General features: G+C 48.5%; 1 protein-coding gene across 1 annotated transcript; it reads left to right on the plus strand.

The window, feature by feature from the left end:
• Positions 1-29,967: 29,967 nt before the first annotated feature.
• On the plus strand, positions 29,968-58,713 carry HERPUD2 (HERPUD family member 2). The gene is made up of 9 exons (XM_066585372.1): positions 29,968-30,057; positions 35,648-36,013; positions 38,301-38,378; positions 40,528-40,635; positions 47,599-47,756; positions 47,855-47,974; positions 50,555-50,866; positions 53,109-53,220; positions 57,700-58,713. Exons 2-9 carry the CDS (start codon positions 35,882-35,884, stop codon positions 57,856-57,858), a joined length of 1,179 nt encoding a protein of 392 aa, XP_066441469.1. The 5' UTR covers positions 29,968-30,057; positions 35,648-35,881; the 3' UTR covers positions 57,859-58,713.
• The last annotated feature ends 13,376 nt before the right edge of the window (positions 58,714-72,089 follow it).

Below are 72,089 nucleotides of genomic sequence, written 5' to 3' on the forward strand. Positions count from 1 at the left end.
AAAGCTGTTTTTAAAATGACAGAATTGCCAAAAACCGAAATTTACAATTTTTTCCTTTTGCTTGGCTTGAATTCATTCAAAAACTGTGGGGTCAAAATATGCAGTAAACCCCAAGATAAATTCGTTAAGGGGTCTAGTTTTCAAATAGGGTCATTTGTGGGGGTTTTCTATGGTTTTGGGCACTCAAGAACTCTACATGTGTGCTATGGGCTCTAAAAGGACTTGAAGCAAAATTTCTGAAAGACACTGACTACTCCTTTCATTTTGGGCCCCGTGGGGACTCAGATATCACATTAGGGCCACAATGCGTATATTTCTGAACACGGGAGAAATAGAGGTATCCATTTTGGGGTGTAAATCCTCATTTTCATGGGCACTATAGGAAAAAATATGTCTTTAAAATGAAATTTTAATATGAAATTTTAGTTTTTCTCCTCTAAATTGAATTAATTCCTGAAAAAAAACTGTGGGGTCAAAATACTCATGACACCCCTCAGTGAATACACTAAGGGGTGTAGTTTTTAAAATGGGGTCATTTGTGGGGGTATCTATTATTCTGACACTCATGAGCCTTTCCAATCTTGGTTTGGTGTAGGAAAAGAAAGTGTTCCTCAAAATACTAAAAAGTAATGTTAAATTTGTACGTCTCCTAAATGGTTAAAAAAAAACGAAAGTTTTTCCAATGTGTGCCCAAAATAAAGTAAACGGGTGGAAATATAAATCTTAGCAAAAATTTCTATATTATGTTTGCACATATTTAAGATATTGCAGTTGGAAATGTGAAAAAAATTACGATTTTTTCAAATTTTTCCAATTTCGGCACTTTTAATAAATAAACACAAATTCTATCGGTCTATTTTTTCCGCCTAAATGAAGTACAACATGTGGCAAAAAAACAATGTCAGAATCGCTTGGATATGCAAAACCTTTCAGGTGTTTTTCCATGTTAAAGTGACACATGTCAGATTTGCAAAATTTGGCCTGGTCATTAAGGCACAAACAGGCTTGGTCACTAAGGGCTTAAGATGCTGCGGAACTGAATTACAAAACATATGTGAGAGTTGTAAATCTTTACTTTTACATAAAACAATGGGTTCCGTAAACCCATTATATATTTTTGAAGTACTACTGATTTAAAGAACTCTTGTTCAAAATAGCTAAAAAGTGCAATTAGCTTTTTCAAAATTTCATTTGGTATTTTATCGATTTAAAAAGGGGTTTTGTGAAGAAAAATGGGTATTTTTTAGAGATGAGTGAACATACTCGTCCGAGCTTGATGCTCGTTCGAGTATTAGGGTGTTCGAGACGCTCGTTACTCGAGACGAGCACCACGCGGCACTCAACTCAATTACATTTCCTTCCCTGAGAAATTTGCGCCCTTTTCTGGCCAATAGAAACACAGGAAAGGCATTACAACTTCCTCCTGTGATGTTCCAGCCCTATACCACCCCCCTGCAGTGAGTGGCTGGGGAGATCAGGTGTCACCCGAGTATTTAAATCTGCCCCGCCCGCGGTTCGCCACAGATGCATTCTGACAGAGATCAGGGACAGTGCTGCTGATGCTGCTGCTATAGGGAGAGCGTTAGGAGTTATTTTAGGCTTGAAGAACCCCAACGGTCCTTCTTAGGGCCACATCTGACCGTGTGCAGTACTGTTAAGGCTGCTGTGAGCAGTGTTGCACATTTTTTTTTTTTGTATATCGGGCGTGCAGAGCATTGCGTCCTCAGTCTGCAGTAATTTTACATAGTATAGGGCCAGTAGTGGTGAGGCAGGGACAGTGGGAGAGGTGAAAGAGATATACTGTCTATATAGGCAGTGGTCTTTTTCAAACAAATTTGGGAAAAATACTATCCTTGGGCTGCCTGTGACCGTCTTGAGTGTACTGCATCTCTGCTGGGGGTAGTAGTCCTAATTAATACGCAGCTAAGTGTTACAGCAGGCTTGCGCAAAATTCTTTCCTGGCTCTGCGTTGCCCGTTACACCACCGCCGTCATCCCGTCCAGAGGGAAACAGTATACATATATACGCTGCCTACAGTATCTGTCTGCTGTCTCAGCTCAGCCTTTAAAAAGATAGAAGCAAAATACTTAAGGCCTACTAGTGGCCTTTGGACACTTGACTGCTTCTGCGCTGTGAATTCCACTAGCTCAGTCATACGCACCTACATCTCACTACAGGCTTGCGCAAAATTCTTTCCTGGCTCTGCTGTGCGTTCCGTAAGCGAAGTCAGGGTGTGGGCACAGGCCGAGCTCCTGATCCAGGTGTATCGCAGCCGACTGCTTCGGGATTAGGAGAGAGGCACATTTCTGGCGTCCCCAGATTAATCTCACAATTAATGGGTCCACGAGGTAGACCTTTATTAGAAAATGAGCAGTGTGAGCAGGTACTGTCGTGGATGGCAGAAAGTGCATCCAGCAATCTATCGACCACCCAGAGTTCTACGCCGTCCACTGCTGCAACTCTGAATCCTCTGGCTGCTGCTCCTCCTTCCTCCCAGCCTCCTCACTCCATTACAATGACACATTCTGAGGAGCAGGCAGACTCCCAGGAACTGTTCTCGGGCCCCTGCCCAGAATGGTCAGCAATGGTTCCTATCCCACCGGAGGAGTTTGTCGTGACCGATGCCCAACCTTTGGAAAGTTCCCGGGGTCCGGGGGATGAGGCTGGGGACTTCCGGCAACTGTCTCAAGAGCTTTCAGTGGGTGAGGAGGAGGACGACGATGAGACACAGTTGTCTATCACTCAGGTAGTAGTAATTGCAGTAAGTCCGAGGGAGGAGCGCACAGAGGATTCGGATGAAGAGCAGCAGGATGATGAGGTGACTGACCCCACCTGGTTTGCTAAGCCTACTGAGGACAGGTCTTCAGAGGGGGAGGCAAGTGCAGCAGCAGGGCAGGTTGGAAGAGGCAGTGCGGTGGCCAGGGGTAGAGGCAGGGCCAAACCGAATAATCCACCAACTGTTTCCCAAAGTGCCCCCTCGCGCCATGCCACCCTGCAGAGGCCGAGGTGCTCAAAGGTCTGGCAGTTTTTCACTGAGAGTGCAGACGACCGACGAACTGTGGTGTGCAACCTTTGTCGCGCCAAGATCAGCCGGGGAGCCACCACCACCAGCATGCGCAGGCATATGATGGCCAAGCACCCCACAAGGTGGGACGAAGGCCGTTCACCGCCTCCGGTTTGCACCACTGCCTCTCCCCCTGTGCCCCAACGTGCCACTGAGATCCAACCCCCCTCTCAGGACACAGACACGACCGTCTCCCAGCCTGCACCCACACCCTCACCTCCGCTGTCCTCGGCCCCATCCAGCAATGTCTCCCAGCGCAGCGTCCAGCTGTCACTAGGACAAGCGTTGGAGCGAAAGCGCAAATACGCCGCCACGCACCCGCACGCTCAAGCTTTAAATGTCCACATAGCCAAATTGATCAGCCTGGAGATGCTCCCGTACAGGCTTGTGGAAATGGAGGCTTTCAAAAACATGATGGCGGCGGCCCTGCGCTATTCGGTTCCCAGTCGCCACTACTTTTCCTGATGTGCCGTCCCAGCCCTGCACGACCACGTCTCCCGCAACATTGTACGCACCCTCACCAACACGGTTACTGCCAAGGTCCACTTAACAACAGACACGTGGACAAGCACAAGCGGGCAGGGCCACTATATCTCCCTGACGGCACATTGGGTGAATTTATTGGAGGCTGGGACCGAGTCAGAGCCTGGGACCGCTCACGTCCTACCCACCCCCAGAATTGCGGGCCCCAGCTCGGTGCTGGTATCTGCGGCTGTGTATGCCTCCTCCACTAAACCACCCTCCTCCTCCTCCTACGCAACCTCTGTCTCGCAATCAAGATGTGTCAGCAGCAGCACGTCGCCAGCAGTCGGTGTCGCGCAGCGTGGCAGCACAGCGGTGGCCAAGCGTCAGCAGGCCGTGCTGAAACTACTCAGCTTAGGAGAGAAGAGGCACACGGCCCACGAACTGCTGCAGGGTCTGACAGAGCAGACCGACCGCTGGCTTTCGCCGCTGAGCCTCCAACCGGGCATGGTCGTGTGTGACAACGGCCGTAACCTGGTGGCGGCTCTGCAGCTCGGCAGCCTCACGCACGTGCCATGCCTGGCCCACGTCTTTAATTTGGTGGTTCAGCGCTTTCTGAAAAGCTACCCACGCTTGTCAGACCTGCTCGGAAAGGTGCGCCGGCTCAGCGCACATTTCCGCAAGTCCAACAAGGACGCTGCCACCCTGCGCACCCTGCAACATCGGTTTAATCTGACAGTGCACCGACTGCTGTGCGACGTGCCCACACAGTGGAACTCTACGCTCCACATGTTGGCCAGGCTCTATGAGCAGCGTAGAGCTATAGTGGAATACCAACTCCAACATGGGCGGCGTAGTGGGAGTCAGCCTCAATTCTTTACAGAAGAGTGGGCCTGGTTGGCAGACATTCACCAGGTCCTTGGAAACTTTGAGGAGTCTACCCAGATGGTGAGCGGCGATGCTGCAATCATTAGCGTCACCATTCCTCTGCTATGCCTCTTGAGAAGTTCCCTGCAAAGCATAAAGGCAGACGCTTTGTGCTCGGAAGCGGAGGCGGGGGAAGACAGTATGTCGCTGGATAGTCAGAGCACCCTCATGTCTATATCTCAGCGTGTTGAGGAGGAGGAGGGGGAGGAGCATGAGGAGGAGGGGGAAGAGACAGCTTGGCCCACTGCTGAGGGTACCCATGCTGCTTGCCTGTCATCCTTTCAGCGTGTATGGCCTGAGGAGGAGGAGGATCCTGAAAGTGATCTTCCTAGTGAGGACAGCCATGTGTTGCGTACAGGTACCCTGGCACACATGGCTGACTTCATGTTAGGATGCCTTTCTCGTGACCCTCGCGTTACACGCATTCTGGCCACTACGGATTACTGGGTGTACACACTGCTTGACCCACGGTACAAGGAGAACCTTTCCACTCTCATACCCGAAGAGGAAAGGGGTTCGAGAGTGATGCTATACCACAGGACCCTGGCGGAGAAACTGATGGTAAAATTCCCATCCGACAGCGCTAGTGGCAGAAGGCGCAGTTCCGAGGGCCAGGTAGCACGGGAGGCGCAGAGTTCAGGCAGCATGTACAGCACAGGCAGGGGAACACTCTCCAAGGCCTTTGACAGCTTTATGGCTCCCCAGCAAGACTGTGTCACCGCTCCCCAGTCAAGGCTGAGTCGGCGGGAGCACTGTAAAAGGATGGTGAGGGAGTACGTAGCTGATCGCACGACCGTCCTCCGTGACGCCTCTGCCCCCTACAACTACTGGGTGTCGAAGCTGGACACATGGCCTGAACTCGCGCTGTATGCTCTGGAGGTGCTTGCTTGTCCTGCAGCTAGCGTCTTGTCAGAGAGGGTGTTTAGTGCGGCTGGGGGAATCATCACGGATAAGCGTACCCGCCTGTCAACCGACAGTGCCGACAGGCTTACAATCATAAAGATGAACAAAGCCTGGATTTCCCCTAGACTTTTCTTCTCCACCAGCGGACAGCAGCGATACCTAAGCAATACGTAGGCTGCACCCGCGGATGGAAGCATCGTTCTCTATCACCATAAAAAACGGGGACCTTTTAGCTTCATCAATCTGTGTATTATATTCATCCTCCTCCTCCTGCTCCTCCTCCTGAAACCTCACGTAATCACGCCGAACGGCCAATTTTTCTTAGGGCCACAAGGCTCACTCATATAACTTTTGTAAACAATGTTTATACATTTCAATTCTCAATTCAATAAAGCGTTGAAACTTGCACCTGAACCAATTACAGCCTAGTTACAAATTAAGCCACATTAACCAAAGCGATTAATGGGTTTCACCTGCCCTCTTGGTTGGGCATGGGCAATTTTTCTGAAGTACATTTGTACTGTTGGTACACCAATTTTTTGGGGCACTCGCCTACATTGTAATCCTAGTAATTTTTAGCTCACCTGCATTAAAGCTGACGTTACCTCAGCTGTGCTGGGCACTGCAATGGGATATATTTATGTACCGCCGGTGGGTTCCAGGGAGCCACCCATGCTGTCGGTCCACACGGAGTTGTAACTGCATGTGTGCACTTATAAAGAACCCCAGTCTGACTGGGGCATGCAGTGTGGGCCGAAGACCACCTGCATTTAATCGGACGTTACCTCAGCTGTGATGGGCAATGCAATGGGATATATTTATGTACCGCCGGTGGCTTCCTGGGACCCACCCATGCTGTCGGTCCACACGGAGTTGTAACTGCATGTGTCCACTTCTAAAGAACCCTAGTCTGACTGGGGCATGCAGTGTGGGCCGAAGACCACCTGCATTTAATCGGACGTTACCTCAGCTGTGATGGGCAATGCAATGGGATATATTTATGTACCGCCGGTGGCTTCCTGGGACCCACCCATTCTGTCGGTCCACACGGAGTTGTACCTGCATGTGTCCACTTCTAAAGAACCCCAGTCTGACTGGGGCATGCAGTGTGGGCCGAAGCCCACCTGCATTAAACGTGACGTTAGCTCTGCTGAGCAGGGCACTGCAATGGGATTTATTTATGTACCGCCGGTGGGTTCCAGGGAGCCACCCATGCTGTCGGTCCACACGGAGTTGTAACTGCATGTGTCCACTTCTAAAGAACCCCAGTCTGACTGGGGCATGCAGTGTGGGCCGAAGCCCACCTGCATTAAACGTGACGTTAGCTCTGCTGAGCAGGGCACTGCAATGGGATTTATTTATGTACCGCCGGTGGGTTCCAGGGAGCCACCCATGCTGTCGGTCCACACGGAGTTGTAACTGCATGTGTCCACTTCTAAAGAACCCCAGTCTGACTGGGGCATGCAGTGTGGGCTGAAGACCACCTGCATTAAACCTGACGTTACCTCAGCTGTGATGGGCACTGCAATGTGATTTATTAATGTACAGCCGGTGGGTTCCAGGGAGCCACCCATGCTGTGGGTGCACACGGAATTCTCATTGCGGAGTTGTACCTGCCTGTGAATATTTATAAAAAACCCCGGTCTGACTGGGGCATGCAGACACCTTGACAGAATGAATAGTGTGTGGCACATGGGTTTCATTGCTATGCCCACGTGTGCAGCTCCTGATGGAGGTGGCACATGATTGGATTTCTCATTGCTTCTGTACAGCATTATGGGCTATCGCCCCGCCCCTTTTAAAGAGGGTCGCTGCCTGGCCGTGCCAACCCTCTGCAGTGTGTGCCTGCGGTTCCTCCTCATGGCAGACGCGCTTATAAATAGACATGAGGGTGGTGTGGCATGAGGGCAGCTAAAGGCTGCGCAGGGACACTTTGGTGTGCGCTGTGGACACTGGGTCGTGCGCGGGGGGAGGGGGGGAGGTTAGGCAGCATGTATCCCAGGAGAAGTGGCAGCGGAGTGTCATGCAGGCAGTGATTGTGCTTTGTTGGAGGTAGTGTGGTGCTTAGCTAAGGTATGCATTGTTGATGAGGGTTTTCAGAAGTAAAAATTGTTGGGAGGGGGGGGGCACTCTTGCTGCTATTGTGGCTTAATAGTGGGACCTGGGAACTTGAGATGCAGCCCAACGTGTAGCCCCTCGCCTGCCCTATCCGTTTCTGTGTCGTTCCCATCACTTTCTTGAATTGCCGAGATTTTCACAAATGGAAACCTTAGCGAGCATCGGCGATATACAAAAATGCTCGAGTCGCCCATTGACTTCAATGGGGTTCGTTACTCGAAACGAACCCTCGAGCATCGCGAAAATTTCGTCTTGAGTAACGAGCACCCGAGCATTTTGGTGCTCGCTCATCTCTAGTATTTTTAAAACTGGATTAAAAAATAATTTAACTATTTTTACACTATTTTTTAGTCCCTCAAGGGAACCTGAAGATGCGATTGTTTGATCACTAGGATACTACACTGCATTACTTATATAGTCTGAGTCACATGGCAGACATGGAACCTTTTGTCAGACTTTCGACTGCCATGGAAACACATTGGTAACTTGCAATCGTACTGCCGATTGCTGATGGTTGACAGAAGGAGCCCCTCCCCTGTCATCTGACTGCATACTGCAGTTCCTATTTATTGTGGCATGTAAGGGGTTAAACTGCCAGCATCGGAGGTTTCTCCACTACTGGTGGTTAGAGCAGGAGCCTGGCTGTCAGTAGTCAGCCAATCCATTGTCTTAAAAAGATGTATGTGCAGTTTTAAAGCCCATTAGTGAGGTCACTAAAAAGGTGTATTGGCCGTCACTAAGGGGTTAAGATCTACAGTATATTTCATAGAAGAAAGACTGAAGCATCTCAGTAGCACCAGCTAAAATCCTTCCACTGGCACTGATTTTCTAGTAATTGGAAGATATTCTACTTTGAGAACTTGTGGCTGCCAACGTCATAAAAAAATACCATGGAAACGTTTCTGCTGTGAAGTCAAACAAATGTTCTGTTATACAGAGCGCGGAAATACGAGGACACTTAGGGAGTAACATTATGCAGATTTAGATTGGCTTTATATGGGGTTCTATTTTACCAAAACTACCATTGAAAGGCTACATTTAAAGCGCCATGGGAAAAGACACCATCATGTCTGCCATATCTGATGATTACATCTTGTTTATGGATAGAATATAACTACTTAATGGAATATATACTATATTTTAGTCTACAAGACCATGACAAAGCTAATCTAGGCCACTGTCTATACAAGCCATACAACACACAAGGCAATGTAGATATTCGGGAAGCTCCCAACACCGATCATCAATACCTGTGACAGAGCATGCTTGGCATTTGTAATTTCCATTACCAATACCAAGGAGAAAGCAATAGCGGACGTTAGTGAGTAGGAGTAACTCTGGCAAAGATAACTATTATACAACTGTTGGCCAGGATCCCATGTGGAAAATCAGTCAAGTTCTCAGTGACCTCCTGAGGCCGGAGACAGACAAGTGTATTCCGGTCATCATCATAAATTCCTGATCTGTAGCCTAAGGGCTCATTCAGATGGGCAAATTCTCGTCTGTGCATGCAACTGACCGCCCACCGCCCCAATATAGTCAGGAAGTCAGTAAGGCTATTCAGACATGTGGCGTTTTTTCTCTTGTTATTTCTTTTACACGCACCGATATGTTTGTATTGAAAGTATGCCGTGTGGAAAGAGGATAGCTTTATAATTTGGCACAACCCCCTTTATATCAGTGTATTCTGTCAAGACTTGCAATTTGTGCCTTAAACCAGAGAGAATCCTGAATATGTGAATATTAGAGATGAGCGAACGTACTCGTCCGAGCTTGATATTCGTGCGAATATTAGGGTGTTCGGGATGCTCGTTACTCGTAACGAGTACCACGCGGTGTTCCGGTTACTTTCAGTTTCCTCTCTGAGACGTTAGCGCGCTTTTCTGGCCAATTGAAAGACAGGGAAGGCATTACAACTTCCCCCTGTGACGTTCAAGCCCTATACCACCCCCCTGCTGTGAGTGGCTGGAAAGATCAGATGTCACCCGAGTATAAAAGTCGGCCCCTCCCGCGGCTCGCCACACATGCCTTGTGACTTAGCTGAGGGAAAGTACTATTGTGCTGGAGCTGCTGTAGGGAGAGCGTTAGGAGTTAGTGTAGGCTTCAAGAACCCCAGCGGCCCTTCTTAGGGCCACATCTACTAGTGTGCAGTACTGTGTTAGCACAGTATTTTTTTTTTTTTTCTCCAAAATTGGATCTGCAGAGCATTGCGCCCTGCAATAGGGACAGAAGTGGGGGTTAGGCAGGGAGAGTGTTAGGAGTTAGTGTAGGCTTCAAGAACCCCAACGGTCCTTTCTAGGGCCACATCTATCCGTGTGCAGTACTGTCCAGGCTGCTGTTAGCAGTGTTGCATATTTTTTTTTTTTCTCAAAACCGGCTGTGCAGACCATTGCACCCGGCATTAATACTACAGGGATAGAATTGTGTAGGCAGGGCCAGAAGACATACATTATTCATTGAATACACGCAGTGTGGGTGTTCCTTGTAAAAAGCAGGGAAAAAATTCTATTTGGCCTGCCTCTGACAGGGCTCTGTGTACGTGTGTGCTGTGCGCTGAACGTTCAGAAAAAATCAGACGCAGTCAGCTACGTTTTACCGCAGGCGTGCGGCAATTTTTTTCCTGCATGGGAAATCCCTGATCTGCTGTAGGTAGCGAATTACTTTGCATCACTGCAGTTCTGGGACAAATTGGCAGGGCCACAACACAGTTATTAAACTTAGTATTCATTGAATACACGCAGTGTGGGTGTTCCTTGTAAAAAGCAGGGAAAAAATTCTATTTGGCCTGCAGGCTTGCGCCAATTTATTTCCTGGCTGTGAAATCACTGGTAATACAGCATGCTGAGGGGTAGGGGTAGGGCTAGAGGATGTGGACACGGCCGAGGACGCGTAGGCCCAAGTGAGGGTGTGGGCACAGGCCGAGCTCCTGATCCAGGTGTGTCGCAGCCGACTGCTGCGCGATTAGGAGAGAGGCACGTTTCTGGCGTCCCCACATTCATCGCACAATTAATGGGTCTACGCGGGAGACCTTTATTAGAAAATGAGCAGTGTGAGCAGGTCCAGTCCTGGATGGCAGAAAGTGCTTCCAGCAAGCTATCATCCACCCAGAGTTCTGCGCCGTCCAGTGCTGCAAATCCGAATCCTCTGTCTGCTGCTCCTCCTTCCTCCCAGCCTCCGCACTCCACTACAATGACACATGCTCAGGAGCGGGAAGACTCTCAGGAACTGTTCTCGGGCCCCTGCTCAGATTGGGCAGCAGTGGTTCCTCTCCCACCAGAGGAGTTTATCGTCACTGATGCCCAACCATTGGAAAGTTCCCGGGGTCCGGGGGATGAGGCTGGGGACTTCTGCCAACTGTCTCAAGACCTTTCAGTGGGTGAGGAGGACGATGACGATGAGACACAGTTGTCTTGCAGTGAGGTAGTAGTAAGGGCAGTAAGTGCGAGGGAGGAGCGCACAGAGGATTCGGAGGAAGAGCAGCTGGACGATGAGGTGACTGACCCCACCTGGTGTGCAACGCCTACTCAGGACAGGTCTTCAGAGGGGGAGGCAGCAGCAGGGCAGGTTGCAAGAGGCAGTGCGGTGGTCAGGGGTAGAGGCAGGGCCAGACTGAATAATCCACCAACTGTTTCCCAAAGCGCCCCCTCGTGCCATGCCACCCTGCAGAGGCCGAGGTGCTCAAAGGTCTGGCAGTTTTTCACAGAGGCGCCTGAGGACCGACGAAAAGTGGTGTGCAACCTTTGTCGCGCCAAGATCAGCCGGGGAGCCACCACCAACAGCCTCACCACCACCAGCATGCGCAGACATATGATGGCCAAGCACCCCACAAGGTGGGACGAAGGCCGTTCACCGCCTTCGGTTTGCACCGCTGCCTCTCCCCCTGTGCCCCAACCTGCCACTGAGATCCAACCCCCCTCTCAGGACACAGGCACTACCGTCTCCTGGCCTGCACCCACACCCTCACCTCCGCTGTCCTCGGCCCCATCCACCAATGTCTCGCACCGCACAGTCCAGCCGTCGCTAGCGCAAGTACGCCGCCACGCACCCGCACGCTCAATCGTTAACCGTCCACATCGCCAAATTTATCAGCCTTGAGATGCTGCCGTATAGGGTTGTGGAAACGGAGGCTTTCAAAGCTATGATGGCGGCGGCGGCCCCGCGCTACTCAGTTCCCAGTCGCCACTACTTTTCCCGATGTGCCGTCCCAGCCCTGCACGACCACGTCTCCCGCAACATTGTACGCGCCCTCACCAATGCGGTTAGTGGCAAGGTCCACTTAACAACGGACACGTGGACAAGCACAGGCGGGCAGGGCCACTACATCTCCCTGACGGCACATTGGGTGAATTTAGTGGAGGCTGGGACAGAGTCAGAGCCTGGGACCGCTCACGTCCTACCCACCCCCAGAATTGCGGGCCCCAGCTCGGTGGTGGTATGTTCGGCGGTGTATGCTTCGTCCACTAAAGCACCCTCCTCCTCCTCCTCCTCAACCTCTGTCTCGCAATCTAGATGTGTCAGCAGCAGCAGGACGTCGCCAGCAGTCGGTGTCGCGCGGCGTGGCAGCACAGCGGTGGGCAAGCGTCAGCAGGCCGTGCTGAAACTACTCAGCTTAGGAGATAGGAGGCACACGGCCCACGAACTGCTGCAGGGTCTGACAGAGCAGACCGACCGTTGGCTTGCGCCGCTGAGCCTCCAACCGGGCATGGTCGTGTGTGACAACGGCCGTAACCTGGTGGCGGCTCTGTAGCTCGGCAGCCTCACGCACGTGCCATGCCTGGCCCACGTCTTTAATTTGGTGGTTCAGCGCTTTCTGAAAAGCTACCCACGCTTGTCAGACCTGCTCGTAAAGGTGCGCCGGCTCTGCGAACATTTCCGCAAGTCCCACACGGACGCTGCCACCCTGCGCACCCTGCAACATCGCTTTAATCTGCCAGTGCACCGACTGCTGTGCGACGTGCCCACACGGTGGAACTCTACGCTCCACATGTTGGCTAGGCTCTATGAGCAGCGTAGAGCTATAGTGGAATACCAACTCCAACATGGGCGGCGCAGTGGGAGTCAGCCTCCTCAATTCTTTTCAGAAGAGTGGGCCTGGTTGGCAGACATCTGCCAGGTCCTTCGAAACTTTGAGCAGTCTACCCAGGTGGTGAGCGGCGATGCTGCAATCATTAGCGTCACCATTCCTCTGCTATGCATCTTGAGAAGTTCCCTGCAAACCATAAAGGCAGCCGCTTTGCGCTCGGAAACAGAGCCGGGGGAAGACAGTATGTCGCTGGATAGTCAGAGCACCCTCCTGTCTATATCTCAGCGCGTTCAGGAGGAGGAGGAGGAGCATGAGGAGGAGGAGGAGGAGGGGGAAGAGACAGCTTGGCCCACTGCTGACGGTACCCATGCTGCTTGCCTGTCATCATTTCAGCGTGTATGGCCGGAGGAGGAGGATCCTGAAAGTGATCTTCCTAGTGCGGACAGCCATGTGTTGCGTACAGGTACCCTGGCACACATGGCTGACTTCATGTTAGGATGCCTTTCTCGTGACCCTCGCGTTACACGCATTCTGGCCACTACGGATTACTGGGTGTACACACTGCTCGACCCACGCTATAAGGAGAACCTTCCCACTCTCATTCCCAAAGAGGAAAGGGGTTCGAGAGTGTTGCTATACCACAGGACCCTGGCGGACAAGCTGATGGTAAAATTCCCATCCGACAGCGCTAGTGGCAGAAGGCGCAGTTCCGAGGGCCAGGTAGCAGGGGAGGTGCGGAGATCGAGCAGCATGTACAGTCCAGACAGTGCAACAGTCTTTAAGGGCCTGGACAGCTTTATGGCTCCCCACCAAGACTGTGTCACCGCTCCCCAGTCAAGGCTAAGTCGGCGGGAGCACTGTAAAAGGATGGTGAGGGAGTACGTAGCCGATCGCACGACCGTCCTCCGTGACGCCTCTGCCACCTACAACTACTGGGTGTCGAAGCTGGACACGTGGCCTGAACTAGCGCTGTATGCCCTGGAGGTGCTTGCTTGTCCTGCGGCTAGCGTCTTGTCGGAGAGGGTGTTTAGTGCGGCTGGGGGAATCATCACAGATAAGCGTACCCGCCTGTCAACCGACAGTGCCGACAGGCTAACACTCATCAAGATGAACAAAGCCTGGATTTCCCCAGACTTCTCTTCTCCACCAGTGGACAGCAGCGATACGTAAGCAATACGTAGGCTGCACCCGCGGATGGAAGCTACGTTCTCACTCACCATCCAAAACGGGGACATTTCTGCTTCATCAATCTGTGTCTAATATTCCTCCTCCTCCTCCTGCTCCTCCTCCTGAAACCTCACGTAATCACGCTGAACGGGCAATTTTTCTTAGGGCCACAAGGCTCACTCATCTAATTTTTCTAAACAATTTTTATATGTTTCAATGCTATTAAAAGCGTTGAAACTTTAACTTGAACCAATTTTTCGTTAAACTGGGCTGCCTCCAGGCCTAGTTACCACTTAAGCCACATTAACCAAAGCGATTAATGGGTTTCACCTGCCCTCTTGGCTGGCCATGGCCAATTTTTCTGATGTACATTAGTACTGTTGATACAGCAATTTTTGTGGGCCCTCGCCTACAGTGTAATCAAATGAATTTTTAGCCCACCTGCATTACAGCTGACGTTACATCCGCTGTGTTGGGCAATGCAATGGGATATATTTATGTACCGCCGGTGGCTTCCTGGCACCCACCCATGCTGTGGGTCCACAGAGAATTATAAATGCATCTGTTTCCACATCTAAAGAACCCCAGTCAGACTGGGGCATGCAGTGTGGGCCGAAGCCCACCTGCATTAAGCACGACATTACTACCTCAGCTGTGTTGGGCAATGCAATGGGATATTTCTATGTACCGCCGGTGGCTTCCTGGCACCCACCCATGCTGTGGGTCCACAGGGAATTATAAATGCATCTGTTTCCACTTGTAAAGAACCCCAGTCTGACTGGGGCATGCGGTGTGGGCCGAAGCCCACCTGTATTAAGCACGACATTACTACCTCAGCTGTGTTGGGCAATGCTATGGGATATTTCTATGTACCGCCAGTGGGTTCCAGGGAGCCACCCATGCTGTCGGTCGACAGGGACTTCACAATAGGGAGTTGTACCTGCCTGTGTCTATGAATTAAAAAGCCCGGTCTGACTGGGGCATGCAGAGACACCTTGACAGAATGAATAGTGTGTGGCACATAGGTTCCCCATTGCTATGCCCACGTGTGCAGCTCCTGATGGCGGTGGCACAGGATTCTATTTCTCATTGCTTCTGTACAGCATTGTGGGCTATCGCCCCGCCCCTTTTAAAGAGGGTCGCTGCCTAGCTGTGCCAACCCTCTGCAGTGTGTGCCTGTTCCTCGTCATGGCAGACACACTTCTAAATAGACATGAGGGTGGTGTGGCATGAGGGCAGCTGAAGGCTGCGCAGGGACACTTTGGTGTGCGCTGTGGGGGGGAGGGGGGGCGGTTGGGCAGCATGTAACCCAGAAGTGGCAGCGGAGTGTCATGCAGGCAGTGATTGTGCTTTGTTGGAGGTAGTGTGGTGCTTAGCTAAGGTATGCCATGCTAATGAGGGCTTTTCAGAAGTAAAAGTTTTTGGGAGGGGGGGGCCCCACTCTTGCCGCTATTGTGGCTTAATAGTGGGACCTGTGAACTTGAGATGCAGCCCAACATGTAGCCCCTCGCCTGCCCTATCCGTTGCTGTGTCGTTCCCATCACTTTCTTGAATTGCCCAGATTTTCACACAAGGAAACCTTAGCGAGCATCGGCGAAATACAAAAATGCTCGGGTCGCCCATTGACTTCAATGGGGTTCGTTACTCGAAACGAACCCTCGAGCATCGCGAAAAGTTCGTCCCGAGTAACGAGCACCCGAGCATTTTGGTGCTCGCTCATCTCTAGTGAATATAGCTTATGGCTTCACACGGATGACTTTTTAGCACAAGTTCTGTCGAATTGTGATATGGAAGGAACTTGCATGAACAAATGACCCATTATTTTCTATATGTTTATAAACTTGGTTGAATTCGGACGGTTCTCCTGGCTAGTGTAATACACATCTACATAAGGCCGCCCACCCACTGGCGTTTGCGATTTTCGTGTGCGTGAAAAACGCAGCGTTTTTGGCGCGTTTTCCGCAGCGTTTTTCGCGGCTTTTTCGCGCCTTTTCCGTTAATTTCCATTGACATTCATGGGTGCATTAAGAGAAAAATAAGGACACATATGCAACTGACAGTTCCTATGTTAAAAATTGCAACGGACTGAAAAAAAAAACGCAAGTGGACAAGAACACATTCAATTCTAATTGCTCTTGAGAAAAAACGCAAAATGCAAAGGAAAAAAAATCGCCAGTGGGTGGGCGCCCTAAGAGAGCTCCAATGACGGGCCGGTCTTCTGCCAAGTGTTAGAAACATAAGGCCTCGTGCCCACGGCCGGGTCGGACTCCGACTGCGTAATTAGACTTGGTGTCGCCCAGAGATCCTATTCTCACTTGTCCAGATCAGCCGTGAGAGTCTTGGCTGGCGAGCCGGTGTGCATGCACAATGCAGCGCATGACGCACCATGCTGGGCTATGATGTAGATTCCCGTGATACTTCTGCAGCGCTTACTGCGGAAGTATCGCAGGACGGATAGCTTCCATTGACTGCAATGGAAGCCGTCCGTAGGATTTTCCGCCCCAAATAAAACATGCTGTGATTCTTCCCCGCGAGCAAAAAAAATTGCTGTTTATTTCCGCTCAAAGGCAGGGGAGAATTTATTAACATTGCATCTCTATGGATGGACATTGCTGCAGAATTCGCAGCAGGCATCTGGCCGCGAATTCCACAACGAAAATCCATCCGTGGGCATCGTGCCTGAGTTGGACCTCTTCAGATGCTCAGCCAATCACATTTAGCTCTTTTAGTAGGCGGGGATTTTAAAACGCCGCCTGCTGATAGATGAGCACTACAGAGCAGGGGATAGCGGGAGAAGACGCGTCTGAGCCCTGGCAGCTGAATACAAGATGAGTATCTATTTTTGTTTGTTTTCTACAGCACTTTTACTGGATTTTCAGGGAATGGCTTATATTTAAAGCCCTTCCCTGAAATCAATTGACGGGGCGTCAGCAGCAGAATCCTCTACCGCAGCTGACATGTGTGACAGCTGCGGTAGAGAATTGAAGAATTCCTTTGCTGCATCTGTCATAGGTGTGGCAGACGTAGCAGCAGGGAATTCTTTTTACTAGCGGGGATGAAGGAAACATCTGCCGCATGCGGCAGATGTGTTCTTCATCCCTGCGGGGGACACGGCAGCGGCGGACAGGTAAGTTTTATTTTATTTTTTTTTTTACACAAAAATTTTTGTTTTTTCAGGAAGGGCTTATATGTAAAGCCCTTCCCTAAAAAACAATGCAGGGGTGTTGGCAGACCATTGTTTTCAATGGAACTGCCAGCAGCAGACGTCGGCTCCATTGAAAACAATGCACGGACTTGCATTCATGCGTGTTTTGGCACATACATGGGTGCGCACTTATGTACGCACAAAAACACGCTCTTGTGAAGCCACCCTTACAGTCACAATTGGTACGACCTTGCTGCTTACAGAGTTTATACATCGCACAGAGCTTGTCCATTATAGCAATGTTACAAGTCTTGGTAATTATAGTCTCTGTAACAGAGCATTTAGCTTGATGGTTGCAAATTATGATGAATACTGATGATGGCAGTCCACAGCATAACCACCATAACACTGTTTAGGTCACACTTTTGGTAAATGGGTGCAGTACATACATCAACAAGAAAATCTATTTGGGTTATTCTGTCTGGAAAAAAGCAATCTGAATCCAAACATATTTCTAATTGACCAATAATGGCCAATGCAGAAGTCTACCTGATGATGTTTTTGTACTCAGGCTTGTAAGCATGACCATAAGGTACCAGAAGAAAGGGTCTCCACCACCCGCAGTGTAGGGTTTTCTGTAGGAGCAGTGAGAATATGGAACTCATTATGTTTGGATGTTTGATTTATTGGATCTTTTTTATGGATTTCAATGTTCTAACTGAAAGTTTCTGTTTGCAAAGAGAAAGTTCCTGGCACATACACCAAGGTGGCTAACTGGATTCTGCTTCATGCGGGTTGTTGCCTTCTCCAACATTGTGAAGTATTAGGGTTCATGCACACAAATATAAAAACGTTTTGTATTCCGCCCATAGTACGCAGTGAATAGAGCCATTGACTTCAATTAGTTCATTCATAGCGGTGTATTTTTCATGTGATGTTTGGCCGTGTGAACAACAATGCAGCATGTCCTATCTTGGTGCGTATTGTGCAACGGAATAGCCTACTGAAATCAATGGGTGTGAGTAAATATTCAGGAACCCTTCGTATTCACTGCGTATTTACGCATGAAATCCATGGGATTTTGTGCATCTTTTTTTACGTGCACAAATATTCTGCGTACTTACAAGTGAAAAAAAAATTGCCGATAGGCAAAAACAGACGGGCCGACATACGCATACGGCCGTGTGAAGGTAACCTTAGATCGACTAGTTGGACTTTTAATCAGCTTCACTATGTTACTAAGTAACAAACTGATGTCAGCAGAATGCAGTCCTGATCGCTCAGGAAAATGTGCTTGGAATTATGATCAGAGAGGAAGTAGCAGAGAGGCCCGGAGTAAAGTGAAGGCTTGTTTTGGGGAAGTTGTTGAAGTTTAGGGAAGCAATTAATTTTGAGCTTTGCGATATGTATACTCTTTGCGACAATATTTAGAAGCGCTCGGCTGTGGAGTCAAGCTGCTAGATCCATAAGGTGGAAGCAGACTATACAGTGACTCAGTATCTGTAGCACTGAACAAGGAATGTTGTAACATGAGTGCCGGCACGTAATATATTATTATAACACATGAGTGCTGTGGATTCCTGTACAAACAGTCCTGAAATACAGTCTTATCTCTTCCTAACATTTCTGGTACATAAGATAATGATCTTTAGCTAGGTAAGGACATTCCTAAAACACAAGCTTAGGTTATCTAGTTAAAGCATGTCTGTCTGGTACGTCAGGGCTAAAGCTGTATGTACGTACAGTTACAGGGCACGGAGGGAGACGCTGGTCGTTCCATTTCAGGTAGTCACTGAGCAGCTTGTAATTCAGTGTAAATAGGAGCCACTCAATATATGAGCGACTCCATGTTAACAGTGAATATACGTGAATGGCCCAGAATGATCCCTGACTCACTCCGCCTCCATTTACTTGAGCGACTATCACTCCTGTCTAAAGCACAGAAGCAATAGTCGCTGGTAGGGCTGTTGAGCGGGGAATGATCCCTGATCTCCTCTTCTCTATGTGGTTATATTGTATGGGGGAGATTGGAGAGCAGGATCTTCTCTTCTATATGTGTACAGTGTATGATAGAGATAGAGAAGAGGAAATCCTGCTCTCCTATCTCTATCTCTCCCATACACTGTACACATAGAGGAGAAGGGATCCTGCTCTCCTATCTCTCCCATACACTGTAAACACATAAAGAAGAGGAGATCCTGCTGACCTATCTCTATCTCTGCCATACACTGTATACATAGAGGAGAAGGGATCCTGCTCTCCTATCTCTATCTCTCCCATACACTGTATACATAGAGAAGAGGAGATCCTGCTCTCCTATCTCTTCCATACACTGTACACATAGAGGAGAAGGGATCCTGCTCTCCTATGTGTACAGTGTATGGGAGCGATAGAAGATCAGGATCTCTGCTTCTCCATGTGTACAGTATATGGGAGAGATAGAGGAGCAGGATCTTCTCCTCTATGTGTACAGTGTATGGCAGAGATAGAGATAGGTCAGCAGGATCTCCTATTCTCTATGTGTTTACAGTGTACGGGAGAGATAGGAGAGCAGGATCTTCTCTTTTGTATGTTTACAGTGTATGACAGAGATTAGAGAGCAGGATTTACTCTTCTCTATATGTTTACAGTGTATGGGAGAGATAGATATAGGAGAGCAGGATCTCCTCTTCTCTGTGTGTTTACAATGTATGGGAGAAATAGAGATAGGAGAGCAGGATCTTCTCTTATCCATGTGTTTGCAATGTATGGGAGAGATAGAGATAGAAGAGCAGGATCTCCTCTTATCTATGTGTACAGTGTATGGCAGAGATAGAGATAGGACAGCAGGATCTTCTCTTATCCATGTGTTTACAATGTATGGAAAAGATAGATATAGGAGAGCAGGATCTCCTCTTCTCTGTGTGTTAACAATGTATGGGAGAAATAGAGATAGGAGAGCAGGATCTCCTCTTATCCATGTGTTTGCAATGTATGGGAGAGATAGAGATAGGAGAGCAGGATCTCCTCTTATCTATGTGTACAGTGTATGGCAGAGATAGAGATAGGACAGCAGGATCTACTCCTATCTATGTGTATAGTGTATGGGAGAGATAGAGATAGGGAAGCAGGATCTCCTCTTATCTATGTGCACAGTGTATTGGAGAGATAGAGATAGGGGAGCAGGATCTCCTCTTCTCTATGTGTACAGTGTATGGCAGAGATAGAGATAGGACAGCAGGATCTACTCCTATCTATGTGTATAGTGTATGGCAGAGATAGAGATAGGGAAGCAGGATCTCCTCGTATCTATGTGCACAGTCTATTGAAGAGATAGAGGAGCAGGATCTCCTCTTATCTATGTGCACAGTGTATGGGAGGGATAGCGATAAGAGAGCAGTATCTCCTCTTCTCTATGTGTATAGTGTATGGGAGAAATAGAGCTAGGGCAGCAGGATCACCTCTTCTCTATCTGTTTACAGTGTATGGGATAGAGATAGGAGAGAAGGATCTCCTCTTATCCATGTGTTTACAATGTATGGGAGAGATAAAGATGGGAGAGCAGGATCTCCTTTTATCTATGTGTACAGTGTATGGGAGAGATAGAGAAAGGACAGCAGGATCTCCTTTTCTCTATGTGCACAGCATATTGGAGAGATAGAGATAGGGGATTAGGATCACCTCTTCTCTATGTGTACAGTGTATGGGAGGGATAGAGATAAGAGAGTAGGATTTCCTTTTCTCTATGTGTACAGTATACATCAGAGATAGGGGAGCAGGATCTCATGTTCTTTATCTGTTTACAATGTATGGGAGAGATAGAGATAGGAGAGCAGGATCTCCTCATCTCTATGTCATTATATTGTATGTGAGAGATTGGAGAGCAGGATCTCCTCATCTCTATGTCATTATATTGTATGTGAGAGATTGGAGAGCAGGATCTCCTCTTCTATATGTGTACAGTGTATGGGAGAGATAGAGAAGAGGAGATCCTGCTCTCCTATCTCTATTTTTTTCCATACGCTGTACACATAGAGAAGAGGGGATCCTGCTCTCCTATACACTATAAACACATAGAGAAAAGGAGATGCTGCTCTCCTATCTCTCCCATAGACTGTACACATAGAGAAGAGGAGATCCTGCTCACCTATGTGTACAGTGTATGGGAGCGATAGAAGAGCAGGATCTCTGCTTCTCTATGTGTAAAGTATATGGGAGAGATAGAGATAGAAGAGCAGGATCTTCTCTTCTCTATGTGTACAGTGTATGGGAGAGATAGGAGAGCAGTATCTCCTCTTCTGTATGTGTACAGTGTATGATAGAGATTAGAGAGCAGGATTTATTCTTCTCTATGTGTTTACAGTGTATGGGAGAGATTTCGGATCGACTTTGCTGAGGTCAAAGGACACATCTATGTTTTATCCAAAGAAGGCCAACTGCAACGTTTAGGTTTTATTCTGACACATGGTCAAATTTATTGGTAGAGTTGCAAGCACAAACAAAATAAGAAAACATAATTATGGAGCAATGCATACTGTAGTTAGAAAATGGCAACGTCCATTTTGGTCACCCATAAACAACACCTGGAAGTGGCAGAAATACAGCCAAGAAGATCATCTACAAGTAATATAATCCTCTGCACTCCCCAAACCAGAGACAGAACTTTGTTCTGAAATTGGAGTAATGCTTTAAATATCCACCCTCTGAATAAATTAATTACCCAGCAGGTGAGACTCTTGGCTGCTATTTTGCATAGGAAATGAATCTTGGAGAAATATACCTCCTTTCCAATCCTGTATGGGTGTAACAATACATAAAAAGCAAAAACATACCCATTGTCTGCTGATAGACATCTTATCACTCCTAACAGAGGGTGGAATGGTAAGTTGGCGCACCAGACTCATCAGGTTGGCAGCAATGTTAAAATCCATTCAATTAAAGTTCCTCTTGAATAACTTTTACTAACTCCCTCCCTTAATAAAAATATATTTGCATCACGTCTATTGCTGTAGGTCTAATGGGTATGGAGCCAGAAGCAGCACCATCATTAAAGGGGTTTTCTGTGGAAAAAACTATTGATGAGCTAACCTCTGGATAGTTAATCAATAGCTGATTGGCCAGGTTCTGCAGCTCAGGATCCCGACTGATCAGCTGATTGTGCGCCCGCTGATAGAATCGCAAATACACAGTGGTCAGAATGGAAGCCGTAAATGCATGCGCAGCTCCCATTTCAATGGGTTTGTTCTCATTTGTCTTTTTTTTTGTGGGTGCAGTAAAAAACAAAGCATGGTCTATTTTTGTGCACATTTGCGCCCCAAAGGTCTCCATAGGGAGGTGCGCAAATGGAACTCAATACATGTGCAAAAGTGCAAAACGCTGTGCAATTCCATGAAAAGAAGAACACCTCTGGACCAAATTAGGCTAAATGGACTTTTAAATTGGGGTGTGCTAGTGTCCCATGCGCCAAAAAACCCTGCCACATGAACGCAAAAAATACAGTAAAATACACCTATACGCGCACAAAAAAGACTCATTCACGACACAGATGTGTAGTGCTGATGTGTGCGCAAATGTGCATACTCTCATGTGAAGGAGCCCTTAGGTTGCCTTCGCAGATATTGTAAATGTTGCAGAATTTCCGTGGCGGGTTCTTCTGTGGAATTTCCGCAGTGTTTATAGTACAAGCCACGAAGAGATTTCGAAAATCTCCTTCACTTGGAGCAGAAACTTTCTGCACCGAATCCGCAGCATCGTTAAAAAATGCTGCAGATTCTACATTCACAGTATACTTATTTATGCTGTTGATTTCAACCCTTGAAATACAGGAATTAAAGGGGTTGTCCCGCGAAAGCAAGTGGGGGTATACACTTCTGTATGGCCATATTAATGCACTTTGTAATGTACATTGTGCATTAATTATGAGCCATACAGAAGTTATCAGAAGTTATTCACTGACCTGTTCCGTTGCTGGCGTCCTCGTCTCCATGGTGCCGTCTAATTTTCAGCCGGATTAGACGCGCTTGCGCAGTCCTGTCTTCTTCTTTTCTGAATGGGGCCGCTCGTGCGGGAGAGCGGCTTCTTGTAGCTCCGCCCCGTCACGTGCCGATTCCAGCCAATCAGGAGTCTGGAATCGGCAATGGACCGCACAGAAGACCTGCGGTCCACCGAGGGAGAAGATCCCGGCGGCCATCTTCACCAGGTAAGTAAGAAGTCACCGGAGCGCGGGGATTCGGGTAAGTACTATCCCGTTTTCTTTTTTAACCCCTGCATCGGGTTTGTCTCGCGCCGAACGGGGGGGCTATTGAAAAAAAAAAAACCCGTTTCGGCGCGGGACAACCCCTTTACACCCATGGCAGATTGACAACAAAATCTACGCGTGGATTTGGCCTTTGTGGATTTTCTACGTATTCTCTTCAGCAGATTTGCCATGTGTGACGGTGGCCTTAAAAGTCCGCTGCATTCATGAGCCTGGCACTCCTGCCCAGTGACTGGCATATACACCTGTACACATCAGCGGCTATGCATCACCAATCAGGAGGAGGTGGAAATGCTCGGCTCAGAAGACTCGTAAGAGAGGAACCAGGCTACATGTCTCGGCTTCCCATTGGCATGCCCACCTCCTGACAACGCAATACGCAAATCACAGCATTGTCACATTTCGGCTGCCCACCGCTTGAGGCTAGTTGGATCCAAACCTGCGAGCAACAACCATGCACCCTGCCAGCTGGTTGTGGGGAGTGCTAGCTTGCCCTCCTGTGTGCATCCATTACCCACCAAAACCTCACCTGCATCTTGGCGCCGCTCTCTTTGTTTGCAGTTGTGCAGTGGGGAGGGGAACTCAAGCCGGCTACTTTTCGGCATAGTACCGGCCCCCTGTCTTCCACCGCATCACCAACCTGGTCACTGACTTACCATCAGCCCACTGGAACCCATTCAAACTCCTGTGTGATCTCTCCCACCGGCACTGGTTCTGCCGCTGGCTACAGTATTGCCCGTAGAAGTGCTATGATTCCCACCTAACAATGGCACTAATACGCCAAGTCATTGGTAACATATACAAAACAATGTAGATGGTTGTTCAGAATAGACTACTGCATTCATCGTATATATACACTAGATTATTATTATTGCTCTTTAATAGATGTGCAACTATTAGATGCATAACGTTTTCTTCTCCTTGTGACCCTTTGCGCCATACGGGAGGGAGGGATGGGTAGTAAGAGGAATCAATGCGGACTGGCCTCCCTCTACCTAGGTCCCAACTTTTAACCCCTCTCCCCACCGTGATGTGACTGCCTACTTTCTACACCTTGACCTAGAGGCCCATCCCCATGGACCACCCCCTCACCCACCCTTTAGCCCCACCGAAAGGGTCATAAACTTTTATCATGTGTTTGGCTCAGAGGAAACTATGAGGAGATCACAGCCTGCTTCTTCCTGAAGCCAACACGTTCTTCTCTCATCTATAGATATAAAAGCGAAAGCCCTCTCACTGACTGACTGACTAACTCAATGACTGACTGACTCACTCATTGACTCGCCACTAATTCTCTAACTTCCCGATGTTGTACAAACATCAAATTTGGCACAACCATTCTTTAGGTCCTAAATAGGAAAAATAAAGGGGTCGCACCTTGATTACTCAATTCTAAGTGTGGAAGTAAGTGACCCCCCCATGTAATGTAACTAATATCACACATCTGAACTGCAGAAACGTGAAATGTGCCACGACCATTCTTTACATCCTAATAGGAAAAGTAAAGGGGTCGCAATTTCAATATTCAGTGCTAATCCTGAAAACTAAAAATCCGCAATATATGAGAGTTCCTTTCTCAGAAACCATAAAGCCCAGGGAAATGATTTGTATAGTGATGAGAATCTACCTCACCTCTATGTGTATATACTGAGGAGAATATAACTGATCTCTATGTGTATATACTGAGGAGAATCTACCTTACCTATATATATATGTGTATATATTGAGGAGAATATAACTGTCTCCATGTGTATATACTGAGGAGAATATAACTGATCTCTATGTGTATATACTGAGGAGAATCTACCTTACCTATATATATGTGTATATATATTGAGGAGAATGTATATACTGAGGAGAATCTACCTCACATCTATGTGTATATACTAGAACAATATAACTGACCTTTATGTGTATATACTCAGGAAACTCTAACATTCCTCTATGTGCATATATTGAGGAAAATCTACCTCACCTCTATGTGCATATATTGAGGAGAATCCACCTGACCTCTGTGTGTATATACTGAGGAGAATATAACTGACCTCTGTGTGTATATACTGAGGAGAATCTAACTGACCTCTGTGTGTATATACTGAGGAGAATCTAACTGACCTCTGTGTGCATATACTGAAAGGCTGTAAAGTACATAAGGAAGTGGCCATGGACTGCAGGGAAGAAGCATGCCTTTAAGGGTAAGAGGGGGCTGCAAGTCCAGTCTGGGGGTAAAATTTGAATAAAAAGAGGCGTTACCTTTAAGGGTAAAAAGTGAGGCGAGTGGGAGGGGTGGCACATTCTGCAGAGGGACATCAGTACATGCAACCTGAGGAGAATGTGACGCTCCTCTATATGTATACATATTGCATTCCTCGGTTCCTTTGAAGTAACCCCGACTTCATGACGTTTTCCTTGCGAATAACAGATCAACACTGGCACCAAATTAACTCAGGTGAAGCCGGGTATATCAACTAGTACATTTATAAACGTGATGTGAATAGTGTCTACTTTTTAAAAAACTACTTTAATTTCAGGTATACATTAATAAATAAAATAGTTTTTGTTATTTCTATTAAACACCCCAAAAAGTGAAAAGCTTTTCGAGTTTCAAAGTACAGTGATACCTTGGGTTGCGAGTGCCTCAGCTTATGAGCTTTTTGACTTGCGAAAGCTGATTTAAGAGCAAAAACTCGGGTTACGAACTTGCTTCCACATTGCAGCGTTGCTTTCAATGGGGACGGCGCTGCTGCCGGTGGCCGCATTGAATGCAATGGGCTGCCAGCAACCTCTACAGTGATTTTCGGAGAACGGCTTTAGATATAATCCCTTCCCTGAAAATCATTCCTAGCTGTAGTAAAAAATAAAAAAATATATACTCACCTGTCCGCCGCTGCCGGGGCTCAGGCACGCCAGCCGTCGCTTGTCCTTGCACTGCTCTGAAGCTTTTCAGCAGGCGGGGATTTTAAAATCCCTGCCTGCTGAAAGGGCTGCGTCTGATTGGCTGAGCGCTCAGCCAATCACTGGCAACAGCCAGTCATTCATTGAATGACAGCTGAGCGCTTCCTGTGATTGGCTGAGTGCTCAGCCAATCAGACGCAGCCCAGTCATCAGGGGGGGATTTTAAACCCCCGCCTGATGAAAAGCTTCAGAGCAGTGCAGGGAGAACAAGTGACGGCTAGACGGGCCTGAGCCCCGGCAGCACGGACAGGTGAGTACACATTTTTTTATTTTTTACCACAGCTAGAGATGATTTTTCAGGAAAGGGCTTATATTTAAAGCTCTTCCCCGAAAATCGCTGCGGGGGTGCCGGCATCCTGTTGCTTTCAATGGGACAGCGGCAACCCCATTGATATCAACAGGAGAGATTGCGATCCGGAACAGATTAATGGCTTTTCCATTCATTTCAATGGGGAAAATTGATTTGACTTAGGGCTCCTGCAGACTTGCGTTTTTTTTGTGCATTTTTTTTGACGCGATATTGCTGCTTTTTTATTATTCACACGAATGTCAATGGGACTTTCTAATGTTAAAAATGGATCGCAAGTTTGTGCTTTGCGTTTTTTGTGCGATTTTTAACATTAGAAAGTCCCATTGACATTAACGTGAAAATAACGCGCAAGAAAAACGCAAGTGCGCCGGAGCCCTTACAAGTGTTTTGGGTTAAGAGCTCTGTTGCGGAACAAATTAAACTCTTAAAGGGGTTGTCCCGCGGCAGCAAGTGGGTCTATACACTTCTGTATGGCCATATTAATGCACTTTGTAATGTACATCGTGCATTAATTATGAGCCATACAGAAGTTATAAAAAGTTTTTTACTTACCTGCTCCGTTGCTAGCGTCCTCGTCTCCATGGAGCCGACTAATTTTCGCCCTCCGATGGCCAAATTAGCCGCGCTCTTCTGCTCTCTTCAATGGAGCCGCTCGTGCAGAATGCCGGCTCCGTGTAGCTCCGCCCCGTCACGTGCCGATTCCAGCCAATCAGGAGGCTGGAATCGGCAATGGACCGCACAGAAGAGCTGCGGTCCACGGAGGGAGCAGACCCCGGCGGCCATCTTCAGCAGGTAAGTATGAAGACGCCGGACCGCCGGGATTCAGGTAAGCGCTGAGCGGTTTGTTTTTTTAACCCCTGCATCGGGGTTGTCTCGCGCCGAACGGGGGGGGGGGGTTAAAAAAAAACAAAAAAACCTGTTTCTGCGCGGGACAACCCCTTTAACCCAAGGCACCACTGTAATATTTTAAGGGTATGTTCACATGGTGCAACCATCCCACGCCCCATTACCTTCAATGAGTAACCACACTGTAGTCTAGTATTCTATATGGCACAGATTTGTTTTCCACATGCAGTTTTCGAATTTGCGTGCAGAAAATAATAAAGAAGTGATCTGTCACTTCTTGATGCCGATTCCGCACCATATCCATGCCGGGATTTGCCCATTAAAAAGGACTAAATTCCCATGAGAGTATACATGTATCCTTGTATCAATGAAATCCACAAAGCACATAAAATACTATCCACAGCTATTTAATTAAAGGGGTTGTCCCGCGCCGAAACGTTTTTTTTTTTTTTTCAATAGCCCCCCCGTTCGGCGCGAGACAACCCCGATGCAGGGGTTACAAAAGAAAACCGGATAGTGCTTACCTGAATCCCCGCGCTCCGGTGACTTCTTACTTACCTGGTGAAGATGGCTGCCGGGATCTTCACCCTCGGTGGACCGCAGGTCTTCTGTGCGGTCCATTGCCAATTCCAGCCTCCTGATTGGCTGGAATCGGCACGTGACGGGGCGGAGCTACCAGGAGCCGCTCTCCGGCACGAGCGGCCCCATTCAGAAAAGAAGAAGATCGGACTGCGCAAGCGCGTCTAATCCGGCGATTAGACGCTGAAAATTAGACGGCACCATGGAGACGAGGACGCCAGCAACGGAGCAGGTAAGTATAAAACTTTTTATAACTTCTGTATGGCTCATAATTAATGCACAATGTACATTACAAAGTGCATTATTATGGCCATACAGAAGTGTATAGACCCACTTGCTTTCGCGGGACAACCCCTTTAACTGCGGATGGTCAATGCTTTCCTATGGGGTGCAGATTTGCTAAATCTAATTTCTCCGTGGACATGAGGCCACCTGCAGACGGCCGGGTCGGATTCTTGCAGCGGGATCTGACCCGCGCCCCTGCAGTGACCAGAGCAGCTTACCTTCTTCCGCGTCTGCTCTGCTCTGTGATGTGCCGGCTGCCGCCCAGCAGAGCCGACGCATCGGGAGAGACATTTCTGTGTGGGCCTCTGCGAGACTCGCACAGAAATAGAACACGCCGCAATTTGTTTTCTGCATGTGTTTTCACACGGACAAATTCTGGCCGTCTGCATAGGACTGCGCTTTGTAATGCAGTCCTATGCAGGTGGGCACAAGTGGAAATTATGCCCACTTGCACCCGTGTGCAGAGGGGCTAAAGCTGCGGTTTTTACAGGCAGAATCCGCAACAGATTCTATCTGGTGAGCCCACCTTTAGGCTGGCTTCAGACACGCGCATGCATATTTGTGCGCGCATGAGCATTGCATTTTTGCGAACCAGGCTCTTTTGTACAAGCATTGGCTTATTTTACTGTACTTTTTGCACCCGCGAGGCATGCTCCTTTGTACCCGGCAAAGACGCACGATTAAAATGGCTAATTAGTCTTAATGAGTTCCAGATGTGTTCTTTCCCCATCCAATCACACAGTATTTCACGTATCTCCTTGCAGCTTGTGCGCACATTTGTGCACTCCCATTAACCTCTATGGGACCTTGGTGTGCGAATGCATAGAAAATACAACATGTTCTTTTTTTTAAAACGTTCGAAATGCGTGCGCAAAATACGGAATGTTAACGGACCACTGAAATAAATGGCTTCTGTTCTCTGTGTATTGTCCGTGCAGATTCAGCAGTGTGAAGCCGGCCTTATCTCCCCGTAGAAGGCAATGGGTGTGCGCAAATGTGCGAGTAATACGCGAGGACATCGATGTCACGTTGGTGATAAAACCGTGCGACTTTTGTGCAATGCGAGAGTGAGTGAAAACGCAGAATCATCAAACCCATGATTTTCAGTAGTTCCCTTCACGTTTGCGATGCTTTCACTCCTGATGATGCGAGAAAAAAAAATCGCAACCTGCCGTATCTTTCTGCGTTTTGCGTTCCTTTTTCTCTCCTGTTTCCCGATGGAGCTCCTTTTTATCGCATCGCGATGCAATACATTTATAACATTAGAAAGTCCTATTGACCTCTGCGATAAAATATTGCGATTCTGGATGTGCGCAGTGATACGTTTTTGCCTCACGTCTGTACTTGCCATTTTCATGATCACGGGGGCTCCAATAGATGGGAGCGCATCATAGTCGCAAATCTCAGGACATGCGGAGGCGAGTTTATTTTTGACGCTCCCATAGGGAATAACGGGCAATTCCTTCAGGGAATCGCCCGGAAATAAGACATGCAGCGATCCTTCAATCTCGCAGCATGAGGAAAAATCGCGACTCATGAGTAAACGCATCGCAATCACTGCGTTATTAACTCGCAGGAGTTCTGTCCGTATCGCTAACGGCCGAAATTTGCGCATGAAACCCGCCCATGGGAATACGCCCTGATTCCGACAGTTATGGCTTCCCTTTGTCAGGCTTTATGACTGCCGTCTGGTGTGTTGGTGGAATAGCCATGTCTCCCCCCACATAACGCCTTTTACCTGCGCCCTGTGTGCGCCTCCTGAGCTACAGCTCGGACAACGGGGCGCTGCTGCCCTCTAGTGTACAATCTCTGCACAGCCCCACAGCCGCTCGTAGCCTTTGTAATAGTCCGAAGCGCAGCCAATCAGACATCGCTCCGTGCTGTGCGTCGGGCAGGAGGAGGGGCCAGTACTGGAGGCGGGGTCTCCTCCCTCAGGCTGCTGTGTTGGGTGGAGCTTGGTGACGTAATTCCGTTAGACGGCCCTCCCTGTTTGTGCAGCTGTGTACGGGGCCGGGGAGCCGGGAAGAGGAGCCTGGAGGTAATGATAGCCCGGGGAACCCCTTAGTGTGCCAGCAGGCTGCAGCCCTCCATCGTGTCGTGCAGGCAGAGCGCCCCCTATAGATAGGAGTCTCCAGAAGCGGCTCCCGTGTCACAGCCCCCACTGTGTGACAGCCCCACTGAGAGCTTCTCGCGTTGCTCTGTACAGTGATTCGTAATGTAGTCCCTGCAGACAGCTTAGCAATATGGTCCATGGTGAGGCTGCTGATGGTGTAAGGGTCAGTTCAGGCGAGGCCGCCCCCCCAGCCCCTGTGGCTGGGGGTCGGTTCAGCGCCCGGCCGCCGTCGGCCCACAGCCCCTGTGGCTGGGGGTCGGTTCAGGGCCCGGCCGCCGTCGGCCCACAGCCCCTGTGGCTGGGGGTCGGTTCAGGGCCCCGGCCGCCGTCGGCCCACAGCCCCTGTGGCTGGGGGTCGGTTCAGCGCCCGGCCGCCGTCGGCCCACGGCCCCTGTGGCTGGGGGTCGGTTCAGGGCCCCGGCCGCCGTCGGCCCACGGCCCCTGTGGCTGGGGGTCGGTTCAGGGCCCCGGCCGCCGTCGGCCCACGGCCCCTGTGGCTGGGGGTCGGTTCAGGGCCCCGGCCGCCGTCGGCCCACGGCCCCTGTGGCTGGGGGTCGGTTCAGCGCCCGGCCGCCGTCGGCCCACGGCCCCTGTGGCTGGGGGTCGGTTCAGGGCCCCGGCCGCCGTCGGCCCACGGCCCCTGTGGCTGGGGGTCGGTTCAGGGCCCCGGCCGCCGTCGGCCCACGGCCCCTGTGGCTGGGGGTCGGTTCAGCGCCCGGCCGCCGTCGGCCCACGGCCCCTGTGGCTGGGGGTCGGTTCAGCGCCCGGCCGCCGTCGGCCCACGGCCCCTGTGGCTGGGGGTCGGTTCAGCGCCCGGCCGCCGTCGGCCCACGGCCCCTGTGGCTGGGGGTCGGTTCAGCGCCCGGCCGCCGTCGGCCCACGGCCCCTGTGGCTGGGGGTCGGTTCAGGGCCCGGCCGCCGTCGGCCCACGGCCCCTGTGGCTGGGGGTCGGTTCAGGGCCCCGGCCGCCGTCGGCCCACGGCCCCTGTGGCTGGGGGTCGGTTCAGCGCCCGGCCGCCGTCGGCCCACGGCCCCTGTGGCTGGGGGTCGGTTCAGGGCCCCGGCCGCCGTCGGCCCACGGCCCCTGTGGCTGGGGGTCGGTTCAGGGCCCCGGCCGCCGTCGGCCCACGGCCCCTGTGGCTGGGGGTCGGTTCAGGGCCCCGGCCGCCGTCGGCCCACGGCCCCTGTGGCTGGGGGTCGGTTCAGGGCCCCGGCCGCCGTCGGCCCACGGCCCCTGTGGCTGGGGGTCGGTTCAGGGCCCCGGCCGCCGTCGGCCCACGGCCCCTGTGGCTGGGGGTCGGTTCAGGGCCCCGGCCGCCGTCGGCCCACGGCCCCTGTGGCTGGGGGTCGGTTCAGCGCCCGGCCGCCGTCGGCCCACGGCCCCTGTGGCTGGGGGTCGGTTCAGCGCCCGGCCGCCGTCGGCCCACGGCCCCTGTGGCTGGGGGTCGGTTCAGCGCCCGGCCGCCGTCGGCCCACGGCCCCTGTGGCTGGGGGTCGGTTCAGCGCCCGGCCGCCGTCGGCCCACGGCCCCTGTGGCTGGGGGTCGGTTCAGCGCCCGGCCGCCGTCGGCCCACGGCCCCTGTGGCTGGGGGTCGGTTCAGCGCCCGGCCGCCGTCGGCCCACGGCCCCTGTGGCTGGGGGTCGGTTCAGCGCCCGGCCGCCGTCGGCCCACGGCCCCTGTGGCTGGGGGTCGGTTCAGGGCCCGGCCGCCGTCGGCCCACGGCCCCTGTGGCTGGGGGTCGGTTCAGGGCCCCGGCCGCCGTCGGCCCACGGCCCCTGTGGCTGGGGGTCGGTTCAGCGCCCGGCCGCCGTCGGCCCACGGCCCCTGTGGCTGGGGGTCGGTTCAGGGCCCCGGCCGCCGTCGGCCCACGGCCCCTGTGGCTGGGGGTCGGTTCAGGGCCCCGGCCGCCGTCGGCCCACGGCCCCTGTGGCTGGGGGTCGGTTCAGGGCCCCGGCCGCCGTCGGCCCACGGCCCCTGTGGCTGGGGGTCGGTTCAGGGCCCCGGCCGCCGTCGGCCCACGGCCCCTGTGGCTGGGGGTCGGTTCAGGGCCCCGGCCGCCGTCGGCCCACGGCCCCTGTGGCTGGGGGTCGGTTCAGGGCCCCGGCCGCCGTCGGCCCACGGCCCCTGTGGCTGGGGGTCGGTTCAGGGCCCCGGCCGCCGTCGGCCCACGGCCCCTGTGGCTGGGGGTCGGTTCAGGGCCCCGGCCGCCGTCGGCCCACGGCCCCTGTGGCTGGGGGTCGGTTCAGCGCCCGGCCGCCGTCGGCCCACGGCCCCTGTGGCTGGGGGTCGGTTCAGCGCCCGGCCGCCGTCGGCCCACGGCCCCTGTGGCTGGGGGTCGGTTCAGGGCCCGGCCGCCGTCGGCCCACGGCCCCTGTGGCTGGGGGTCGGTTCAGGGCCCGGCCGCCGTCGGCCCACGGCCCCTGGGGCTGGGGGTCGGTTCAGGGCCCGGCCGCCGTCGGCCCACGGCCCCTGGGGCTGGGGGTCGGTTCAGGGCCCGGCCGCCGTCGGCCCACGGCCCCTGGGGCTGGGGGTCGGTTCAGGGCCCGGCCGCCGTCGGCCCACGGCCCCTGGGGCTGGGGGTCGGTTCAGGGCCCGGCCGCCGTCGGCCCACGGCCCCTGGGGCTGGGGGTCGGTTCAGGGCCCGGCCGCCGTCGGCCCACGGCCCCTGGGGCTGGGGGTCGGTTCAGGGCCCGGCCGCCGTCGGCCCACGGCCCCTGGGGCTGGGGGTCGGTTCAGGGCCCGGCCGCCGTCGGCCCACGGCCCCTGGGGCTGGGGGTCGGTTCAGGGCCCGGCCGCCGTCGGCCCACGGCCCCTGGGGCTGGGGGTCGGTTCAGGGCCCGGCCGCCGTGGCTGGGGGTCGGTTCAGCGCCCGGCCGCCGTCGGCCCACGGCCCCTGGGGCTGGGGGTCGGTTCAGGGCCCGGCCGCCGTCGGCCCACGGCCCCTGTGGCTGGGGGTCGGTTCAGGGCCCGCCCGCCGTCGGCCCACGGCCCCTGGGGCTGGGGGTCGGTTCAGGGCCCGCCCGCCGTCGGCCCACGGCCCCTGGGGCTGGGGGTCGGTTCAGGGCCCGCCCGCCGTCGGCCCACGGCCCCTGGGGCTGGGGGTCGGTTCAGGGCCCGCCCGCCGTCGGCCCACGGCCCCTGGGGCTGGGGGTCGGTTCAGGGCCCGCCCGCCGTCGGCCCACGGCCCCTGGGGCTGGGGGTCGGTTCAGGGCCCGCCCGCCGTCGGCCCACGGCCCCTGGGGCTGGGGGTCGGTTCAGGGCCCGCCCGCCGTCGGCCCACGGCCCCTGGGGCTGGGGGTCGGTTCAGGGCCCGCCCGCCGTCGGCCCACGGCCCCTGGGGCTGGGGGTCGGTTCAGGGCCCGCCCGCCGTCGGCCCACGGCCCCTGGGGCTGGGGGTCGGTTCAGGGCCCGCCCGCCGTCGGCCCACGGCCCCTGGGGCTGGGGGTCGGTTCAGGGCCCGCCCGCCGTCGGCCCACGGCCCCTGGGGCTGGGGGTCGGTTCAGGGCCCGCCCGCCGTCGGCCCACGGCCCCTGGGGCTGGGGGTCGGTTCAGGGCCCGCCCGCCGTCGGCCCACGGCCCCTGGGGCTGGGGGTCGGTTCAGGGCCCGCCCGCCGTCGGCCCACGGCCCCTGGGGCTGGGGGTCGGTTCAGGGCCCGGCCGCCGTCGGCCCACGGCCCCTGGGGCTGGGGGTCGGTTCAGGGCCCGGCCGCCGTCGGCCCACGGCCCCTGGGGCTGGGGGTCGGTTCAGGGCCCGGCCGCCGTCGGCCCACGGCCCCTGGGGCTGGGGGTCGGTTCAGGGCCCGGCCGCCGTCGGCCCACGGCCCCTGGGGCTGGGGGTCGGTTCAGGGCCCGGCCGCCGTCGGCCCACGGCCCCTGGGGCTGGGGGTCGGTTCAGGGCCCGGCCGCCGTCGGCCCACGGCCCCTGGGGCTGGGGGTCGGTTCAGGGCCCGGCCGCCGTCGGCCCACGGCCCCTGGGGCTGGGGGTCGGTTCAGGGCCCGGCCGCCGTCGGCCCACGGCCCCTGGGGCTGGGGGTCGGTTCAGGGCCCGGCCGCCGTCGGCCCACGGCCCCTGGGGCTGGGGGTCGGTTCAGGGCCCGCCTGCCGTGTCTGGGGGTCGGTTCAGGGCCCGGCCGCCGTCGGCCCCTGAGCTGGGGGTCAGTTCCTATAATGTGGTTACTACAGCTCCTATACAGACTATAGGCGGCCGTATACATTAGACTGACATTGGGAGAACTCGTGTCTGATTAGTTCTCTTTACAGGGGTATTCTGGGCATTCAGGATAGGTCATCAGTAGCTGATTGGCAGGGGTCCATCATCCAACAATCAATCAGCTGCTCCTCTGGCCTGCAGTGCAACAGGGATTTGCCTTGCCCGCATCGGTGGCCAGGGTCGGAAGTGTAACAAAGGGATTTGCCCCGCACTGATCGGTTGCCAGGGCCGGAAGTGTAATAGAGGGATTTGCCCCGCCTGCATCGGTGGCCTGGGTTGGAAGTGTAATAAAGGGATTTGACCCGCCCGCATCGGTGGCCAGGGCTGGAAGTGTAATAGAGGGATTTGACACGCCCGCATCGGTGGCCAGGGCTGGAAGTGTAATAGAGGGATTTGCCCCGCCCGCATCGGTGGCCAGGGCCGGAAGTGTAATAGAGGGATTTGCCCCGCCCGCATCGGTGGCCTGGGCTGGAAGTGTAATAGAGGGATTTGCCCCGCCCGCATCGGTGGCCAGGGCCGGAAGTGTCAGAGAGGGATTTGACCCGCCCCGCATCGGTGGCCAGGGCCGGAAGTGTCAGAGAGGGATTTGCCCCGGTACTGGTGTATCTAGTGTCGTGGCCAGGTCGCGGGCATCCCAGTATAACAGCAGAGACAGGAGAGAAGGTGGAGCTCAGCTGCGGGGGTCCCAAGGGGTACATGCCACTGCATATGTGACAGGGCAGCAGGGTAATTGACAGGCAGCATCAGCCAATCACCACCTGTGGGCGTCCCCTGGCTGTCAAGTCATCAAACCCAGGTCTCCACCCATTTTTCCAGTCGAGACGAGATACACCACTACCATTTGCCCCACCCGCATCAGTGGCCAGGACCAGAAGTGTAATAGAGGGATTTGCTCCGCCCACATCGGTGGGCAGGGCCGGAAGTGAAATAGCGGGATCTTCCAGGGCCGGAAGTGTAATAAAGGGATCTGCCCCGCCGGCATTGGGGACCGGGGTCGGACGTGTAAGAGGGATTTAATTGCATTTGCGAAAATTTGTTACAAGCGTTGACCACAGAGATGCCAGTAATGCTGTGATTTTCACTTTACAAGCATGAATAGTCTATTAAGACCGGCAAGCGCCACCCAAATAATAGTGGCATAGAGTGTTCACTTGTCGGTGCCATGATTGCAGGTTGTACATGATGGAAGGACGGTGTGGGCATCGGGGCAGCTGGTCATCTATAACATGTTCTTCAGTGTTTCTGGCATTAAGCCGGTCTGGTATGAATTTTATTGTTAATTTGAATGTTTTTGGTTTTTCTAGATCTCCAAGGAACGACCACTCTTAAAGGTCTCTTAATGGGCATTATTACCGGAGCCGGGAGCCGTCTGATCGCTCTACACCTCCTTACATCTGCTATACCTTGTGCGGTCCACCAGAAGACGCCACAGTGATGTGACACAACGCAGCCGGGTTCTTACACAATGTCGCTGGCTTGTTGAAGTGCTGGGCTTTACTTAAAGGACTGAAGGCCAAGATATCTTGGAACAAGCGGTGATGGACAACTCGGTGACGCTGGTGATTAAAGCGCCCAACCAGAAGTATGATGACCAAACCATTAACTGCTTCCTAGACTGGACAGTGGAGAAACTAAAAACTCATCTCTCTAAGGTCTACCCCAGCAAACCGGTGAGTAATGCCAAGACGGCTCGTTACCTGCCCCTTCCATTAAAGGGGATGTTCACTCGCCACCAGCTTTATCCAAGTGGACGGATGTAATATTGTTATGGCCATCTTTTATAAACAAGTTATTTCAAGTGGGCGGAGCTATGAAGTAAGGTTCCTTGGAAAAGCGGACAGCAGAATGCGGGTGGCGTTTACCGCGGTACATGTTCTGTGGAGGAACTCGCAGAGACTGTGGCCGTGTGCTGACGGGCGTCCGAGTGCTGCTATACTTTTTCACAGAATGCAGATTTCCATTAACCCCCTTAGGAACCGAGTGGGGTAAATATACGGCGCTTGGTCCTGGGCTTTAATCACAGCCGATAGCAGAAGTATGGCGCGAGATTAAAGCCACTGCTTCAATCAAACAGGAGCAGGATGGGTCCGCAGTAGAGTTGAGCGAACGTACTCGTTAAAGGCAATTTCGCAATCGAGCATCGCTATTTTTGAGTACCTGACTACTCGGGTGAAAAGATTCGGGGGGCGCCGGGGGTGAGCGGGGGGTTGCAGAGGGGAGTGGGTGGGAGAGAAAAAGAGAGAGCTCCCCCCTCTTCTCCACTGCTACTCCCCGCTCCACCACGCCGCCCCCCGAATCTTTTCACCCGAGTAGCCAGGTACTCGAAAATAGCAATGCTCGATTGCGAAATCGCCCTTAACGAGTACGTTTGCTCATCTCTAGTCCCCAGCTATTAAAGGGGTTGTCCCGAGAAAGCAAGTGGGGTTCAGCACTTCTGTATGGCCATATTAATGCACTTTGTAATATACATCGTGCATTAAATATGAGCCATACAGAAGTTATTCACTTACCTGCTCCGTTGCTAGCGTCCTCGTCTCCATGGTGCCGTCTAATTTCAGCGTCTAATCTCCCGATTAGACGCGCTTGCGCAGAAGGGTCTTCTCCCTTCTCTTGGGTCTCGGCACGAGCGGAGTTCTGGCTCCGCCCCCTTCTACGTGTCATCGCATAGCTCCGCCCCGTCACGTGTGCTGATTCCAGCCAATCAGGAGGCTGGAATCGGCAATAGACCGCACAGAGCCCACGGTGCACCATGGGAGAAGACCCGCGGTGCATCGTGGGTGAAGATCCCGGCGGCCATCTTGCTAAGGTAAGAAAGAAGTCCCCGCAGTGCGGGGATTCGGGTAAGTACTAAACGTTTTTTTTTTTAACACATGCATTGGGTTTGTCTCGCGCCGAACGGGGGGCCTATTGAATAAAAAAAAAACCCGTTTCGGCGTGGGACAACCCCTTCAATAACGTAACAGTTTCTGCCTTCTCCTTTTCAGGCTACATAGAACTCAACGAGCACTATGTACTAAGAAGTACTAATTTTAAAAATAAGTATACATTTAAACAAATCTTACTTTCCCTCCTTTCTGTTTTTAAGTTTAATTAGGTGTAAAATGCTAAGTGAAAAAAGACATTAAAAAATCGCCCTATATATCATGGAAAAAAACGCAGCTAAAATAATTTTGGCAGCTGAAGAAGAAAAAAAATAGGGCAGTAAAACCACTACATGGGTAAAATCTCTAAAGTGTCTGGTCCTTAAAGGGGTTGTCCCGCGAAAGCAAGTGGGTCTATACACTTCTGTATGGCCATATTAATGCACTTTGTAATGTACATCGTGCATTAATTATGAGCCATACAGAAGTTATTCACTTACCTGTTCCGTTGCTGGCGTCCTCGTCTCCATGGAGCCGTCTAATTTCAGCGTCTAATCGCCCGATTAGACGCGCTTGCGCAGTCCGGTCTTCTCCCTTCTGAATGGGAGCTGCTCCTCGTAGCTCTGCCCCGTCACGTGTGCCGATTCCAGCCAATCAGGAGGCTGGAATCGGCAATGGAACGCACAGAGCCCACGGTGTACCATGGGAGAAGACCTGCGGTCCACAGTGGGTGAAGATCCCGGCGGCCATCTTCGCAAGGTAAGTAAGAAGTCACCGAAGCGCGGGGATTCGGGTAAGTACTATCCGTTTTTTGTTTTTTTTTTAAAACCCCTGCATCGGGTTTGTCTCGCGCCGAACGGGGGGGCTATTGAAAGAAAAAAAAACCCGTTTCGGCGCGGGACAACCCCTTTAAGGGGTAAAACCCTGTATGCCGTTAGTGACCACTTTTTTTTTTTTTTGTAATTGGAACTAATATTTCCAGCACAACATATCTTGAATTCTATGTATTTTTTTTCACCGCAGTTGTCAATAGGATCCTCCCTGCTTAATGTACTTTGTGACTTCTGAAGTGTTGGCTTTACTATTTTCCCTCCAGCTAACCAAGGATCAGCGGCTTGTATACTCGGGCAAACTCCTCCTCGATCACTTGCGTTTAAAAGATGTTCTCAGGAAAGTAAGTATGCAGAGGATTACGTGTCTTTCTGTTTTCTCTGTAGGCATTGGCTGAAATATTGCAGCCATGGTTTGGCAATACGATTATGCTATAGTTGCCCTCCTCGGCATCTCTGGGGATGATGGCTACAGATGCTGTGGAGGGCACATTTCCCTTCTCTCACCATTCCTGCCCATCCTGAAGACTTGGATGTTTGACTTCCTCTTTACATTTTGATCTGCTCCTCCCTGCTGCTTTCTCTAACACTGAGGTGGAATGGGTAGAGCAGAGAGAACTGACACAACTTGGAGCAGTGTTGTATGTCAGAAGCATCAGGCGTAAATAAGCTTCACAGACTCTACAACAATAATATGGTATGCAATTGTTAATGAAAACTATATAGGAAGACATTTAAAGGTCAACTCCAGAAAAAAAAACACTTTTTTTTTTTTTCTTTCACTGCACCCTCACCTTCTTCCCTGTTACTCTGGCCATTTCCTATGTATATTGCACTTCCTTCCATGCAGTGCAGCCTTCTGTATGATACAAAAAGGGGACTTGATGTCTTTCTGGAGGGGAAGGATATTACAGGATATAAATCTTAGGTTAATTGTCAATCCGGGTATACAGGCAGGTAGGAACTATTAGGGGTTGATCCAGGGAACAGTCTGATTGCCTTTAGGGAGTCGGGAAAGAATCCTTTTTCCCCAAAAGGGCTAATTGGCTTCTGCTCTCAAAGTTTTTTTGGGCTTCCTCTGGATCAACAACACAGGAGGATAAACAGACTGGACTAGATGGACATTGTCTTCATTCGGCCTTACAAACTATGTTATACATATCAGACACCATCGTGATTGTTAGCTTTCTCCTTTCTTTCTTAGCTATGATTTAAATCCCATGATGCATCAGCACAGTATCACATGACTAGCTACAGCAAGTACCATCTCTGCATGCTGGAAGGGCACTGTAATCCTCATTACCATCTATATTCAGCTAAATAAGCTAAAGACCAGAAGTATACATTCATTCAGGATGATCGGAGAGCTCCATCATAGCTGTGAAAGCAGCCTCTAATCATCACAAGTAGCTGTGATAGAAGTTTGTCTTCCTCTCTGGTGTGTGGATTGTACAGTCCATGTCATTTGATCATACAGGAGGTCCTGATGACTGAAATACTCCTGGATGATGCATAGAGACAAGCACATCGCAGGTAGTCAGAATGAGATGGAGTCCAGGAACTTTCTGACAGGCAGAACTAAACTAAGTAATACTAGTTGACTTGAGCTAGCTTCACACGGCCAAACGTGATATCTGCCCGGTATCACACTCGGGAACGTGTGTGTGTGTGTGTGTGTGTGTGTGTGTATATATGTATATATAATTTTTTTTTTTATATGTCAAAACCGCCTCCTATCACTTCAGGTAAGTAGCGATACTCGGGCACAGTTTTCAGTCGTGGTGGATCGGTAAGGGATTCCCATTTTTCCCTAATGTGAAACCTGGCATCGCACTCACATGGACCTCGCACGTAGTGCAATGTTTTTGAAAGCAATGGGCGAGGTGTTCTGAAGGAACGCCCAAACATAGGACATGCCTTAAAAAAAAGTCACTGGTGAATGACCACATTCAAAAGAATGGGGTTCATATTCGTGCAAGATTTGTGTCTCGGTGTCCTTGCACGATTGTCTTGGCTCTGTGAAAGAAGCCTTATTTATACTGTGTAAGGGAGGGGAAGGGCTAGTTACATAATGAATGAAAGCTGTGGGTGGCTCTTTAATATTTTAGGAAGCAAGTGAACAGATAAAAAGTTTGGGCACAAAGGTGTCTGCAGACTCTCAGGAGTCACTGGCTCATTTCTGGGGTTCGTTATTAGTGCTTTAAGTTCTAGTCCTGAAGCCGTCTCGCTGAAGTAATTGGAGTGGCAGTGCAACCACTGCTTGCTTCATCCAGGAACTGTGAAGCCCCTGATCTGGGAATGTCCCCGGACAAAGTTCCCCTTTAATACATGTGAGTTGGGTGTTTGCAGCACTGGAGAAAAACTCATCAGATTTCTGACCCAATTGTTGAAAAAAAAAATCCACTAGAAAAAGTAGCTTGATACTTGTTTGCTCCCGTTCTGCGGTTATTCTTTACTTACATCCTCTTACATGGTTGTTCTTTCTCTTTTCAGCAAGATGAATATCACATGGTTCATTTAGTATGTGCCTCCAGGACCCCACCAACTTCCCCCAAACCAAGCACCAGCAGAGAGAGCGCCGCAGCCGAACCCAGTAGAGCAGTAAGTTGGCTTGTCCTGCGCCATGCAGGAACACTTCTGATGACGGCCTGTTAGGATTTTAAGTATCAACATTCTTTACATGGTGAAGACTGCAGCTGCTGTGTGTGATGCTTGATACTTTGTATTGCTACTTAAAGGGAATCGGTCACCTACATTTAGACATATGAGCTAAGCTTTTGGGCTAAACGTAGGTGACCTGCTGAGTCCGAAGCTGTAATTCTTCTAATTGCCTTCCCTGCTGTTCTCCCCAGTGTCAGCACTGGAAGTCGCTAAGTAGACCGCCCATAATAAAATTAGAATGGAAGAACTACTTGTCAGCGCCACTCATTCTTCAGTGGCTTTCAGCGCTGGCACGGAGGGAAGTAAGTATAATACTTGCAAAACCCCTGGACTCGGCGGGTCACCTACTTTTTAGCCCATAAGCTTAGTTAATAGGGCTAAAAGTAGGTTACAGATTTCCCTTAACGCTACGGGACATACATTTATGTCCTGCAGGTATGGAGTGGGGTCAGGGGTCAATCCCACTGCAAACAATGCTGGTGCTGGCTGTTTCTTACAGTTGACATCCGCCCACAACAGCCCCCGATAAGCAGCGGAGCTGTTAACCCTTTAAATTCTGGCAGCGTAATTTAACTGCCCCCCGCAATAAGATTGCAGGTTGCCATGGCAGCCGGGGGGGGCTTTCTGAAAACTAAAAATTTAGTTTGTTAAATTTTATTTATTACTAGAGATGAGCGAGCATACTCAGTAAGGCGATCTACTCGAGAGCATCGCCTTTTTCGAGGAACTGCTGGCTCGTCTCTGAAGATTCAGGGAGGCTGCGGGGGGCGGCGCAAGGGGGAGCAGGGGGGGGAGAGTGAGAGATCTCTCCCTCCTGATCCCCTCCGCGCCCCCCCCCCCCCCCCCAAATCTTCAGGACGAGCCAGCAGTTACTTGAAAAAGGCGATGCTCTCTCGAGTAGATCGCCTTACCGAGTATGCTCGCTCATCGCTATTTATTAAAAAAAATAAAAGATAATAAAAGTAAAAAAAAAACTTTTGCTAGATTTATGATAAAAGTAATCACTTGCCTGGACCCCTAATTTGTAACATTTATTGATTTTATTTAATGATTAAAAGGTCCTATATTGGGACCAACGTGAAAGAACTACAAACAAATGTACTTCTCCAATTTAGGCTACAAGCCAGTATTGAAGAAATGTCCAAAAATACACAATGGAACCGCCCAGGGCAGAGCGGTCCTGCGTATATGGATTAGTATTGGAGGGATAAACGTGTGTCAATTTAAGTCACTATAGAGCGCAACCGACTAATACCATCAGTGATAGTTCTCTATCTATGATGCTGCGATAGAAATATGCCGGTTGCCACATAGAGTACTGATATTCGGGTGAAGTTGTGTATATGCTTAGCACACCGGCTGTTGTACACGTAGCTCTGCTCTGTGAATATATCGTATCAGATAACAAGTTCTACGCGTTTCGTCATGTAGGACTCATCAGGAACCAAAATTGGTTTCAGTAACAGAACTGGTCATGAGAAATGGACACACAAAATGTCTCAATATAGCCTGTGAGATGCCACCCGTGGCGAACCTCTGCTGCTCTGTACTGTGGCTAGCTATCTAGGTATAGGTGGGGTTAATCTGTTAGTTGCCCCAGGTGCTGAAATAGCTACCAACCTAACCTGTAGCTAGCGATCTAGGTTAAGATGAGGCTAGCTGAAGTGGCTATCTATGATGCATGTGGTGCATCAAACGACTGTTTGCCCTAATAACCCCAAGGCCCAAAATAACAAAGCAGCAACAGCACAGAGTCTCCTGCCCAGATGGTAGGCAGGAGAGCAACAATTTATAATAAAAGAATCTAAATAATTAAAAGTGGTATGTACTCCAAAATGGTACCGATAGAAACTACAGGACGTCCCACAAAAAATGATCCCTCACACAACTATGCCGACTGTCAGAAGATGGCGGCAGAAAATAATAAAATATGAAATATTTTAGAAAGAAATAAAAGTAGAACAGCAAAAAAAAATATATATATATAAATTTGCGATGGTAGTAATCGTGCTGACCCGCAGAATAATCGTGCTGACCCACAGAATAATCGTGCTGACCCACAGAATAATCGTGCTGACCCACAGAATAATCGTGCTGACCCACAGAATAAGGTTATCGGGTCATTTTTGTTGCAGTTTGCCATAGAAACAAGATTACCCCCCCAAAGATGGTGGAATTTGTTTCAAACGTTTTTCAGTCCATTATGTGGTACATTAAATAGTACTGATTTGAAAAATACAACTCGTCACGCAAAGAACAAGCCCTCATACAGCGATGGCCAAATAAGAGTTAGGATGTTTTAGAAGGGGGGGAGGGAAAAATTAAAATGAGGGAAATAAAAGAGCAGTGTCTTTTAAGGGGTTAATAAATGAGGACAGATAAGATGCTTCCCACATATTACCTGGTCAAGCATAACAAACACTGAGGTGAAGATTAGTGAGGAATGATAAGCGGCTCGCAGTGAGTTGGGTATATACCTGAACCTTGGCTGACATTGTCCATTATATCAATGCAGGTGATTGATGTGTTTGACTAGTATCTCCAATGGGGATAATACATCAAGCCCACAATATTATAAGAGCCAACGAGTTAATGTGGATGGACACAAGTAGGGACATTCAACAGGACTAATGATGGAGAAAGGGATTAGAAGAACCTGGTCTGTTATTACACCATGGGGCTTCTGTAGTGGCATGTTGTAAGAGATAGATTTTAAAGGGCATCTGGGTTTCTTTCGTGCGTGCGTGCGTGCGTGCGTGCGTGCGTGTGTGTGTGTGTGTCTGTCTGTGTGTGTGTGAGAGTGAGAGACACCTACAAGTTTTTGGTACTAGATTGCTGGTCAATCATCCAGGAAATTTATTCTGATCCCAATATTTGTTATTTGGAAATGGTTTTATCCCCTAAACGCAATGTCAATGGTCTTTTTTTTTTCTTTTTTGTGTGTGAGTCCCTGTACCTGGCCTATGGTGCCTGCTTGCCGGGTCTGTGCTCCCTGCTGCGTCTGCGTGTGGCAGCCGGCTCGGCTCTGCCTAGTTGCGTCATTGTTCGTGGAGGTGAGGTGGGGGGTGGGAGGGAGTCAGTCATGTGACAGAGGTGTGTCATGTGACTCGGTGACGCCAGCGGGCAGGTAGTGGAGGTCATTTTGGCGGCGGGTTCAAAAGGACCTGAGAGAAGTACAAGAAATTGGTGTCGGCAGACCTCGGGCAGAGTGTCTGTCTGATTCTGCGCAAACAAGCCTGCAGCACTGCCTGACTGAGGATGTGTGCTCCAGGTTCTCAAAACACTGTACAGGCTGGTACCTCACACACAGAATGGGTCTTTTTTTTTTTTTTTCTGCATAGGGATTTACTGCTTTATTATGTTTTTGGCAGGCGGATAAATCTGCAGCAGGATCCTCAAAAGCCAAACCCCCAAAATGTATTTTCTGCAGGAGTACACTAAGATACTAAGCAAGACCTGTATAGCCCAGCTGGGCAAAGATGAGTCAGTGGGCTTTATAGATGATATAAAAACACTGGTGAGGGACGAGGTCCATTCGGCATTAGCCTCCCAAAGTAAATCTCACCCCTCTATTACCAGAGCTCGCGGAATCAGAAAACCCTGTAGCGAAGATTTAGAATCTGATTCAGGAGCACTAGATTCTCTGAGAAAGATTTAGAGGGAACTGTATAGATTCCTCCGTTGTTTAGGAGAGTTAATCAGAGCCGTCAGGGGCACGTTAGATGTGGAAGAGCCTAGAGAACCAAGGATTTTCCCAGGACAAGGTTTTTCGGGGCCTAGGAGAGCAGCAAAGACTGCTTCCAGGATCATAAAATATTCCAAAAATGATTCGGAGGGAATGGAGAAGAATTGATATGGGTGGTAAATATAGAGGTGTTAAGAGGCGTTAGTCCTTTTCAGAGGATATCTGTACGGATTGGGATACTGTTCCAAAGGTGGATGTCCATGTCGCTAAAGTAGCAAAACCTAAATCTAGTTTTTCTCTTTTTTTTTTTTGAAGATGCTACACACTTGAAGGACTCCTATGGATCGTAAAGCAGAGGGCCTCCTCAAAAAGACCTGGGAGGCGGCCTTAGGTCTTTTTAGGCCTGGGGTTGGAGCCACCTGTGTAGAAAGAACCCTACATGTTTGGCTGGGGCAGTTAGAGGTGCATGTCCAAAATAAAACACCAAGAGAGCAGATCCTGGACTCATCGCCAATACTTAAGATGGCGACTGGTTTTCTGGCAGACTCAGCGACTGAAACGGTTTATCTAGTAGCTAGGTCTGTGGCCTTGTCTAATTCCGCTAGACGCGTACCTTGGCTAAAAACCTGGTCAGGGGATTCGGCCTCCACAACCAAATTATGCTCGCTACCTTTTCATGGACAGTTTCTGTTCGGCCCTGACCTCGATAGGATCTTGGAAAAAGCCTCAGACGACAAAAAGGGTTTTCCAGAGGAGAAACCCTGGAGGTTTCAAACCTTTTTTAAAGGCCCCTGACATCAGGACAGTTATAGAGCAAAGGAAAGTCCGGCCGCTGGAGCTATCCGAAAGTGGGGAAAGGGAGGAACTTTCTCCTCAATCCCTCCCAGACGGTTTTTAAGGGCGCAGGCAATGATGCAGTTCTACTGGGAGTGAGGTTGCAGGCATTTGCAGAAAGGTGGTCCGTGTTAAGCAGAAATGCCTGGATTTAGGAGATCCTAAAAGTGGGGTAGCACTTAGAATGGACCTCGCAGCCCCCACAGGCTTTCCGAGCCACCATAGGCCCAGCCACCAAGATGACCCTATTACACCAGGGGTCAAGAATTTATTGAATCTCAAAGCTATAGTGCCTGTACGCCGAGATCAGCCAGGGGTGGTACACTATTCCCATCTATTTGTAATAAAAAACAAATGGGGATTCCAGGCTTATTGTAAATCTGAAACTATTTAACAAATTTTTAAGGTACAGAAGGTTCAGGATGGAAACAGTAGGTTTGGCGGTAAAGTTAATCAAAAAGAGTGCCTTTATGGTGACTATAGATTTGAAAGACGCTTATTTCCATATACCTATCCACCCCGAGGCTCAGTAGTTTCTAAGGTTCATGATGTGCATAAAAGAAAAGGAAAGTCATTTCCAGTACAGATGCCTCCCCTTTGGGATCTCCTCAGCACCATGGATCTTCACCAAAGTTATGGCGGAGGTCACGTCCATTCTAAGGGAAAGATCCATTATGGTCATGCCTTATTTAGACGGTGGACCAAATATACAGGGCAGCAGTGTTGAAAAAGCCACATACATCTATCAAATATTATAGGTTGGATGTCTGGGCAAATGAGGGCTTGGCCTTCGGATTCAAAGTCTTGTCCGCGGTAGTCCCTACCTAAAATTTTTTCTTTGTTTCTCTGGTATGTCTCAGCTGATGCTGTCGTGGAGACGATAGGGAAAGTTAGATTAGACTTACCGATAATCCTTTTTTCGTGAAGTCTCCACGACAGCACCTATATATTCCCCCCCCCCCCCCCCTCCCCTTCTTGTTACATTTTTTTCCATTTTATCTCAAGATAAAGGTGACCATGTTACGTTTAGGTATACAATCCTACCTCCTGACAGGGTTTTTCATTATAAATACTGAGGGGGGGGGGGGGGGGGGGGTTGGGAGCTTGGGAGCTTTAAACTTCTCGGTATGTTCCTGTCCTATCAGGGGAAGATAATCTCAGCATGTGCTGTCATGGAGTATTCCCGGAAAAAGGATTACCGGTAAATCTAATCAAACTTTTTTTTTTAAGTTACCATAAGGCCTCATGTCCACGGGGAAAATCAGATCCGCTGCAGATTCTCCATGGAGAATCCGCAGCGGGTCCCTCCTGCCCCGCGGACATGAGCGCTGAAAATAAGAATAAATGAGAATAAACTCACCTCCCATCCGCTCCATTTCTTCTCTTCGCTGCGGCGTCATCTTCTCTGCGTCGCGGCCGGATCTTCTTTCTTCGGCTCGGCGGATGTGCAGGATGACGTCGGTGACGTGCCCCGCGCATGCGCCGGCCCGAAGCAAAATGATCCGGCCGCGACTGAGAGAAGATGGCGCCGCGGAGAAGAGAAGAACCGGAGCGGGTGAGTAAACTCTGATTTTTGTCTCCCGCGGATCCGGACGGCTTCCATAGGCTTCAATAGAAGCCCGCGGGAGACCTGCATGAAAATGGAGCATGGTCCAGATTTTTTCATGCTCCATTTTTAAAAAAATCACTTTTATTGACGATCCGCAGGTATTTATCTACCCGCGGGTGGTCAATGCATCCCTATGGGGTGCGGATCCGCGGGCAGGAGAAGAGTTAAAATCCACTGCGGATTTTAATTCTTATTTTGCCCGTGGACATGAGGCCTAAGGAACTTGAACTTGAACTTGTTTGATCTCTCCTGCAGTATGATGATATACCGCAGTATTACATTATACTACCATCTGACAGGCAATCTATCAAGCTACGCCATGGCTTCATAGGCAATCTGTAATGGCAGCCCTGGGTTTCTTCAGAAGACTCCTCGTGATCTGGCAAGTGAATGGCACCCTTTGATGTTATCACAGGGAGGAGGCGCTGTCTAGGACCACAGAACTACAATGGGGGGCATTTAAAATGCCACTGTCGGAATTGACCGGCGTTCAAAGGGTTGTCGGCCACAATCAGCTGGAGAAGTAATTGTTGCCGGAGCCTGTCAGCTGTCCAAGACAGCCTACAGCTTCATTGTATAGAGCAGCATTGACTTCTGCTTCTGCTCCATACAAACCCCGAACCTCCATGACCTAATGTTGAACGTCACATAGCATTACGGGGTTCATTTGAATGGATGCACCTTCTGTTATTTATATAGCAGTTCTGATTCTCTTCTGATCATGAAATAGTTAAACAATATTTTTTTTAATAAATTCAAATGTTCCTTATTCCAGAACTCCGAACACTCAGGATCATCTCTCCCTGTATCTAGGAGCCGGGATACTCCGTCCACATCCTTCTCAAACTCCAGGACTGAGGAAAATGTAAGACATCGCCATAATCCTCATACAGATGCCATGCACAGCCACTCGTTCCCATATAACAGGCAACCGTAAGTCCGATAGAACGATGTAGATGTGGTTTTTCTTTTCTTTACTACCTCTGTAGAAATCTTTTTGCTTAAATGTGAAATTACCCTGTTTTTCTTAGATCTGTAGGGACGCTCCCTGCACAAGCTGCACCAGCTGGATTTCCAGTTTATTCAGTCTTCACCCCTTTACAGATGATGTGGTGGCAGCAAATATATGCACGGCAGTACTACATGCAGTAGTAAGTTCACCTCCTCTTCTTTCTATGTGAGCTTGTATGAAGGAGTTTCATTATCACTTAAGACATTTATTGCATTCTTAGGCTGGGTTTCCACGGGGCGGATTCCCACCGGAAATCTCGCGGTTTGGCCGCAGCAAAAACCGCGAGATTTCCGCCAGGAGAAGCGCCACGGAAAAATCCGCTGCGGCTTTGAAGCGGCCCGGCCGCTCGCTCTTCCGCTGCGGCCGGCGCTCCCATAGAGAAGAGCGCGGCCGCAACGGAAAGAAAAAAGATTGGATATGCTGCGGTCGGCAAAGCCGCGGTTTCGGCCGGATTAACTGCAGCGGATTGGCCGTCCCGTGTGGACGAGATTTCTGAGAAATCTCGTCCACATGGCTGGCTAACCCCGAGATTAGCGGCCGCAGGCGGATTTGCTGCGGCGAAATTCCGGACGGAATTTCTGCGGCAAATCCGCCCTGTGTGAACCCAGCCTTATAGTTCCTAAAAGTTGGCTGTACTTGTTGTTAGGCCTCATGTCCACGGGCATGCATGGTTTCCCAGTGCAGAATCCTGCAGTGGTTTCCACCCGTGCCCGCAGCCGTGAGGCCAAAAATTACATTTACTCACCTATCCGGACACGGAGCGGGTTTCCTCCATTGCGGACGGATCTTTTTTCTTCTGCATAGCGTATGCGCTCAGGACGCCGGCGGCATGCCACGCACATGTGCCATGTTTTTTTAAAATTCTTTTTAAACTCCTGCTTTCCCGCGGATCCACTGCACAGCCACAGCATCATCCGTGGTTGTGTCGCAGATCGGACAGCTTCCATTGGCTTTGATGGAAGCCGTCTTTGCAGGAAAACCTCAGAAAATTGAGCATGCTGCGGGTGGTTTCCCTCGCGTTCGATGCGCGCGCTGGAGGAAAGTGACATCCACAGGTATTTAATTACCTCCAGGTGCCCAATCATTCCCTATGGGTGCAGATCGCACGCACGGGATACCAACGCAGATTTTAAAAAATCCATTTTCCCCTTGGACACAAGGCCTTAGGCCTCGTGTCCACGTGGAAAATCAGGCCCGCTCCGGATTCTCCATGGAGAATCCGGAGCGGGTCCCTCCTGCCCTGCGAACATGAGGGCTAAAAATGAGAATAAATAAGAATAAACTTACCTCCCGCCCCCGCACCAGATCTCCTTTTCGCCGCGGCGTCATCTTCTCTCCGTCGCGGCCGGATCTTCTTTCTTCGGCTCGGCGGATGCGCAGGATGACGTCGGTGACGTGCCCGGCGCATGCGCCGGCCCGAAGAAAAAAGATCCGTCCGCGACGGAGAGAAGATGGCGCCTCGGCGAAGGGAAGAACCGGAGTGGGTGAGTAAATTCCTATTTTAGATCTCCCGCGGATCCGGACGGCTTCCATAGGCTTCAATAGAAGCCCGCGGGAGCCGTCCCCGCGGGAGACCCACATGAAAATGGAGCATGGTCCAGATTTTTTCATGCTCCATTTTAAAAAAAAATCACTTTTATTGACCATCAGCGGGTATTTATCTACCCGCGGGTGGTCAATGCATCCCTATGGGGCGCGGATCTGCGTGCAGGAGAAGAGTTAAAATCCGCTGCGGATTTTAATTCTTCTTTTGCCCATGGACATGAGGCCTTAGTCTTTCTGCTTAATGTATCAGTTTCCATTCACAAGACTCTGCAGGTGTTTGATACAGAAATTTTAATTTTACTAAATACAGGGAGGTTTGGTTCCTTTCAACGGGAATCTCTCTGTCACTTTGATAATTGAGGCTCTGATGCGTTTACTAAATAAATATGTTGCAAAAAAATAACTGTTTCAGCATATTTTGAGACCCACAACTTTTTTTCTTTTGGCACATGAGGGCTTGTTTCTTGTGAGACGCATTGGTGTTTTTATAGCCCCATTTCGTTTTATTAATAATTTTACCAGGGGGAACGGGGATGAGATGGCTTAAAAACAGCAGTTCTGCCAGGGCTTTCGCTGCTTTGTTTTTTTCCACGCTATGCGTGATGACATAGAAGTATTTTTTAAGGTACCATGCACCTGTTCCTTGTATTTTTATTTTTTTTTTCACTGTTTTCAGAAAAAAAATTTTAAGTTATTGCTTAGTGTTCCTTTAGGTCAGCGTTGGTTGTGTGAGTACAAACACCGCAGGTAAATGAACCTCGGATGCGTTTAGACTTGATGATTATCGCTCAAAAAATTGTTCAAATGAAGAAAAGTGATAGATAGTCATTTGGCCTAAACAGAAGCCAACGACTAGCGAGAATCTTTCACTTTTCATTGGTTGTTCCATTTCAGCCGCCATAAAAATCATTGCTGGCTCGTTCACTTCTTGCTGCGTTTAAAGACTTCCTGCTTAGTGTTGTACAAAGGAATGTGAAACGCTGATCAAAAATGCAACGATCATCAGCGATGATCCGCCTGTCTGACATCACTCGTTCACACAAGAAACGGCTAGTCTAAAGCACCATTAACCCACGTGTTTTTCACTTTTTGCCTTGTTTTCCTCTCGATATCTCTCTACATTTACATCCTGTTACTTTTATAGTATAACATGTTCTCTCCCTTAATCATGCAGTCAAGCAGCTGCCTCCAGCCAAGGTGCGCCTAGTAACGTAGTGGCACAGCCGCCAGCTACCCCTACCATAAATTCTGACCGACCTCCGCCCAACCCGCCAAGAGCTGCTCCAAACATTGCACCCGAGGCGAATCAGAATGTCCAAATGAATGCTCAAGGAGGCCCTGTGATGAATGAAGAAGATATTAACCGAGATTGGCTTGACTGGATGTACACAGTTTCCCGAGCAGCCATACTCCTCAGTATTGTGTACTTCTATTCCTCCTTTAGTCGCTTTGTCATGGTTATGGGAGCTATGATACTTGTGTACTTGTAAGTATTGACACAATCCATACAGATAGATGTGTATAATCCTAGTATGAAATATTTCAATTGGTTCCGTTTACATAATAAACTAAGAAAATCCAAACTTTTTGCTGCTATTAAACAGAATCTTTAACTCTCATTAAATGAGCAAGTACCTTCTACATCTCAAACCTCAAACTGCACCCACTAAAGAGCACGATGGTATTGAAATATTCCTCCGCACCCCATTTAACATGTGAAAACTTTTTTTTTCTTCTTAATTTATCTCCTACCATGTAATTAGTGCTTGGCGCTACTGGCTTTTAAAGCCGCTTTGATTTTGTGATCCATGTTTCATTTTATTTACTTATTTTTTAAGGTTTTAGCGGAAAGCAAACTTATTAAGCACATGTAATTCAGCAGGAAAATACCATTTCTGACAGCCTAAGCTTGTGCAGGCTAGGGTTACATTGTATCCCAGCAAAGTCTCTGTGACAACACAAAGCTACTGAAGCTCAGGATAAGATTTCTAAGGACTGCATATGCGGGTCGGATTGTTTATGTGAATGTTACATCACATGTTAAAAAGGTAATTTACATGGGCCTCCAGTATGCAGAATCTGATCCAGTTGTGAGAGTCCAGCCTTAATTATAGCTTATAGCAAGTCATTTAAAGGTAAGAGAATATGATGTAACAAAGCCTGACCACTCCTTCTAATGAATAAATAATGAGGCAATTAGAGATGAGCGAACGTACTCGGATAGGCACTACTCGTCCGAGTAATGTGCCTTATCCGAGTAACGCTGTACTCGTGCAGAAAGATTCGGGACGCGCTGCGGAGCGGGGAGCTGCAGGGGAGAGCCGGGAGGAACGGAGGGGAGATCTTTCTCTCCTTCTCTCCCGCCCGCTCTGCCCCGCTCCCCGCTCCGACTCACCTGTCAGCAGCGGAGCGTCCCGAATCTTTCTGCACGAGTACAGCGGTACTCGGATAAGGCACATTACTCGGACGAGTAGTGCCTATCCGAGTACGTTCGCTCATCTCTAGAGGCAATCAAACAAATGAAAAACACTAAAAGAATATTGGAATATAAACATAAGATCTGATCTGAAGTTAAGGCCTTATGTGCACTTGCATGCACGGGATACCACTGCTGAAACCCGCAGTGCTATCCGTACGTGCCTGCGGCCACGGAGAGGCGAAAAATGTTTCTTACCTCTCCAAGTCCAGCGCGGATCTCCTCGGGGCCGGCCAGATCTTCTTTCTTTAGCACGGCGGATGCGTCCAGGAACATCGGGGGACACACCCAGCACATGTGCAGTGCTTGCTTTTTTGTTTTTGAATCCCCTGCTTTCCCACGGAACCCCCGCAGTGACAGTTGCGGGTGTGCTGCGGCTGGGACAGCTTCCTTTGTCTTTGCTGGAAGCCGTCGCTGCGGGACCCGCAGGAAAATGAAGCATGCTGCGACTTCTCGTGCGACCCGCACACTGGGGAAAAAAATCACATCCGCATGCTTTTACTTGCTGTGCGGATGCTAATGTATCCCTATGGACGGCAAGACGCGCAGATTTTATAATTAAAATCCGTATGTGGATATTGGGCCTAAAACCTGGTGGTAATCTGTGTGTTAGCCACATAAGCCTCACCTGAAAGCAATTATTTAAACCAATCCCCAACTCTTGCTGGGCGGAACACCCTTTCAGTGCCAGTGACATTAAATGAAGTTGTATTCCTTCGTGGATTTCCAAAAAATGGCTGTATGCTGCCGATAGGGAATGTCTCGATATCCCTGAGGAGCTATTAGAACCAGATATATGCTCAGCAGTCCGTAATCTTCATTTAGTGTGATGTATATCCGATATATTGCTCACAGCAGATCCAATAACATGAAATGACACCTTCCATGTGTTTTTTCCTTATTCATTAGTAAGAGAGGGTCAGGCTGTGTTGCATCATATTCTCTTACCTTTAACTTGCCACTTGTATACGCTATGATTAGGACTTAGTTTTTTTTGCCAAAGCACGTGGGTCTCTGTTCTCACATGAGTAACTTTTCCATAGTTATATTCTAATAAAGATTTTTTTTTTTTTTTCTTAATGACAAGCGATGGAGCTATAAAATATACATCTTTTTTTCCCACATTGCATTCCTGAGAAAGCAACTTTGCGTTGTCCTCCGTGCGCTCCCTTAGAGGTTGGCTGTTTGACATAACGCTGTGGATCAAGATCTTTCTTCCTGTGATGAGCTGTATTTTATCCTTAATGCATAGGCATCAGGCTGGCTGGTTTCCATTTAGGCAAGAAGATGGTCAGCTACCAGCTAGAGAAGAGGCAGAGGATGGCAATCATGACCAAGAAAACAACAATGACCTTCTGGAGATGGTATGTAGCTGTTCTGCTTTTTGGGGATTAACCCCTTGAGTGTCGGGTTTCTTACCACCCTGTCAGACCCACCTGGGCAGGTTTTTTAAATAGGCCAATAATTTAATTTCAACTAATTTTGCAGTCGCGTTCCAAGAGCCATAACTTTTTTTCATTTTCCCATTGACACGGCCATATGAGGGCTTGTTTTTTGCGGGACAAGTTGTACTTTTTGATGGCATCATTTTGGGGTATATATAATGTATTGCAAAACTTTTGTAAAAAAAATTGTAGGGAGATTGGGGGAAAAAAAAAAGATTCTGCCATTTGTTTTTTGGATTTCATTTTTACGGCATTCAGTGTGCAGAATAAATAGTGTGATAACATGAGTCTCTGAGTCACACGATTCCGGCGATACCAAGTTTATACAGTTTTTTTTTTTTTTTTTTAATGTTTTGCTATTTTTGTACTGTACATGTCAAACATATTTTTTTCTTAAAGCTTTGCTTTTGTGTCGCCACATTCCAAGAGCTGTATTAATTTTATTTTCCCATTGCCAGAGCTGTAGAAGGCCTTGTTTTGATCGCTTTTTTTTCCATTTTTTTCTAGGGGCAAGATTAACAAAATCTGTAATTCTGGCATGGTTTTTATTTTTATTTTTCACTGCATTCTCTGAGCAGTGTAAAGAATATATTAAAGTAATTCTACAGGCCAGTACGATTTGTTCAGTACCAAGTTGTACCAAGAAAAATACATATTTGGTATCGCTACGCCCGCCAAAGGCCGATCTATCAAAGTAGTGCATTATTTACCCCACACGGTGAACGTAGTCTGAAAAAAACAAACAAAAAAAAACACAGTACAAATGCACTTTTTCAGTCAACCTGTCTCCCAGAAAAAAATGCAATAAAAAGCGATCAAAAAGTCATATGTATTCCGCATTAGTACGAACGTAAACTACAGGACATCTCGCAAAAAATGAGCCCTTGCTGAACTACATCGATGGAAAAACAAAAAAGTTATTGTGCGCAGAAGATGCAGCAGAAAATAATTTAAAAAAATGAAATGTCTTTGAAAAAAACATACAAGTACTACACCAAAAAAAAAACTATACAAGTTTGGTATCGTAGTAATCATACCGAGCCATAGAATAAAGTTATGTTGCAGTTATGTTTTTGTTGCAGTTTGTGCGCCGTAGAAACAAGACGCACTGAAAAATGGCGGAATGTCATTTTTTTTTTTCATTTTACTAAGGAAAGGGGGAAAAAAGAAAAAAAGGGTCAGTGTCATTAAGGGGTTAAATAATGTACTAACTTTCTCGTCTGGGTCATTACGACGCAAAGATACCACATGTGTAATTTTGTTTTTTAATTTTTTACAAAGTAAAGGGAGACAAGTGTTTTTTTTTTGGTTTTGTTTTTTTTTAAATAATTTTTTAACTTTAATTTTTTTATATTTGTCTTTTTTAGGGGACTTTCACATAGACCCATCAGGACTCCCTGATCACATTCCGGGGGTTCGATTGTGACAGCCCTTTACATGCTGCAGTCGCATAGGCCGCAGCATTTAAAGGGTTAACACAGCAAAGATCGGAGGTTTTCTCCATTCTCTGCTGTGTAGAGCTGGTGCTTGGCTATCCTCTGGTGCACCAGCTTTCCCTGCCACAGAGACCATCGGCTGGCTTCTGACAAGCCGATGGTCTCTACAGCAACCTGTAAGCAAAGCGGTGCAGGACTTTGAAAATAGAAGTGGGAGATTGCCGGCAGATCGGCAATATCTTCCTGCTTCTATTTTTCAAAGTCCTGCACTCCCTCTGTGTGGGTCTGTGCAGGTAGAGCACACTGCCACAGCTTGTGGCATTGTGCTCTGAAGCTCCCATAGTGAAACATAGCCCGGAAATCTTCCGGGCTATATCGCCATGGGCAGTGGAGCTCGTCCTGGAAAATTTCCGGGTGTGCCACTCAAGGGGTTAATAGTTACAACTGTACAAAAATGTTTAAAAACTAGTGCAAAAAAAGGTAATTTTAGTAACTGCACAATTTTAACCTTTTATATGCCTTTATAGGTATGTATGAGATAATTCCTGTAATCACGTGATAAATTAGAAAGTATGTGACTTAACATCAAATTACAAATATAAACTCTTTTGAGGCACAGTTTCACTTCTTCATGTAAAGTTGTCAGACTAATTTAAAAACCAAAACTCGGATGCTCCTCTTTGAAAACCTACATGAGGTCATTAAGTAAAATTATTCTAATCCTAGAGCTAGCCTTAATATTCTATACTGATGATAACCCATGGCTGTAGAGGGCAGCACTCAGACTGGACCAGTAATGCATGTGAAGGATTGGTGGTGTGGACTCACAGTGGTGACCAATAAGGTACCACCATCACAACCTACAGTCAGTAAATTCCTTAAAGGGCCACTTAAGAGAAAACACATTTTTTCATCCCAACAACCCTGCCTATGATTGCCTGTTATACTTTGGAAATCTCTTATGTACATTGCAGTCTCTTCCATACAGATTAGCCTCCTGTCTGATGCTTATCAAGTACCATCTTGATGCCGAGAGTTCACACTTTCGCTATGCTATTCTAACACTACCATGATGCATCACATGACCAGCTAGAGCCAGTACCTCTGCTGGGAGGACACTGACATTACCTTTTATATTCTCTTAAGTAGCCTACAGACCATAAGTATACAGTCAGGAGGCTGAGCTGTGATCTCTTCTATTATAACTGTGTGACTGGAGCTTATGTGATCATCAGTAACGGTGATAGGAATGTCTGTGTCCTCCTTCTGTGGTAGGATCTATCATAAGAATTATGCTGACTGGAAAACTGACTAATTTGAGAATACATAAACCCAAGTAATTCTCAGATGGTCTGAATTAAGATCACATGACCCACCTGAGGTCAAGGAGGTTAGGAGTTTTCAGATAGAAAGGAATAACTAAACAAAGGTATTACTAGCAAACTAGTTATAATCAACGGAAGATATATTCATGAAGAGTGGCTCTTTAAAACTCCCAACATAAAGTTGCCCACCCCTGTCAAACGGACATCCAATCAGGTGCTGGGGTTAACCCTAAAGATTCAGTGGCCTTGGTATACAGTGAAAGGGAAAAGAACAAGTAGCAGCACCCAGGGATGTGCTTATATCATTAGTGTTCCCAATAGTACACTGCTTAGAATAGATTTTACCTGCCATATTCCTCTTTCCTGGATGTCCCGTTAAGGTTTAGAGCTTCAGTATGGAATCCATTATTTCCACCTACAGGACTCCCACCACTCACAGTAGATCCATACGCAACGCCCAAAGAGATCGTGCAGCACATTTTGGAGCTAAAACAAACACCACCTAGCACAGAAACAGAGACCCTGTACAGTAAATTATGTTACCGCTTGTTACATCAGTGTACCCATGTGAAGAGCTGTGCGCCACTAACCGGGGAAGCTTGTGTGGAACTGATTGTTAAATGCCAATCATCTGTCATGATAGTGTGACTAGAACACACTTTGGAATGTGTTTTTTTTTGCAATAGCAATCCCAAACAGTTTTTTTTTCATAAATAATATAAAAACTTTATAAAAAGTATATATATGTAAGGTTCCACACAGCGTGATGGGACATTCAAGAAGGGTGTAGATGGTAGGTCAACTATTCGAAATAGCGGGATCATGGACAGGGTGGCATCAGCATCAGCTAATTTATTGCAGTCATTTGCTGGGTCGGTGTTCCCAATCACATCTTCAAGTCCCCTTGAGGGGCAAAAAAAATTAGTGTTAATAAAACGTTAAGGTTTAATAAAATATATAAAAGTGTAGGAAAAAACACATATTTTTTTTCCCCTACAAAGTACCTCGTTTTGGATAAAATAAAAAAAAACAAACATTCGGTGTCTCCACGTTCGTAATTATAAGTAATCTAAAAAATATTATGTTTTTTATCCTGCATGGTGAATGGCATAAAAAAAGGCCAGAATTGCTATTTTTCATTCATCCACCTCCCATTAGAAACAACTTATGGCCGAAACGTAGCCTGCCTTTAAGAATAACCTTGGAGAAACCTTTCTTATTTGTACCTGGATGATTGCTTGAGTCTGGAGGCTCAGGCTCTTACCTTGGTGGCCGGCATCTTTTTCAGCCTCCCCTTGTTGGGGTATTTTTTTGAGTGCTGCTATATCCTGTTCGTTTTGGGATGTTTCTTTGGGCCAGTCACTATTGTCAGTTCATATTATTTGCTGCTAATGGTCCATTGAGTGTTTAAGCTACTAATGATGCACGGTGAAAAGCATATCCATAAAGCCGGGAACACACTTGCCAATTCAGCTGTAGGTTTTTGTGTCCCTGCCTGACCTGTTACTCCAAGCATCATACATTCCCTAAGCCTTGTCGGGATTTCAGTTTTTTTATAGTAAAACGGCCATTCGCTTGCACAGAACAGCATCCTAAATCTAGGAGGTTTTCTAACCCATGTTTGTTGTCTACTAAAGGAGCGTCGTATGGATGAAGGACTTCAAGAGGATGGAGCCGAAGACGGGGGCGAAGATGTCCCAGCAGTTGCACCCCCTGGACTTGTGGCATCAGCGTGGTCATTTATAACGACATTCTTCATGTCCCTCATACCTGAGGGCCCCCCGCAAGTTAACTAGATCCTGTACTAACTGCCATTCAAACGTAAATGCAGGAAAGGGGAAACGGATTCTAAACAAGTGTGCCGTCTCAAAAACTGTATTTCAGTCCTCTTACATTGTCCGTGTCCCCAAACCATTAAGGCCGGCTGTTCTTGGTATTTTTAGCACAATCGCCTTTTTAAAAAAAATAATCATCATTTTCTCATGAACAGAAAATAACACGTCTTCCTGTCTTCTATTTATGTTTTCCAAAAGTATTCAAGAGTCATGCTGATTTTTTTTTTTTTTTTTTTTTTTTTTTTTTTATAAGTTGATACTTTTTTTTAGTTGTTCCAAAACCTTTTTTGTGACACAGCTATCATAACTACAACAATCAGTTTGGAGGTTTGAGTGTAAGTGCATGCAACAATATGAATAAACCTTGCAAGCGCATTTTATTTTATCTGAGGCTTTATACGCCTCCACTAATTTTACATGATGTCAAACACACATGATCAGGCTTTAGTTTGCACAAACCAGTAATTTTACGTACAATTAAAAGTATTTAAATTGGAGAGGTTACCCTGCGCTATACATATGCCCTGTTGGTGCATATAGACTTTTTAAAAGAGATGGTCCCCTGCGTAGGATCTCTCTTTTTACCTGAGAACGGAGAGCTCTGTCACATAACTACTCTTGAGGACTTGACGTGACAATGTGTAACATTGTTGCCCATTTCTTGCACGGCTGCCCACAGTCACAAACTGTAGTCGTGATGATCGACTGATCACCTAGTGACTTCTATTTGAAAAGCAGCTGTCCAGTTGGGTCAACGCCTTTTAAAGAGCCAGCGACTCAGAGGCTGAACAAATAAAAGCATTGTTTGGCCTGGAACCTGCCATCACCACTAAAAGTAGTGTTAATTTATAGTTGATGTAAGATCCAGTCCTCCATGACTTTCTATATGTCTGGTTAATTTTAGCTTTTGTCATTTTATAACGCTACATTTTGTTGCAGACCTGTATGTGGTCCTGTCTCTGATAACGGCGGTAGATGAGTGCATTCAGACAGTGTATTCCCCTTTTAGGAATGTGAACATTGCATATTAAAGGGAGTCTCGGCTAAAACGCACTTTCCAAACTGCGGGCAGTAGATTATAGAGCAGGAGGAGCTAAGCAGATTGGTGTATCATGTGAGAAATGATTCAGTATAGCCTATTTATTCATTTAACCCTTTCCAATCCTATTCCCCTGACACCCGCAGACTCCCCATCACTTATTTATTTTCTGTGCGTTGTGGATGTCTTGGAATTACTCAACAGAAACACATAAAAAATGACCCATCATGAAGATTTTATTAGAAATTTTTTGAAAATTATACATTAGTTATGGGTGTTTCACATCGGGAAGATCATTTGTAATAATCCTGTAAATATATGTATATTAATATAAGATACATTTATATAATCATCTTTTCTAGTTTCTCTAATGATAACATATGCAGAACAGCCTCTGACATTGGAGCGCTGTCCTGCAAGCAGTCACATATACAGAATGGCCTCCGACATCGGAGCTCTGTCCTGCGTAGTGTTAGAAACGTGTTGGACCTCGTCCGACATCGGAGCTATGCAGGGAAATCTGAATGCCGAATGAGGTCTGACACTGGATTAAAGAGGGTTAATCTCTGCTCATTCTGAGCTTGGAGGTCCAGTGGGCAGTCATCAGTAATTGATGGGTCTTTTAGTATGCAGTGTCCTAACAGTGTCAATCACTGATAGCTCCGCCCACTGGACCGCTAAGCTCAGAATGAGCAGAGACTTCAATGAATAAATAAGTTTTTTTTACGGAATCCTTTCCCCCCACATTATATATCCATCTACTCGGCTCCTCCTGCTCTATAACACGCTGCATTCAGTTCCAAGTTGGCAGGTTCGCTTGAAAAGTTTCATAAGTTTTGTTTAACATGAAATCCTTCAGTTTCTGCAGGTATATGAAGTTCTTTTACTCGAGCAGACACTGTATGTACATTTAATGTTCTATTATGACCCCTGACGTTCCAGACATGTAAAATAGGCTGTTATTACTCTTTATTTAGAATATGCTCAAGAACAATATAAATCAAGAGTATAATGCAATATTTTGACTGTTTTATAGTTAACAAAGAATATGTAATAGCAGCTTGAAATTCAGTATTTTTTTTTCTACAATTATCAGTTTCATAAACTCTAATTGTACGAACAAATTGTTTTGTATTTTGTGCATCTAGATACAAGATGAGACCTTCTCATGCTGTTCCCCCTTCTCCCTGGCTTTGACTGTTTACTAGAATTGGAAAGTCGAACCGTTCTTGCCATGATCATGGAGAGAGCTTAATGAGCGATCTTCAGGATCATATACAGCACTTGCTGATGTGCCACGGTCAGGCCATGCAGTACTTAAAGGGGTTTTCCAGGTAGTGCCAGACGTCTTTGCAGGGCTATGCCGGGGTTAGAGCAGAAGCTGCTACTCTGGACCCCTGTGTTGTAGCCAGAGCAATGAAAGCTGTGCCTGCAATTACAAGTTCTGGCCACTACACGGAGGTCAGAGCAGCGACACTGCTCCATTCATTTCTATGGGGCAGACAGAAATAGTCGAGCACAGCACTGGACTATGCCTCTGTGTCATTGGGAGGAATGGAGCCGCTGCTGTGCATGTGCGACCAGCAGCTCCATTCCCCATTACACACATGGGAACCTGCATCTTTAACTGTGAAATAGGGTGGACACGGATCCCACATTCTCGGGATCGGTGAGGGTCCCAGCGGTCGGACTCCCAGTGAATGGGCGAAAACTTGAAAAAAACATCCTATACTTGTAATACCCCCTTTAAAGGCTTAATATTATGTCATCTTTACGGTGAAGGGTGTCGATTGCTATGTTTGTAATGGCCCTCTTTAATTGGATGACAATTGGGTAAACTGTATGAACGCGCGCGTCACTGTTAAGGTCACCGGCAGTGCCGTAGAGCGTTTAGACCAGTGTTTCTCAACTCCAGTCCTCAAGGACCCCCCAACAGGTCATGTTTTCTGGATTTCCACAGTATTGCGCAGGTGATGTAATTATTGTCAGCCCTCACAGATTGCCACAGGGACTATAGGATATCCTGAAAGCATGACCTGTTGCAGGTCCCGGAGGACTGGAGTAGGGAAACACAGATTTAGACAGGCAGACTTTGACACTGGATCGCGGGCTTCTTGCTCAGCTCTTCACCTTCTACGTGAAGCGGGGAGCGTTTACACAGACTGACCAGCCAGCCATGGTTTTTATGCTGAGTCACCAATAACTTGCGCATGAATAGTGGGCAATTTAATTTATTTTTTTGCATTTACGCTGCATTCAATTTATCACTCAAATTTGTTTGAGCGCTAATCATTCCGTATAACTGGGCTGTTAGTCATATTCCAATTGCAAGCAGTAAAGGTCTGTCGCTTTGATCTAAAGAGAATAATTTTTCACTCTTTTAAATTCCTTGAAATGATTCAATATATCTTTAAATCCCTGTTGTGGTGACTTACATGTTAGGTTGTCATTTATGTCCTAGTATAGCAGGTTGTTAATCATTCTATCTACTTGGTCACATTTTCCAATGTTAAAAAATGCCCAGGTATTGCAGGATGCAGTAATGACCACTGGGTGTCACTGTACACTAAGCACCAGCTGCAAGGATGAAGTTTGCCTTAAGTCCAAAGGGTGTTTTTCCCTTTTCATGGGATAGTGGGTGATCTCACCTACTGTGTTCAACAGTTTACAGTGTGCCCAGTCAAAACTCCTTAAGATTTTTAAAAAACCCTTCAATGAAAACCTAGCATTTTTGGTCACTGCAATGATAGTTTGTTTCTTGTTCCTCTTATTTAAAGTAACATCTATTTTTGCATCATTTACAGATTTATGTAATTCCTATGTTGTATTCATTATAAATTCTGTATACATGTTGGTCTGTGTGTTTAAAAAAAAACAAAAAAAACTCCCTCTACTAAAAGGAGTTATCAGAATCGAATGGCACTTTCTATGTGTCATTTTAATGTACACATAAGTAAGGGCTCATGTCCACAACCGGTTTTCACCGCATATTACTTGTGTGTTGCACATCCGTATGATACACAGTGAATGGAAATGGTGAAAGTCAACGGACTTTCATTGGTCCATGCACACCGGGGTGTAGACACTGCGTATTGCTACACCCAAGAAATAGATGGCAGCATGCTCTATTTCTGTGTATCATGCAGCGTGAGCCCCTATACATTGGTATAGGCAGCGTATGTAACATTATTCATATGGAATACACTGCACATATCTGCATGTGATACATGGGCATGCAAAGTGCACTCATAGCCATAAGGGGTCTCTGCTTGTAGACCTGTTTACAAAACCGATAGAATGCTGCAGGGAAACCTGCAGCATTTTACCGATTTGTGCTTTTGCGGGTCAGCAAGCAACAGTCAGGGGCTCCGACCAACCTATGGCACGCATGCTGACAGCTGCTCACTACTCTAGTGATTACTGGATGGGCTGCCGCTGTTTCCTGGCCGGTAATCACCCAGGGACGCTGATCCCGGGGGAAAACTCTGCCATCCGTGTGCACCCAGGATCATCCTCCTTGGTTCCGCAGAAGAGGACAAGGGAGGAAACCTTCTGAGCTTACACACTGCCGTCGGTGTGCACCCGGGCTTAGCGCTGAGCACAAGAAGAGTGACATTGACTGCAAAGAGAAGGTAGGTATATGGGTTGGGAGGCTATTACTGTCGAATTAATATTACTGAGGAGGTTAATATTACTGGAGCTACTGTGGGGTTATTACTGGGGCTACTGTGGAGTTAATATTACTGTGGGGGCTCGCCTATTGCTACCAAGGACACCAATATAGGGGGTCACTATTACTACACAGGGCGGATTTGCTGTGGTATTTACAGTAGCTGTAGCAGCAAAGTGGGATTTAATTCTGCAGCATGTTAATCTATATATATAAAATTGAATGTATGTCTGTCTGCGTGCGTGCGTGCGTGTCTGCGTGCGTGCGTGTCTGTTTGTCCTTTATGCGCTACTACACCATTCATCCGATCGCCATGAAACTTTGGGAAGTTGTTAAGTACACTCCTGGGAAGATTATAGGCATAGTACAAATATCCTACGATAAATGGCGCGCGAGCGTCGTCGAAAGTTACGCCCCCCCCCCCCACGTAGATCGAATAAGTAAGCCACCTGCTATTGTGATGTCATCACTGATGTCATCAACATCGGACGCCCTTGAACATGCCCCAACATGTTCTATAAAGCTGCATTGTGATGTCATTAAGGCTCTATTATGACACGTACAGCTTGGAACCACTAGAGCACGCCAGCCAATTACCATTGGAGTTGGAAGTGGGTAAACAAGTACTAGGATATCTTCCTAAGAAGCCACAGCAGCCGGATAAATTGTATGTTCCACCCAACGGCTATTTTATTCAGCCCGCAAGGGGGAAGCAGCGGCCTACAAAATCTCATTCAGGTAGGTAGGTTCAGTTCTTGGAGGTTGGGGAATGCTTATGGGCAAGGCCTTATGTCTCATCCCAACTCGATTATTCAATTCTAAGCGCAAAAGAATTAGCGTCCAAATTTTATGTACGGAATTTAATTCTCTCACTTCCCAATGTCATAGAAACTTGAAATTTGGCACGAGCATTGATTATGTCATAAATAGGAAAAGTTAATGGGTCCCAACTCGATTATTCAATTCAAAGCGCCAAAGAATTAGCGTTCAAATTTTATGTACGGAATCTAATTCTCTCATTTCCGGATGTCATAGATAGATAGATAGATGGATAGACTGTATGCAATAACCTAGATAGATAGATAGATAGACTGTATGCAATGACACGTACAGCTTGAAACCATAAATACTAGAGCACGCCAGCCATTTACAGTCAGTCTCCATTGGAGTTGGAAGTGGGCAAACATGTACTAGGCTATCTTCCCAAGAAGCCACAGCAGCCGGATAAATTGGATGTTCCACCCAACGGCTATTTTATTCAGCCTGCAAGGGGAAAGCAGCGGCCTACAAAACCTCAGTGGTCGCTGCTGCCGTCATCTAGATATATAAAAACGAATGTATGTATGTATGTCTGTCTTCGCAGCAACGCGCGACGGGTACGCTAGTATATATATAAAATTGAATGTATGTCTGTCTGCGTGTCTGTCTGTCTGTCTGCGTGTCTGTCTCTGTCCTTTATGCGCTACTACACCATTCATCCAATCGCCATGAAACTTTGGGAAGTTGTTGAGTACACTCCTGGGAAGATTATAGGCATAGTACAAATAATCTATGATAAATGGCGCGTGCGCGAGCGTCGTCGACAGTTACACCCCCCACGTAGATGGTTCGATTTCCATCATTGCCACTAATTCTCTCACTCCCCGATGTCGTAGAAACATGAAATTTGGCAGGAGCATTGATGTCATAAATAGGAAAAGCTAATGAATCCCAACTCGATTATTGAATTCTAGCGCAAAAGAACTGGCGTCCAAATTTTACGTACGGAATCTAATTCTCTCACTTTCCAATGTCATAGAAACATGAAATTTGGCACGAGCATTGATTATGTCATAAATAGGAAAAGCTAATGGGTCCCAACTCGATTATTCAATTCTAAGCGCCAAAGAATTAGCGTCCAAATTTTACGTACGGAATCTAATTCTCTCACTTCCCGATGTCATAGAAACATGAAATTTGGCACGAGCATGGATTATGTCATAAATAGGAAAAGCTAATGGGTCCCAACTCGATTATTCAATTCTAGCGCCAAAGAATTAGCGTCCAAATTTTACATACGGAATCTAATTCTCACACTTCCCAATGTCATAGAAACTTGAAATTTAGCAGGAGCATTGATTATGTCATAAATAGGAAAAGTTAATGGGTCCCAACTCGATTATTCAATTCTAAGCACAAAACTATTAGCGTCAAAACTTTACGTACAAAATCTAATTCTCTCACTTCCTGATGTCATCTATATATATCCGTCCGTCCGTCATGCATTACTACACCATTCATCCAATCGCCATGAAACTTTGAGAAGTTGTTGAGTACACTCCTGGGAAGATTATAGGCATAGTACATTTATGCTACGATAGGTGGCGCGCATGCGAGCGTCGTCGACAGTTATGCCCCCCAGACAAAGATCGTTTGATTTCCATCTCAAGCACAAAAGCAAAAGGCATTACGAGCAACGGGAGGCGTGTTCAACTACAAAATGATGCATCCGCCGAACGTTTCGCAAAACAATTGCTGGATATTGAAAATGTTGAGGTAAAATGAAAGCTGTGCTGTGATTGGTTGCTATTTCTTATACTGGTGAGGTAACATGAAAGCTGTGCTGTGATTGGTTGCTATATATTATACTGCTGAGGCAACATGAAAGCTGTGCTGTGATTGGTTGTTACTGCTTATACTACTGAGGTTACATGAAAGCTGCACTGCGATTCGTTGTTATATATTATACCACTGAGGTAACATGAAAGCTGCGCTGTGATTGGTTGTTATATATTATACCGCTGAGGTAACTTGAAAGCTGCGCTGTGATTGGTTGTTATCTAGATATATAAAAACAAATGTATGTATGTCTGTCTGTCTGTCTTCGCAGCAACGCGCGACGGGTAAGCTAGTATTAAATATAATGTATATCAATTGCTCATCCAATGCTCCAGCATTCCCCTCTGTATTTTTTTTTTTTTTTTAAACGGCCCTGTCCTTTTTTATAACGATGGAGGTAAAAATCATTTGTTGTGATAAGCCACATCCCTAGCCAGGCCCCTGACCACACCTTGGGGCTCCACAAAAAACTTTTCCTTCAAAAAGGCCTTCATGCTTGAAAAAGTTTGGGAACCACTGTTCTATTGATGATAAATCAGGTGACTGGGCAGCCACAGAAGTGTGACAATGTTGTGGAGACATTCCTATGACCCCCCCTTGTGTGTGCGGCCGAGCATTATTCTTCTGGAAAATGCCTAGCGGAAGCTGCCATGAGAGGAACAACCAGGTTCCACTCCATAGCAGAATGTCCTGAACATATAGGGGAGCTGTCGTTGTCCCTCGTACCACTACTTCGAAGGCCGTTCATTAAAGATTTTCTCTTACCATTGCCTCTGGACTAAGCGCAACGAAACGTGGCACAGTTATTAGTTCCTAGGTGCCACCTAGGGGGACACACTTCTCCCATCCCTTTATGCAACTGTAAACCCCTCGCTTGTAGAAGTTGACCGGTTGCTCCAAAAGCCATGTTGAGACTTTGGAAATCAGAGTCTCGTCATCTGGAAAACGCTTGCCCTTCAAAAATGACTTAATTGTTGGAAAGAGGTGGAAGTTTGATGGTGCGAAGTTGCAGCAGGGTGCTTCCATCTGCGCAACATGTGAGTTGTGAACAGGGGATTGTCTTGCAGAAGTCAGACACCTTTGGTGAGCAAGCCACGTTGCTTGTTTTTGATGGCCTCCTGCAATTTCCGCAGCAGTGAAGCATAGTATGCCCCAGTAATTGTTGCACCCTTTGCTAGGAAATCCATCAGGACTACTCTGTGCTGGTCCCAAAAGTCTGTGAGTATGACCTTGACTGCCGAGGGTTGGGCATATGCCATGTTTGGAGGTTGTAAATCCGGATGCTTTCATTGCATCCAATGGACTTTAGTCTCCGGATCATAGTGATGGACCAGCTTTCATCCTGTGTGATTAGTCTGTTAAAAATGTCGTCCTGATTTCCATGGCACATTGTCAAAAGAGCCTGGGAGCATTCAACTTATTCGTGCTTCTGGAAAGGTGTGAGCAGCCGGGAACCCAGCAAGTGGATACCTTATGCATGTGAAAATGGTCTTGGATGATTTTTTCCACAGACCCCACACTAATCGTAACATTTTGGCCTAGGTCACATAGTTTTGCAGCGATTTTCCAGAATGGCGGCCTCCACTAGCTGGATGGTGTGTTCATCAATAGCGAAGTGGGGCCGTTTCCACCGACGTCCGACCTCCTTTGAATTGACGGTGCCACTTCTTGACTGCTTCATATAATAGAGAATCCTGCCTATAAATTTATTCCATCTCATTGAAGGTCTCCCTCGGTGTGCGGCCTTTCAAGTAAAGGAACTTGAAGACTGCTCTGTATTCCACTGGTTCCATTATCAGACCTTGCCCCACTTCAGCAACTGTAAAAAAACAAAAAAAAACATCAGTTCAAAGTTGCAAATTGGCACGTAACCTATAGAGACTTGTATCATTACACATGTGTAGTTTCAGCATCCTGTGATAAATAGACGTGGGTGGGGGGGAAATCTTTAATGAATGAGGTGATCGACTGTCGTATGCGATAGCCCCCCCCCCCCCCTCCCCAGGCCATAACACCAGCAGTGGGGGGTATTGTGCCACACAACAGCAAAGGCAGAATTGAGGCGCTCACACTTAGGTCTCAAGAAATGAACACGGCCGTCGTCTGTGCCCAAGCCAAACCTGGATCATTGCTTAAAGGGGTTGTCCCGCGACAGCAAGTGGGGTTAAACACTTCTGTATGGCCATATTAATGCACTTTGTAATATACATCGTGCATTAAATATTGGCCATACAGAAGTTATATACTTGCCCCCTCCCGTTGCTGGCGTCCCCGTCTCCATGGCGACGACCAAACTTCTCCTCTGGTCGCACGAGCAGTCGCGCTTGCGCACTGAAGATTCCTCTTCTGGATGGTCCGGGTTCACGAGCTGCGTACTGGCTCCTCCCTCTTCTCCGCATCATCGCGTAGCTCCGCCCCGTCACGTGGTCCCAATCAGCCAATGAGGAGGCTGTAATCGGCAGTGGAGCTCAGACTGGAGAAGAACATCCACGGTGCACCATGGGAGAAGACCCGCAGTGCACCGTGGGAGAAGGCCAGCAGTGCACCTTGGGAAATGACGGCAGCCATCTTGGAAGAAGAATTTTATAACTTCATAAAACTGCTTCATGGTGAGTAGAAACGCTCTATACAAACGATTTACATGGGTAATTTGTGACGTTTGCTGAACATGGGGGACTGAGCTGTGAAAAAATTTTCATTTTGGCCGCGGGACAACTCCTTTAAGACAACCCGGTTCCACTGCTTAGCAGTCCAGTTTCATCGTTCATGACACCACTGCAAACTGAGGCGATGGTGGGTGTCAAACCCAGTACATGTAATGGGTGCTGTAAGTGCCTGAAAAGTATTCAGACACTCAGGCCTGCAATGATGGTGGCACCTGTTTCTGGAAAGTGGTCAACTATACAGTTGGAGCTGCTCATGCTCGTCGGATGATCCTCTCTACTAGTGGTCTATCGAGGTTGTTCTAAGGCCGGTCACCTTGGGTGAGGGCCCTCACTCAGCTACTTCTCCCAATACCTCTCAACAGTCTGCTCAGAATGGCTCAAGTCGTAGGCAATTCCTCAATAACACTGTTCAGCTTCTTACATTACAAGCATATGATCACTCTAAAACTGTTAACTGGACGAAATTCTCTGCGTCGTAGAGGCGTCTGATGGTCAGCAAACTGAAAAAGAAGTGACTACCCACAAGGAGCCTCTGAGAGCCTTTTTATAGTCCAAGAGTGGAACCACGTTTAGGGCCTCAGGTGGCAAGATCGTTCATCTAATCACACCACCACTCATCATTTACATATCTACCTGAGATGGAACTGCATGCCGAGTTTTGTAGCAAAACAACAACTACTTCTAGATACTTGATATAATTTTAATACACAATGTCAAAAATTATTTATAGTTACCAATAGCTGCATGCATGGAGGCAGTACTCCTTAGTTTGGAGCAATACAGCTCCGTGTTCTGCTATCCAAATTCTGTCATGTGTCATATGTACAAAACTATTTTCAAGTAGAAGCTATGCTGCTAGGGGTCAATAACCTTCATAGGTACAGAGTCTGATGGAACACATTAAAATTTTATTCTGTCAGACATATACGCAATTAGAAATAATGTTCTGTATGAAATCAAAGTTTTATGAAGGTACATTAGAGGCCCTTATGACCTCTGCGGTAGCCCTATTATGGCTGTGTACAAAAAGCGTTTGTTTTTTTTTTTCTTCAGCTTTTCATTTGTAAAAAAAAAATTTTAAAAAGCCATTTCTTAACTTTCCAGGACGCCAATCCTTTTGTTACTTGCCAAAATGGGATAATTGTTTGACAGCTTGTAAAAAGCCATTGTTTCATCTTCACTTTCCAGGCACAAAACATGTTGCTACTCCCAAAAAAGTTGTGCTTTTTCCATTACCACCGTGTATGTATAAACACCGGCGGGCAGAAAGGATCTGACTGGAAGTGACGTCAGATGCCAGAAGCGAGCATGGCGGAAGGGGGGCATCGGAGCGGCACAGGAACCGTCGCCAGAAACCCGGGAAAGCCACTGGAGGATTGCCCACTAAAGAATCTGTCCAGCGGGCAGAGGTAGCAGAGCAGGTCCCGGAGCGGCACCAGGCCAGAGAGTGCGGCCGCAGGGGGAGAGGTCCCGACACTGAGCCTGAGGGTGACGTCTTCGGCTGCTGCGGGCTCATAAGTATATTCTGTGTGTGTGCCTGTCAGTACGTGTCCTTGTGAGTGCTGGTTAGTAGGAGTCTTTGTGAGTACCCATCAGTAAGTGTCTGTGTGTGAGCGCGGGGTAAGTGAAGCCGAATTGGGAGACTGAGTGAGAGCAAGCAGTGTGTGAGCATTAAAAAAAAAAATGGTTGAGAACAGGCGGAAGTGTGTTTGGAGTGTGATCTAGTCTATCTTTACTACTTCCAGAAGTAAACTGTAGATTCCCATTAGCATGAGCTCCATGCCTGACAATGCCATCCAGTGTGCTGCTTGTGCAATGTATGCGGTCCTTGATCAGCCGATCGAGGGTGCATACTGTTGCGTAAGATGCGTGCTCATCGCACATTTGGAAGCCCAAATCGTGGATCTAAATGAGCAACTGGCAACACTGAGATCCATTGGCATCATGGAAAGGAGTTTGCTGTTCACTCAGCAGGCACTCGCTGGGGTAGTGGCGGGGGAGCATGGTAGTACGGAAAGGCATGAAAAGCAGGCAGCTAGTTGGGTGACAGAAGGGGTAAAGGGAAAAGAGCCAGAGAGGCTAGTCCTGAAGTGGCACAGCCCAACAAGTTTGCAAGGTTGGCAGATGAGGGGGATGCCATTACAGTTGCAGCACGGCATGCCCTCTGAACACTAGGGAGATGACTGCTCCAGTAAGAAGGGGACGGGGAGCGCAGGGCAGGCTAGACAGGTCCTATGGAGGGCCCCCAAAAATGATTTCAGGGATCTAGGATCCAAGCTTAGGGTGAGGACCTCCAAGGTAGTTTTCTCGGAAATTCTGCCTGCACTACGTGCCACACTAGAAAGGCAGCAGGATCTTGGGGAGGTAAATAAGGGGCTCTGGAGTTGGTGTAAGAAGGAGGGGTTTGGGTTCCTGGAGAACTGGGCTGACTTTGCTGTCGGCTACAGGCTCTATCGTAGAGATGGGCTGCATAATAATGGGGAGGGTGCAGCTGTGCTGGGGGAGAAGATGGCTAGAAGGCCCGGAGGAGTGTTTAAACTAGGAACTGGGGGAGGGCAAAAAGAGAAACGGAGGTAGACAGTGTAGACAGCGACCTGGGACCAAGTCATGGGAATGGTGGTCGAGTAGAGGGTGGGGTTAGTACAGTTAGAACTGACAATAGTACCATTAGTAGCAAAATGAATATAAAGATCAACAACCATATAAATTGTTTGGCAACAAATGCAAGAAGTCTAATCAGTAAAGTGGGAGAGCTTGAAACGAGAATGACTGATGAAAATTCCTACATAGTGGGAACTTTAATTATCTGAATATAATATAATATGGAAAGACCAAACCTGCAAATCTCACACGGGTGATAAGACAATTACTAGAGATGAGCGAGCACCAAAATGCTCGGGTGCTCGTTACTCGGGACGAAATTATCGCGATGCTCGAGGGTTCGTTTCGAATAACGAACCCCATTGAAGTCAATGGGCGACCCGAGCATTTTTGTATATCGCCGATGCTCGCTAAGGTTTTCATGTGTGAAAATCTGGGCAATTCAAGAAAGTGATGGGAACGACACAGCAACGGATAGGGCAGGCGAGGGGCTACATGTTGGGCTGCATCTCAAGTTCCCAGGTCCCACTATTAAGCCACAATAGCGGCAAGAGTGGGCCCCCCCCCCTGCCAAAAACTTTTACTTCTGAAAAGCCCTCATTAGCATGGCATACCTTTGCTAAGCACCACACTACCTCCAACAAAGCACAATCACTGCCTGCATGACACTCCGCTGCCACTTCTCCTGGGTTACATGCTGCCCAACCGCCCCCCCTCCCCCCCACAGCGCACACCAAAGTGTCCCTGCGCAGCCTTCAGCTGCCCTCATGCCACACCACCCTCATGTCTATTTAGAAGTGCGTCTGCCATGACGAGGAACCGCAGGCACACACTGCAGAGGGTTGGCACGGCTAGGCAGCGACCCTCTTTAAAACGGGCGGGGCGATAGCCCACAATGCTGTACAGAAGCAATGAGAAATAGAATCCTGTGCCACCGCCATCAGGAGCTGCACATGTGGGCATAGCAATGGGGAACCTATGTGCCACACACTATTCATTCTGTCAAGGTGTCTCTGCATGCCCCAGTCAGACCGGGCTTTTTAATTCATAGACACAGGCAGGTACAACTCCCTATTGTGAAGTCCCTGTCGACCGACAGCATGGGTGGCTCCCTGGAACCCACCGGCGATACACAAAAATATCCCATTGCATTGCCCAACACAGCTGAGGCAGTAATGTCGTGCTTAATGCAGGTGGGCTTCGGCCCACACTGCATGCCCCAGTCAGACTGGGGTTCTTTACAAGTGGACACATGTAGGTTAAACTCCGTGTGCACCTACAGCATGGGTGGCTCCCTGGAACCCACCGGCGGTACACAAAAATATCCCATTGCATTGCCCAACACAGCTGAGGTAGTAATGTCGTGCTTAATGCAGGTGGGCTTCGGCCCACACTTCATGCCCCAGTCAGACTGGGGTTCTTTACAAGTGGAATCAGATGCATTTATAATTCCCTGTGGACCCACAGCATGGGTGGGTGCCAGGAAGCCACCGGCGGTACATAGAAATATCCCATTGCATTGCCCAACACAGCTGAGGTAGTAATGTCGTGCTTAATGCAGGTGGGCTTCGGCCCACACTGCATGCCCCAGTCAGACACGGGTTCTTTACAAGTGGAC

This window comes from Eleutherodactylus coqui, chromosome 12, assembly GCF_035609145.1.
Source record: "Eleutherodactylus coqui strain aEleCoq1 chromosome 12, aEleCoq1.hap1, whole genome shotgun sequence".
NCBI lineage: Eukaryota > Metazoa > Chordata > Amphibia > Anura > Eleutherodactylidae > Eleutherodactylus > Eleutherodactylus coqui.

Coding starts and splice junctions, on each gene's coding strand:
- HERPUD2 (XM_066585372.1), top strand. CDS start 35,882: ATGGACAACTCGGTGACGCTGGTGATTAAAGCGCCCAACCAGAAGTAT. Junction 38,379..40,527: donor TAAAAGATGTTCTCAGGAAA/GTAAGTATGCAG, acceptor TTCTCTTTTCAG/CAAGATGAATATCACATGGT. Junction 50,867..53,108: donor GCTATGATACTTGTGTACTT/GTAAGTATTGAC, acceptor CTTAATGCATAG/GCATCAGGCTGGCTGGTTTC.